Source organism: Glycine max, chromosome 15, assembly GCF_000004515.6.
Source record: "Glycine max cultivar Williams 82 chromosome 15, Glycine_max_v4.0, whole genome shotgun sequence".
In the NCBI taxonomy this organism is placed as follows: Eukaryota; Viridiplantae; Streptophyta; class Magnoliopsida; order Fabales; family Fabaceae; genus Glycine; species Glycine max.
Genome location: NC_038251.2, coordinates 1,760,835 through 1,832,923, shown reverse-complemented (window position 1 = coordinate 1,832,923; position 72,089 = coordinate 1,760,835). Strand labels below are relative to the sequence as shown.

Genomic DNA, 72,089 nt, shown 5'->3' with positions numbered 1-72,089 from the left:
ATACAAGATGAAATGCTTTGAATGCAGAGAGAGAGAGAGAGAGAGGGGAGAGTGAATCAGATTTTGTTTGTGCAGAGCAGAGCTACGCTGTAAATCGCCGTCTACATGTGTCCGTTTTGTCATCTCTGATAGTTTGCTTGTTTCTTTTCATTAATTTCTGAAATGACCTCCCTTTTTTGTTTATTATTACTATTATTATTATAAAAATAAAAAGGTGTATTTCATACTTTATTTTGTAAAATAATGAAAATAGAAAAAATATTCATAAAGTACTTCAAAATATGTATGTTTAAATTGAAATATTTAATCATAAATAATACTCCATATTTCTAAGGTGGATGAAATAGAATGAAAAAACCTGTGCTACTTAAAGAAAATATTCAATATAAAAAGTAATATTTATTATACATATAATAAAGGTGATACTACATGTTTTGTTAACCATTATCAAACCACTCATTATTATATTTTAATCTCATTTTTCATTTTTTTATTCAGACAACTGATTTGTTTAGATTAGCTTCAAGGTGGAAAATGATCAATTATTTTCATGGTAAAAGTTTTTATGGTAATACAATAATTTTTGTGAGATATAATTTATTATTAAACACACTATTCCACATTTTCCACACGTAAATCCTTTAACTAGCTGGTATAAACTACTCAAAACCTCTAACATCTTTCTCATTTGTCAAATGCCAGAACAAAATATCTTTCTTCTCCTAGTTAATTAGTTAATTTAATTTTTATGTTCTCATTTTTTTATTCAATCTCTCACATTTTCAATATACTCATTTCTTGAACTACTAAAAATCACTATTAACCTCCTACATCTTTCTCATTTGTAAAATGTAAGCGCAAAGAAAAAACAATAAAATACAAAATAAGTATAGATAAAAAGATAATGATATAACAATGATGCAGTAAAAAATGATACAGCATTAATTGAGAAAAAAAATAAAGTAAATTACAATGACACTCCCTTAGATTTTTTTCTGATGCATATAATATCTCTTATTTTTTTATTCTTACACTAAATCTCTTAATTATTTTAAAAATATTACACCATGTGTCCTAATAAAGGGGATAATTGTAAATGTTAAAAAATAAGAGGGATATGTGCATCTAAAAACATCTTAAAAAGTATCAGTATTGCTTACTAAAAAAACATAAAATCCTCTCAAGTGTTTTGGACATAAACAAAAAAGGTTATTGGAAGCACCAATGATTAAAGTAAATTACATGTTGTTGAGAGACCTTATGATAACTAACATCTCTAAGGATTTCGTTTGACAGGAAGAAAGAAAAGGGTGAGAAACGTGATAAATGAAAATAGAAAAAGGTAATTAATAAAAATAGGTGATAAATAATTTTTTTAAAAAAATTATTTAAGAGAAATAGAGAAAAATAAGTTGGTGAGTGATCGTTATATTACAAACTAGATTTTGAACTTATTAATATTAAACGTAATCCATTTATACTCTTAAAACTTAACCCTTCCCACTAATTGATTAAAAGAGAGATTCAAAATATAAAAATGCATGAGTAACGTGAGAATGATAGGTAGTAAAATTTATACACAAGACAATGTGTCTCTACTATGTTTGGTTTAGTGGGAAAAAAAAGAGAAAGAAGGAAAAGAATTAGAAAGTGTAATAAGGAAAGAAAAAAATTATAAATGCAAAATTACATAATACTCTGTATAAAAAAAAATCTAATATGATATAAAACAATATATTTTGGCCATTATGCAAGAGATAACACCCTTTCTTTATTTTCTGTCCACATATGGACAAATTATAAAAATCGATCTCGTGGGACTCGGTTATTATAAATCGACAATCACCAAATGAGTGAAGTCTTATATGTTTTTTAGTTTTCTTTCCCTTCTCAATTAATCCTTCTCATTTTCTTTTCTAAACTAAACACACTCTAAAATATTTTTTTCGTATACTATATCAAATTACAAGCATTTTTAGCAAGTATATATGAGAGTGAAGTAATGAGAGGATTAGTGTATCAAAACGTCACCAAAAAAAAAAAGGAGAATTTTATATATGAGAGTGAAGTAATGAGAGGATTACTGTTGGATTTAGAGATGACATAGGAATTAACTTGTTGGCTTGGGAGGAAGTTTTATTTTCTAAGCTAAAATAATTCATCAGATTTTTTTTTCTTTATACAAGGTGGAGCAAGATAAAATGCACGATAAAATGCGCGTATGAGAATGTATACGACATTATTCTATGTTCTAATCATGCTAGTATAAGAATAAGCATTTCCATTCAGGAAATAATATTATAAAATAAAACTTAAAAGAACAAACCATGTGCGCAAACAGAATTTTGATGCTTAAAATGAATTTTAATAATGTACTTTCAATACTCTTACATTTAATAATATATTTTCAATTTTCAATGGTTTTAATATTCAATTTATGCGAACGGGACAGTTAGCATGCTCCAGAAGTTATATCATATCATATGCCAATTGAGACCAGAATAATTGGACGGGAAATCTTGTCAAGAGAAGAATTCCAATGAAAAGGCATATAACAATTCTAAGCAATATTTTTCGTGCTATTTTTTTATCATGTAAGATAAAAATAAAAATAAGTATTCAATATTTTTAAGTTTTCAAAATACAGTATTAAATATTAAACATATATTTTTTTATCAAAGTATTAAGGAGAATAGAAGATAACTAAAAAAGTACAACAATACACGAGAAAGGGAAAATGTTGTACCAAAATTTCCCGAATTATATAACCTAAAAGTAGTTAGAATTACATTAGGGTGCGCAAGAGCGATAGAGCATGCATGAGAATTAATTGAGATCATGATGTTCTGCATAAGCCTGAGCTTGGTGTGCCACGACTCATTGGGGTCATCATCAGTTTGTGAATCGTGCATGGGCATCAACTTCATGCTTCCCCACTTTCTTTCTAACTACCAATTTCTATGTCCTTATCATATATACTAATGTACTACTTCATCTTTATATTTAATATAATGCACTGCTACTCGTTAGTTTTTAGGGTTTAATTATTATGTTTTCGATCTCTTTTTTTTTTTTAATTTTTTACTTTTAATTTTAATCTAAATTTTGATTTGTTAAAATTTTGAATTTTTTTATCGTCACTTTTAATTTCTACATTTAAATAATAGGGTGATGCAAAAATAACATTAACAATCTAATAATTTGTTATATTATTCAGAAGTTTAACAGCCAGTAAATAGACGTGTAGTCTTTTTTTAGTAAAACTAAGTTTTTAATATATTATTTATTTACATTAATCAATGAAAGATTCAAAAACATGATTTACAGTTATGTGACTTTCTCGTTATACTTTTTTTGATGTGATAAATTATTAAATAATATTATTATATCATTAGTTAATTTAAATATAAAGTTTAAAATAGTAACGGAGAAAAAAAATCAACCATTTCAACGGTTGAAAATTTAAATTAGAAAAGCAGAAATATTTACAAATTTGGTGTCATGTTGCAGTCTCCACTTCTCAACAATGTTGCAAATTGAGTAGTTTTATTATTCACTTTTTTTTTTATAACTCGTCTACTATAATGTGTACTGTGAAGTGCAACTAATTTTGTTTATAAGAAAAAGTTTAAGTGAATTAAGTATGGAAACTCGTGAAGGTTAAAGAAGGTAAAATTCAAAAAATATTTATAGAAATATTTACGTGTTTAAAACTAATTTTTAGGAGATATTTGATTTAAAGGGGTGAATGTGAGATATAATTGAATTGAGTTTATTTAAGATAAATAATATTGGAAATTTCTGACACATTTAACACATGCCTAATTAATTATACAAAAATACACCATTGATTATTCTTTTTATCCAATTTATTTTACCTATCAAATTACTTTAATTTAAATATTTAATCATTTTTATACTTACTTTTATTTCTATCAAATCAATTTACTTGACATTCTTTTTGATCTCTTATGATTCTTTCCCCACTCTCTACCAAAAACACTCATGGCAGTGCAGTGCAGCTAATTTTACAAGTCAGTTACTGGCTTCAATACAAAATAGAAATGTAAGTGAGAAACAAAAAACAAATTATTTAAACTTTGAATTTGAAAGAAAGGAAAGGTGGTGGCAATAAATTGTTAAAGCATTGAGTGCAGTGCAGCTGCACATGAAGGGCAGAGTGTGCATAATAATATTGTCCCTTGTTATATCTCTAATCCCCAATCTGAATCAACTTTTTGAAGCTTCTTGTCATAAAATAATAAATGCCACTGCGGTGAAACTTTAATAAAAACGCACCGTCACGTCAACTTAGCATTCAATCTTCTTCCAAACCCAAAAAAACAACGAGCAGAGCACAGAGTTATTCAGTGCTTGCGGTACCACACGACTCCACTGGGGACCCACTCGCCGTTACCCTTCTCCGTCCATATTCACCCTCGAATCGTTCCCAATCACTAACGCTTTCCGTCTATTCTCACTCCCACGTGTCCTTGCTTCTGTTTGTTCTGTGGTTTTCGAACCAGCTCAATTTTATAGTAAGTTATTTATTTATCTATTCGGTGTGACAGACATTAGAATTAGAAAACGGAATTAATATTTTTCTATTATTACTATGCTGATTAATTATTTTAAAAAGAATACTATATATAGACACAGTTTCTTCTTCTGCTAATTTAAACCTTTGTCTTGCTTAGGAAATAACTTGAAGTATGGTGGTAAAAGACAAAAAGAAGGGGTGTTGCTGAATCAGCAAGCTGTTACTTGCTAAACAATTATGAATATATGAATTGGCTTTGGTCAAGCTGTTCTTGCTAAACCACAACGGCTTAATTAATTTTCCTGTCTGTACTTTTATAAACTTTGTTAAATGTTAAATAGTACTACTATAGCAAGCATATTACTTACATGCACGGGATTTGTGAGTGGTCTTTTTGTGTAAGGGAAAATGCACCCATTAATATGTTTGCTTCCGTCCTTTGTTTATGTGACGTGATTTGTGGGAGGATGCCATTAATCAATCATGTATGTTCGGAATATCGTGTACAGGACCCACAAGCTTTGATTAGACATTTTCAGAAGTATAAATGCGAGATTAATTTATAAATTAAAGGACAACAGTTGGACAAATTTCTCTTTAGAATCACGATTTTAATATTTGAATCATTGAAATTAGCACAAAAATTCGTTCGGGTCAGAATTTTTACAGGCGTTTTTATCAATACTTGTTTTTACCAGTCGTGCGTTTGATTTTGTTTCAAAATAGGTTTTAGTGAGGCTCAATTTGAAGAGGATGACTCTTCAAAACTACAAGTCACTGAATTTGACTAGCATTTATTGAAGGGCTCTCTAATATCAGGTTGTATCTCAAATCCAGGTGAATTAGTAGTACCATCAGCATTATGTACGTTATCATACTCCAAGATCAAGTGGGCTCTTCCACCAAAATTGAGATAGCACAATTAATCAATGAACCTCAAACTAATTAATGTACCTCAAACTGCACTTCAGATTATTTCTGTAAACACACGTTATGAGAGAAAAGGAATTACATTTTAACTGATTTAAGAGAAGAGATAATGTTCCTTTAAAAGGTTTTAAACACTCTACTTGTCAATCCTTTTGTGTCTAGTATCATTTACCCTAAAAGGATAATAAGATCAACCCTGACATAGTGACATTGTACAACTTCCTAGATTCACATTCAAATGCAAATACTAGTAATTGGCCGCCAACTTGAGTTGGTAATCACCATCAGACTCATGATCAAGATCAACCATTCTCATCTGTAAATATAAGAGCTCTTTTCACAGCCAAGTATCTCATTCTTTCTCATTCTTTTCTCCATCCTGTTATTTTATTCCTGTGCTGAAATTGTCATTAACCTAAAGTATCGAAAAAAAACATGTTTTTGAAAATGTTGGTTTTCTATTTTCTAAAAAACTTTAAAAAGATCCTGTTAGTAACTTAATATACATTTCTTAAAAAAAACAAACAATGCAGAGTAAATAGGAAAAGTACTACTAGTATCGTTTAAAATCAAACTTTTGAATTGTCTCTTATGACAAAATCGTGAATTATTTAATGTGGTTGATTAGTGTGTGGGGCAAGTGGGGATTTGGATGGTTAGGTCATTTAATGCTACTTGGGCATTGCTTATCCTCAAAGATACTATTGTCTACAGACATCCAATTTATGCTATGCCCTGCCCTGCCATGGGAGCAACCTGGGAACTCGATCTTCTTTTACTGTTCTTGCATTAATTTGTGACCTACTTTCAAATACTGAGGTTCAAAACAAATGCAACGGCACAATTGCTTCGGATTTCAGTTTCTTTGACATAAATAGCCAATTGAAAAGAAAAAAAAACTTGGCATCCCTCTATTTTTGTTTTTTTAGGCCGCTTGGGGTCGCTATCCTAGAACCTGTCACCTGTACAGTTTAAGATTTTTATTTTAAAAAAATAACAGTAAGGGATAAATTCATTTTCATTTTGAATGAAATGAGAGGAAAAGTTATCTCTCTTTTTTTTCTTTATTTTTATAATATAAAATTAAAAAACTAATAAATAATTTATGTTAAGAAAAGATTAAATAAAAAACATAAATTTTAAAATTATTATAAAATATTTTTTTATATAATTCATTTATTTCTTTTTACTCTCTTTTCTACTCATCCAAATAAGCAAGAGATAAATTCCTCCACCTCCTTCATTTCTATTTCTATCCATCTAAACCACATATCTTTTCTTTTTATTTCTTTTCTATTTCTATCAAACAATTTAATAATCAACTTCCACCTTCTAGATTTGATCTAACTTTTAATTTTCAACTATCTTACATGATGATTTTATCAAACACATCCTTAATATTCAATAAAAAAGATAACAAATAGATAAAATGAACATATTTTAATTTGTAAAAAATCACAAAACTGTTATTTTTTTTTCTTTTGTTGTATCTTTTTAATACTTTCGGTATTCAATAAAAAAAGATTTGGTATGTTAAAAGCATAAAAAGTATACAACCAAACATGGATCAAATTGAAGTCTTATGATAGCTACGTAAAATATTCAGATTGAGAGCTTTATCATCAATAGTAAATATTAATTTTATCAAGTTGAAATATGATTATTTTGAGTGAAGAATATATCTCATAAAAAACATATAGCATAAAAGTATGTTTGATATTTTGTACGTGTTTAATAATTAACATAATTAATCAGAAAGATTTGACATTATTGTAGTATTTTATTTCTACCTATCATTTTAACATAACTATGGATCATACACATCAAATATACTAATGATTTAAACATTGATTTCTCACCTTAAAGTTACTTTTTTTTTTCCCCTTGATCTATTTATTAATACTACATTTCAATTTGAAGCACATGGGGCCTTGACCATTATTGAGTGGTTAATTTGGTGAGGATGAAGAAATTGCGCCCAAACTACTACTAGTATAAATTTTCACTGTAGAAACTTTTTATATTGACCGATTGAACAATTATGTTTACTTGCTGATTAGCCTCGTTTTCAGCACACAAATAAAAGCACTGATTACATGACAAATCAGGAGATATTAAGGAGGGATTAGGGAACATGTTAGGTGAACTAGTAGGGCACTCGAATGAGCTAATCTTCATAATGTAGATCATTTTCGTTTACTCTCTAATGTGGCCTACATGTACTACTATGCATGTTTTCTTTTTCTTATCTGGTGCTAGATGCTGGCCCTTGTGTGTTAGGGAGACACGACTGCACGTATGGCTTCAACCGTGTAAACTCCTTTTCATAGGAATGCCGTTTGCATTTATATCTGCCTCGATCATCTGTTTCATAAAGTGTGCTGAAATAGTATTTATATATATATTTTCCATCAATGGGAAAAATTGAGCCTAATCATGAATTAATTACCATTTTGACTGATCGATCATAAAGGGCAAGCACACATATCCACTCTTTAGTAGTTTGTGTGTAATGTATTTTCATATATACTCAGATTAACAAATTTACAAAGTAGTATTTATTGGTTCAATTGATGAATAATAAGTGATTACAACTCTAAAACCACTATTTAGTTAAAACATTCCACACTGGCTCATATTATAGTATTATGCTTTTTTCTGAATTAGTCAATACTTTGAAGAGGACAGAGGAAAAGGTAGGGGGATAGGGCAGTGAAGCAGAAGCAGGACTACCCAAGCAAAGACTCGCATGCAAATACATTGGCCCTACAACTGTAATAGACAGCTCAAGGATTATTGCCAATCATCTTTTAAGTCACAAACCTACTTATACAAAATCCACTACCAAAAAAATAAAAATAAAAATAAAACATTTAACCACTCCAAGCTCTTAACAGTTTGTTTCACAGGCTCAATAATGCAAGGCATCATGGGGTGGGCCACTTGGAATTTGTGCCCACATGCATTTCATACCATGCATGGTGTCCAAGGTACACCCCCATGTTTTACCTTGTTCTATGAAAAGATGAGAGGGCTAGGTTAGCCCCCACTGGAGGGTCTTTATTTCTATCCCAGCATTGCATTTGCATATTGCTCTTTGTGTCTGTCACCATTCTGAAGTTAATGATTCCACGTAAACTGGAAAGCGAGAAGAACCATGTAATAATTGTTTGTGGCCATGAACCATGAACATCCAACATTTTGCAATATGCAAACCCAGTAGACATCGAACCTTGTCTTTTTATGATAATTAAAAAAATATTCTGATTCCAATCAATTATGACATCTAAATATGATAGATCCATTTCCTCTCTTTCTCCTTTTTGGCTTAAATTTTCCCCTGTCCCTCCCTTCTTTTCATCTGATATCAAGTTGGTGCTATGGACCTCATTCCCCTATTATGTATTGTACTACTGTATGAATTTTCTTTGGTGTAGACTATATGGTACTAGGACAAAAAAATATTATTCTGAACAAACACATGGAATATGTTGACTAATGCATGTCCCTTTAACCAAGCTGATTGTTCTTTTTTTACTTTTGCACTAAATCTTGGCTGCATTCATTCGTGTCGCATGTTTGTTTGGCCTCCCCCATAAAAGCTATTCATGTTTTGCAGTTTTTAATTAATAAATTACTTAATTCAGCCTTAACGTAAATTAGATTTCGTACTTTCTCGATGTTGGTTAAAGCCTTACTAAAGGATAGCCTCCGGGAGCAAATAAAGTGAAAAAGCATTCTTTTTATTGGTCAGCTTCCCTTATGGGTTATTTGATACAAAAAAAATACGAATACTACTTTCTTTAAAGAAGCCATCTTAATCCACCCAACTGGCCATTGAACAAGGAGCTAAACTGCCCTCTTTTTTTTTCTCCTGGGTGGTGGTCTCTCCTAATTTACTGGACCAGTGGTCAATCTTGCTCGCGAAACGTGATCGCATTAACTTAAAAGAATTTTATACATGATAAAAATTAAATACAATTATTCTGCTAAATAGATCTTTTCCCCTCATATAAGCACAATCATCTTACACTACACCAACCCTATTATTCTGAAGTGCACTCTAATATCTAAATACATTTCTCTTACTACTTACTACTGGAACAAAATTATAAGCACCACATCCTCCCATATGTGGAATGCCCCTCCGTGAGATTACTAAAATGAAAACATTATCACTAGGCTTTCGATTTCAGTACATCTATAAGAGGCCCAACTTCATTTGGAATTTTGAGACCGTTTGGACTGGCATTTGGGCCTCTTGTTTATTTCGTGGGTATTGCTAGGTGCACCTAGCAGAATTGCTGGTGCACCCAACATTTTCATATTGTCCAAGCAAAACTCGAACCTATGACTTCCAGGTTATTAACTCAACACTCTAATCAACTGAACTAATCAATTACGTTGTAAAATAAATAATGTTTTTACATATAACATTAAAATTTCTGATGTATATTTAATGCGCATATAAATTTAAATAATAAATTTTGTAATAATTAATTTTAATATAAATCATACGGATTATTTAATTCGTATATTTTTTTAAAAATAAAAAATATTTACTATTACAAAATTTAATATGTATTAAATTAAATTTTGTAATAGTGAATATATATTAAATTTAATATTTATTTTTTTAATTATTAATATGTTAAATTACTCATTTGTGCATTAATTTTTTTTTACTATTACAAAATTTAATATATATTAAATTTTATAATAATAAATATTTTTTATTTTAAAAAAAATATACGAATTAAATAATTCGTATGCTTTATATAAAAATTAATTGTCACGAAATTTATTATTTAAATTTACACGTGCATTAAATATACATCAGAAAAAACATTATTTATTATACAACGTAATTGACTCATTAACTCAGTTGATTAAAGTGTTGAACTAACTAATAACCTGGAAGTCACAAGTTCAAGGGGAAGGTTTTTTACGGAAGAAGTTCTTCTTTCATAAACTCTTACAGAAGAAAGAAACTTATGGAAGAAATTCTTCCCTAAAATTGTGTAAGGAACAAAATTGAAAAAATGATAAAATGCTAGGTGCACCAGCAATTCTGCTGGATGCACCTAGCAACACCCTTGTTTCCTTTGTCTGAATAACCCAAAATTTTGCATTTCATTTGCAATTTGTCTTCAATGAATAAAAAAGACTTTTTGGACCTAAAAAAATGATCCAAAAGAGCCTCTTAGACCATGACAACCTTCAAATATGCCTTGTCCTCCAAGCACTATCAGTAAGCTGCACTGCACCTATGTTCAACCTCATTCTGTCATTTATGCTTCAGTATGGGGTGACATTATATGTGTCGATCATTTAATACTCTTTGTGTCTTCCGTGTAACAAATGGTTTGTGCATGTCTATGAAGCACCGTTACTTCAATTTGCCTCTCGTATCCCTATCGGATATATATTTGATACTGATACTTTTGGATACTTTACTGATAAGTAACTGTGAAGTATCCAAACTACGAAAAACATCAATAGTTCTATTTGTTTCACATATCTAATACCAAGATACTCTTTGGATATTTCGCCGATATGTATTGATAAAGTATTTAAGCTTTTATAGAGTATTTTATGAAAACTCAATACAACTGCATGAAACACATATGTATAATATATAAACGTAGAATCATTGTCCCTTAATGAACCAAAAATAAAAAATGTTATCTAGCTTTATGAATAATTTCAAGAAAAGAAGAAGATTGATAATAGTTTTCCTATATGTAAATAATAGAAAGTAATTTATGATGATAATGAATTATAATTTTTTTGCTTTTCCTAATGTTGAAGAAATACATTTTAAGTCTGGGTTTGTAGAATTGCAATTATACATTTAAAATGTTACTTTTATGATTTTTTTATATATTTCTAAATATGTATCTTACATGTATAATGTCTTATATATTTTTTAAATAATCGTATCGTCGTATCAAATATGTATCATCCGGTACACGTATCATATATGTGCATCATAGGTGCTTGTTGTTGCACTAATGCAGTAATACTATTTTCTTCCATAAAGAATCTGCATCATCTTTAGTTTCCAGTCAATTTGTTCAAACTTTGACTTCAGCTTGCACTCAAAATAGTATAATAGACTTTGTCAATATATTTGCTTTTTCTATGCACCTTTATTCATTAGTTTGATCAGAAAAATTCTTCCTAGAGGTAGCTAAAGAAAGGGATATGTTTCTACAATTGTGTCAATCTGTTGCGTACTTACTGGCTTTGCATTTGTTAGTTATGGTTGGTTTAAATTATCTGAAGATTAGTTTGGATTTCTCAACAGTTTCTTAATTTGCTTGTTAAGAGATCCAAATGGACTGAAATCATACACTCAGTTTGGTGGATTTCTTCATGCAGCATATTGGTTTTAGTTCTCAACATTGAAATACTTTTGTTGTAGTAGGCCAAAATCACGAAATATGACCCGATCTCGAACCCATGAATTAGATTGCTCACGAAGGAATGACACAGTGTCTGTGACTTTATATTGTCTATTTGTCTTCAAGGACTTATCCATGTGATGCATAAATTTCTCTACATTTAACACACTTCTTCCTAACTCTTGTACAAGCAACGGAACCAACAAGATTCTTTTATGTGAACAGAGGAGCTGAGAGGAAAAAGGGAGGGAGAGAGCTCAAAATGAAAAAGGTTTCCAGTTAAAGAGTCTCTTTTTAAGAATGTAGAAGTCAGGGGGGAAAAAGGTGAAGTATACTACACTTGCAAAGCAAAAAAATGTGAGACGTAAACTTTAGAACCAAAAATTCAACGCAAAGAGCATGAAATTCATACATTGGATACTGTACAAATACAATGACCCATAAATAGGATTGGATTAACTTGTCAAATATATCACCAAGTTAAATGGCTTTATGAAATAGAACTTGCAGTACTTGTAGAAGTAATTTATGTTGCTGCTGGGGTTGGCTTGTCTTGATTGATAAGCAGGTGAACAGTGAACACATATTCAATTTAGAAATTATTTATGTGGCCAACTTATGTGGTAATCAGCACTAATCGAGCAAATACTGATTTTATAGGTACATTCCATAATTCGATTGATTAAATTCTTTGGTCATCTTCAAAATAGTGTTTGTTTTTGTTCTGAAATATTGGACAACTGTTCTTACGGTTTAGTATAGTTTTTCAGTCTAAGTGATGATTGTTTAGTTTAAAGGAGAGAAAAAATAAAATTGTCTACACAACAAGTGGAGACGAGGAAGGCAATTTTGTCCCTTAATTATTTTTCCTCCACCAAACATCTATAAGTCCCTGGGAAGAGATTGAAAATTTTATATCGTTATTACAACTCTACAACATAAGAACTATTAACAAGCATGCTTCTAGAATAAGAAAAAAAAATCACACTTTTTTCTCCTGCACCACTTGCGCTATAAAGGAGTATTGTCTCGATTAGTACATTCCATAATACTGATTTGACAGAACTCACTTATAAAAAAGGTCCATTTCATTTTCATGAGATTTTTTTAAGAAAAAAATTGACAAAAAAATATTCAGAGTTAGAATAAAAATGTATTTAATTTCATTAAAATAAAGAATAAATAGCAATTGTGAAAGATTTGGCGATAAAAGGAGAAGCATTGCAAGGAAATTATTTCTTTGCAGCTTTTTAAAACATATAGAAAAATATTAACAATATATTTTTTTATTTAAGTAAAGTTTACGGAGTTGCATGATTTAATTTTTTTATATCTAATAAGAATTTACTTAAGAATAAAGAATATACTATTTTTAGAATTTTTTAAAGAAAAATATTATTTCAAAAAATAAGGAAACGCAATTAATCATGCAACACTTTCTTGCTTTCTCTTTTCGTAGCTGGTGTTGTGAGATCCAACAACGCCTTGCATTCAAGAAAAAAAAAAGAGGAGGTTTAGTGCATGGCATAGTAAGCAAATTAAGTGAATCACTTGCATGGAGGCACATAGCTTTTCCTGATTCAATTGCTTATCTACTTTAAACAACTAATTACTCAACCGAATTCAATACTTTTCTGGGAAAGCATAGAAGAAGATAACAAATTAATTATTAATTATAATGGAAAAGCACGGTGACGGTGAAGGTTTGATTTTTTTAGTTAAACATTGACCACAATCTTGACTTGACTGCCCCAAAAAGTTTGTTTGCTTGTCTCAAATCAAGAGAAATTGAAAAAGTATGGTCTATATATGTTTGGTGGCCATGGAAACGGGTGGGGGCGGATTTCACCATTTCCCTTTATTTCTCCAACCTGCTTCTCTAAACTTGTTTAATATTGCAACATTTTAATACTATTAAATTCCAACTAAATAAAGGTCAACAACAAATTCAAAGCAGCGAAAATAATAAATAAATAGATAAATAACAAAATTTTTGAAATACATAGAAAAATCTAAATTCTAAACATTAACATAGATCTATATAAAATAAATTACACTTATTTCACTTGAGATGAATGTTTATCACGCTTACATTTTTTTTTTTCTAAAATCACTTTTTTTTTGTTTTCTCTCAACAAATGATGTTAATTTTTTTTTAAAATGTCCTAAGAACTCTTATCATTCTCCCGAAAACTCTTTCAAAAATAGAACACAATAATATAGCGCACATCAGAGAAGAGAGTATCCCCTTTATAATATAATAAGAGAGGTCCCCTGTGTCCTTTCTTTATAGATGGAGCAATCTTCGCTCGACAGTTCGAAAGTGAATCAGTACAAACCCACGTGATCCATATTCACTTACGTACCACGCGTGCTTCGTCGTACAATTCTTAGTCCTATTTCACCGGCTTACAAATTTACTCCTAGTCCAAGTTCACATTGGGTTTTACGTCCGAAAACACCTTCAACTAGTTCCTCACCTAACTTGTCAATTTCGTTGCCTTCACCAACCACAAAACTTCATCGTTTTTGCCTCCTCCAATGCTTTCTACGGCCTCTTCCAGTGCTACGACGACCTTGCTAACAACTGATGCTCTAGTTGTGTGTCACGTGTGGTCACCTAGCTTGACACCCTCTACAAATCACATACCTAATTCTTGTTAACGTTGACAGTGTTAGTGGGTCAGAGAGTCGTAGTGTAATGGATGGTAAAACAAAATAAAAATCTTGTGTATGATAACAAAAAGAATAAGATTGAGTGTAATTTAATTTATTCATTTATATATATATATATATATATTATTTATATTTATATTTATAGACACACACCTAACAAAATTATAACAGTCAAAGCCTCATACACTTTATGCAAAAACAACAACAGCAAAAACAAAGTAGCAATACATAGATGACAGGCCACAAGAAATATAATCATTTTGAAATCCATCTTTCATCCTCTGCAATTTTAGTTATTGAGGAACTGGGAGTGCTTTAGGTAAAGGTTTATGAGCATCAATTGAACTCCAACTTGCAATCAACGGATATTATTGGAGTAGAACTACTAATACTGCCGTTTCCTTCACCAATAGCTTTGTTAATAAAATGGAGCAGAACATCATAAAGTTCTTCCCCATCTCTCCAAGCATGTACCTCTGCCTTTATGAGATTAGAGTTTTCAGATACTAAATCACACAATGGAAAATTCTTTCTTGGCATCAGATAATCCCTATCTTTGAGCTTCAAACTAGGGCAAAAGTCTACACTTCCATCTCCAAGATAGATGAATTTCTTTCCTGCAGCATCAACCGAATTTTGGATCCTTTCTATGATCATTCCCTATATGTCATTAGGAAAAGTGTCAATGGAAGAGACTTTTTTGGTACACTAGTTAAAAAATTTGAACCCTTGCCAGTAATATATTAATTAAATTTTGTCAGTAGATTTTGGTGAAAAGATATCATAGACACTAATCTATGAAACATAATTTTGCCTTTACGTTGTTGGGATCCCTTGGATTATGGCTTATATGAATATATGACATACACCAGAAAAGTGCATATAATAATTGAATATCGTCAAAAGAAAATTTGACCAGAGCTAATTCCAATGACAGCCTCTTGCTCATTGGCTCATCAACAACAAATTAAGGCCAATTTATTACTAGTACAATTTAACGTAAAAGAATTATTTTAAACAAAGATAATTACATTTTTAATTTTTTATACGTTTGTTTTAGTTTTTTTAAAAATAATTAGAACCTGAAAAATATTAAATTTAATTAATAATAAAAGTTATTTTTCATAGTTTCTCATGAATCATCTATTTTTTAAGTGGTTTTTATTATTGTAAACAAACACAAATTAGTTTCAACTTTTTTCGAAATCTCCAAAAATAATCGCTACATTATTTTAAATTTAAAATACTTTTTTTTAATATAGAAACAGTAAATAAACTAAATATAGTTCATAAAAGTGATTAAGTATATAGAAAGAATAAATGCGAGAATTCATTATTGGGTTATAAATAAAGAGATTGTTGGAGTTAGTGCAGTTGCCTTGCAGATGTTTGGTGGGCAGGGATTTTTGCATCCATGAGAACATTTTAGAAAATCATGGTAGGGGGAAATTCGGAGTCTCCCTTCTTCATTAACATAACTGGGGTTTGCAATAACCTCCGAGAAACAATTCCACACCCCATGATGCTTCAAAATTGTTTCAATGAAAAATATATTTGCGTCGCTCACAATCTTCAGCTCACACCTGAATATAATCCTATCTTAGACTTAGCATCATTATGAAGGAAAATAAAATTAAGTACTATATATATATATATATATATATTAACCATTTTGTCACATGGGTCAGTTCGGTTAGGAGGAAAAAACAATAAATTTATGGGAGTGAATGAAATTTCATATTTAGAAAATCTACCATGATACTTGTTATTACATGTTTGTTTTCAGGTTGAGACATCCAAATTATATTAAAATATTAATTAACATAATTTTAAATAAATAATAACATATTTAGTCTTATGTTAAAGAATTAATTTTTTATCAAAAATTGTTTTTGAGTCGAAATAATTCAAGACACTTTTTGTCAGATAAAATAATTAATATTAAGTTTTATTACTAATTTGTTTTTAGAAAAAACAAGACAAAAAGAAATTATTTTATTTCAAAACTAATTTTGCAAAAATAAATTTAGCAAACACTTATCTAAATACACACTTAATTATTCACCTTTGTTCCTACTATGCTATTAGGCATATCGTACTTGTAATAAAGGGTGAGTGAAAAGAGAAAGGAAAAAGGTATATACCCAAGGGAATATGATGCCTTAATGGCTGGGACAATGCTGGGATGCATTGGAGTCCTGTTCAGAACTTGTACAATGTCTTCAATGGTTTTTCCTTGTGAATGAAGTTCATTCATCATCTTATCCTGTAAAATTTTAGGACAGACAAAAATTATTTCCCTATCCGGGAAGAAATAAGCTTAATTAAGCAAGAAAGGGAATATATACGAATTAGAGAATAACCATCAGAGGGTTCCAAGGCATGTTAGGAAGAAGCTGATAGAACTTTTCAGTTAAACCAAACTCATCAAGAACCCAATTATCACTGTCACACTCGATGATTGTCGAGTCGAAGTCAAAAACCACAACGTTCCCAGCCATTAAAGCTAATCTTGTGATAACTTTATGTATATTAGTCCTGAATGACTTAATGCATGTGAATGTGATCATAAGACATGGATGGGGTGTATTTATAGGCAAAGAATGCAAGCTTGCACGTAAGCATGCTAGATGGAATATTTGGATTCCAAGGAATCTTACGTTGTTATATTGAACTAGGATTGTATTTTAAGGCTATAACATTATTATTTTTTTACTGAATTCTAAGGCCTATAACATAACAAGTGCTATATTTTACAAAGAAAATCATTTAATAAATAATAAATTTCATTTCAAAGTGTTAATGAATTTTAGAGAAAAATATATTTTTATCCTTTAACTTTCCATTAAACGGTTTTGATCCTTATATTTTTCTTTTAAAAAATTGCTACAAACACACTTTTTTGGATACATATTCTTTTAATGATTTACTATCTTAATTTTATAGTTTTCAATAAATTTTAATCAATTAAAAAATATATTTAAAGGAATACATTCTTAGTACTCATCATCTTTAAATGACTTAAATATATTTTTTGCCCATAGCATATTTTTATTTTTGATTCTTATCCTTCTTTTTGTCCATGGAAATTTTATAGTCGTTAAATAGGAGAATTAATGTATACCAATAAGCATGACGGTTGTAATTTTATAATTAATAATAATTAATTACTATAGTCCTTGAGCATGAAAAAATAATAGACCTTTACAAATTTAATTACTATTAAGCTAATTGTTGTACACGTTAACAAAAAGTTTATGCATAAAAATATATATAAAAGATTTATATGTAAAAATACATTTGACTTCTATTAAACAATCACTATTTGCATTTACTAATAATGTTTTTGGATAACACAACAATAAATTTTACTTCACAAAATTATGGTGATACCATAAAAAAAATAACTTTTTGTTGTTTTCTCATCATCATGAATCTAATCCAAACACATTATAAATGAATAAACAACAACAAAAAATCCACTATAAATGAAAATTAAACTTATAATAGTCATTTTTGATAAATAAAATAACATTAGATATCCAACTCGGTCAATCAAGATATATGAATTATTATAGATTTACTTATACAAGTTTTTAATTTTGATTGATAAAAAAGTAAGATGTGATGATGTTAACTAAAATTAAAAAATGAATAATAATAATAATAATAATAGAGCAAATTTTATATTTATATATCCTAAATATGAATAATTTTAAGAGTTTAATGATATACTAAGTGTAAAATTTATTTTACATTCTCATTCAATTATAAATCATACCTTTTTTACAGGCATGTTAATTATTAATTTATTAGTTTTTATAGGGTATAAAACTATTTCTTCCTTCCCCTTCTCCCTTCAATCACAAAATCAGAGCTTGATATGATATTTAAGGTGATGTTTTTGTACCAGCTATAGCAAGAGTTGCAACCAACAACATATCCCAGTATCTAGTATCTACCATGGCAACAAGAAGTAACTTATTCCATAACAAAAGTTAGTCAACTTCTCAGCATGTCCAAGTCCAACTCCAAACAAGTAACTCTCAATAAACAGAAAACTAATTTATGCTGTAAGCACACCATGCCCCTATCACCTGATCCCCAAACAAACACCACTGTCTAATTTCTAAAGTGAACCAACTTGTATCCAATCTTAAAAGTTACGTGAAAGCTAAAAGCTTTCATTTCACCGTCTAATTAATTAGCCTTCTCAAATTGCAAAAGATAAGTTTCAACACGTGATACACTAGTGAAACTTACTTGAACTGGAAATATATTTTCAAAAGTGTTGTTAGCACACTGTTCCTATAAACGAGTATAACGTGCAAGGCATAATATTAACTATCCGGGTCGCATTGATTGATGTGATAACTAGATTTTTAATTCATTCCTTCATAAACTGATTAAAATGTATTGGCGGTTAGTGTTAAATTTGTTGATATTTCAAAGACATTAAAGTAAATTTGTTGATATTTCAACGATATTAAATGCTTTTATTTTTATTTAATATTTTCTTTTTTCTACCTGATACGAAATGTTCATAAATTTTCAATATTTTATTTTTATTAGAAGACTCAAATTCAAAATCTTCAAATTTTCTTTATGAAATAATAAGAAATTTTGTAAATATTAGGTAAAAAAAAAATTTCTTACCAAAACAAACCTTGTTCCCATAATTTTAGTTTCCCAGTCCCCATCCTCTTTATCCGTCTGTGTTCTCTCCACCACACAGTCTTCTCTCTCCTTATTTATTTGTATTCATTATTCATGAATGCCACCTAGTCACTTAGTACTGCCGTGAAGTACATGCATTTTCTCCCACGTAAGCATATTCGTATTAATTATAAAATATGAGTATTAGAGTTAAAGAGTGACCTAAGCATTTTTCTTAGATCCAATGAACACATTTACTAACACCAACGATTCCTTGGAGTTGGATGCAACTGCAACACCATGGTTGCCTCGTTGCTTTCATTGTGGTGGAATCAGTTGGGCAATTGTAGTAATGCAATTTATTTATTTTTATATAATTTAAATTAAATTAAATGAGATTTAGATTCATTAAATAGGATGTACAACTTATAAAATTTAGTGATTTAATTTCAACTATTATTTTCGTCTTTTTTAAAAAATATCTAAAAAAATAAGTATTATATTTTATTTCTTAATGTAACGTTAATTTTTCTTTTCTACGAATATTTCTAATAAATATTAATTTAGTTTTTAATATAACATTAATATTATATTCTATATTTATTTAATAACATTCATCTTGTAAAATATTATTTTTTTCATTTATTTATTAACTTTTTTAATAAAACAACCTAAAATTACACCTATTTTAAAACAGAAAATATTAAGAAAAATTATATTTAAAATAATTTGTTGATAATATTATCATATGAATAAATTCCAACATTGGACAGGAAAGGTAATTCTGATTATTATTATTATTTTAAAAAAAAGCAGGTAAGAAAAGGAAAGTAACACTCGAGAAATGTTACATTTTCAAAGATTGAAGTGTCATTATGGCTGACGCGGGCCTCGTGAGTAGATGGTGCAGCTTTCAATGAGCTGAAATTATTTGAGCAGTTTACTCCGAAGATATTTTGTTGATTGGCATCACAGAGATATTCTCCAGGAGATGTTGAGTTTCAAAGATTAGAACCTGCAAATTAAGGAAAAATTAGAGTTAATGAGGAAGTATTATATCGAGGAATCTTCTCAATCACTTCAGATATTCAATTTGATTTATTGTTCATTACACTCTTATATATATATATCTTCCATGGGGAGATTTGTTCAAGTCATGGTAAGGCAAAATTCTTAATCTTCCCTCTTCATTAAAATAAACACGGTTGGTGTTAATCTCTGAGAAGCATTCCCTTATTCCTAAGTGCCTCAAAATTGTCTCGATGAAAAATGTATTTGCATCGCTTACCATCCTCAAATCACACCTGAAAAGCACAAAACGCTACCATATATTTCTTCCTCTCCAAATTGTTTTTTTAAAAAGAAAATACTTGATTGATAGGAAATACAGAGAAAAATAAATTGCGGAAAGAATAAATTAATACCCTAAAGCATGGGCAACTTTGATGGCAGATATCATTCTGGGATGTTATTAACTAGGCGTGTTTTTTTTCTTTTGCTTCCTATTCCTTTTATAGGGGCCAAGATAGCTTATTTTTCACGCTGACTTTGCGCTTAGCACTTGCTTTTGCACTAAGTGCACCTTTGGACTTCCTTGTGGGTTTTCTTTGCGTTAAGCATAAACTTGCCCGCTAAGTGAGGGTACATGCTAAGTCTGGATTGCACGCTAAGCAAATTTTTCAATTCTTCTAACTTTTCTTCAAATTTTTTTTTTCCAGTTTTTGCATCAATCTTCCACTAAATACTTGAAATCTTTTTCTTTTGATTTCTGCTTATAAAAAATTATAAAGATGTTAATTTCTTCATTATTTCATTAAAAAATAATAATAAAGTAAATAAATTATAATCATTATTAACCAAAATAGATTATCAATTTAACTCAAATTCCATAATTATTAGGTATATAGGAATCCTTTCCAGAACTTGCACAATGTCAACTATGGTTTTTCCATAAGAATGAAGCTCCATCATCATCCTATCCTATAAAATCGAAATAGGAAAAAAAAAAGCCTTAGTTGTTAATGTCATACACACAATGCATGTAGGTAATAAGAGATACTTATACAACTAACTTTGAAGAACATAACATTTCAATATTATTGGAATATAAATATGAGATATGAAATCTTATGTCAAATAAAAATGAGAAGGTTGAACATTATATAAGATTAAATAAAATTCATAAATTTAAGTCTTAAAATTTTAAATTAAAATATGATATCAAGATTAATTATATTATTGTTCATGATCCACCAAAAATAAACTCTCAATTGTGTTTTAAAGAAAAAACGAAAATTTGTGAAAAATGAAAAGGTTAAGTTAGCATACCATGAGAGTGTTCCAAGGCATGGTGGGAAGGAGATGATTGAACAAATCGTTGAAACCTAACTCATCAACAACCCAGTTGTCACTCATCAAAAACCACCACAATTCCAGCCATTACAATATTATGGTCAGAAAACGAATGTACAACTGTGTTCTCTTTCTAATTCTCTCTCAAAACAACTTGAATTCACTGCTCAAAGAGAGAAAGTGAATTTATAACTCGCTATATGCATGAAAAGCGGTGAAGCTTCCTAGGAATATTCTGTCTCATTACTTGCCTCGCAATTCTTATATATATTATCATCCCTAATAGATATTGATTGAATTGCATCAGAACCGTTGGATGAGCTGAACTATACGTCGGTTGAATGATCAAAGAACAAAAACGATGTGCTGGGATTTGATTATGATCGTTTTATCATTATCATATCTATAATAACAATGGAATATAAGATTATGCACATTAAAATATACCTTACAACCTATCTATAATAACGAGGTGCCAGAATAAGAACTTCTGAAAGATAAATTTCTTGAAACGATTTAACTTTTGAAATATTTTGTGAAATAAGATTTGACTGCCTAGCATGATCGAATATACCTTTGAATGCATAATTGCTTAACTTGTGCAGATAGATTGGCTTCTTTTGGTTCATTATCATGGATTTAATTGGTGGGAGTCTATATCATTGTTTGTTAGGAACTCCTTAGGTACCAACAAGAGATTTCCTATTATAGGTTTTGTTAGCTTTTTGTCTTGGGTATGGTCTGATCCTTTTGAATTCCTTTTATTTTATTATGATATATATTTTGAGATGGCTCTATTTGGTGTTGTAGAAACTAAGATGGTAACATAGTTAGGATGTCAACTTCTTTTTTATCTTCTTTTGCTTCAAAAAATAACTGCTTGGTTTAATGTTCAAAAAATGATAAAGTTTTAGTAATGGCGGATAGGATGAGGTGTTGGGAAATTGAGGAGAGTAAAATAAGTCATGAGACAATCAAATTTTTAATGTTTAGATTTATTGGTTTTTTTTTCATTTACATTATATTTAATTTTTTTACTTCTATTGTGAGATTTCAACTTAGACTTTATTCCAACATGAGGACCTTACCTCCATTGTCTATTACATGGTCTCTGTTCTCTGGAAGCAGTGGAAACCATTTATGAACCGTACACATGAGGTACCACAATTGCAAGCAGCACAGCAAAAGCAAAAATCATAGCAAGCACAGACACGAATCAAAGGCAAAGGAGGATGGTGACGTGGTAGGATGTTATTGGTTTCCAAAGATCACCTTGTCTTCTATTTTTATAATTCTGTTATGAGCAAATCTTTTCGGTTATGTCCTATAATCAGAATTAATAAGAATGCTGTTGGTAATAAAACTTTATATAAAAAAATCATGAAAGAATTAATAAGAATGCTGTTGATACTAAAACTTTATATAAAAAAATCATGAAAGAAAAAGTAAGGAGAGAAATATTGTTAGAAATAATTTAAGTCTCACATCTGATAATAATATAATCATATTAGATTTTATAAGTACACTCTCATCCCTTAAACTAATTTTTGGTGTTGAGTTAAGCCTCTCACATTATTCATTTTAAGATGATATCAGATTAAAAAAGCAACCCTTATTTCTTAAATTAATTTTTGAAATTGAATTAGGTTAAAAACTCACTTTCTAAAAAATATAATTAGAAATTCCTTCTCTTAATCTTCCTTTTCTAGAGGATTTTTAGTTCTCGAATTCTAGCAGCATGACAGTTCAATCTCTCTGAAGATTCCGCCTCTGATGTTACCATCACGCTCTTCATACTAGAATTTGTCATCTACAAATGTCTGCCAACTGGTTGCCGACGCCGTGCAACACAAACTTGAACCCCTTCATCTCTTTCTTCCTTATAAAATTGACTTACCGTCTGTTGAACTTAGCTGCAATTAAAACTCTTGTGGCGTTGGAATTGGATTCCTTGAGTCTGAAAGCTTTTTCCTCTTGTTGATCTTCCCTCGCTTAAATTCCTGGGTTTGTACTATGTTTCTTTCTCACTTATCAGAATATAGACTTCTTGCGGACCTTCTTTCTGGGTGTCCTAATCTTGAGGACATGGTGGACGGTGCTAATATATTGTTTAAAAGCTATGCAAATGAAGCAAAATTTTAAAAAATTACCCAAATTAGTCAGTGTGGTTATGGATAAAGGTCTTATTCCATTGGAAGTTGTTTGTAATGTTCAGGTCCTGCGCATCAATTGGGTACTGTATACTTGATTTGATTGCCATTTCTTTTCATCTTTCAATGAAAATGGGGATTTCTAATATCTTGTTGATGGGATGCACCTCTTACATATGAATTTCAAAGTGAAAATTATTGAAGACTTGATTCCCCAATTTCGCAATTTAATCCTCATTGAATTGCGTGAGGCAGGATGATTAGGTTATGTGTAGCATATCCATCCTCGTATTCTAACGTAAAAATAATATTTGTATTTCATCTCATAGTTATATCAGAGTTATATGGATAACAATTTTTATTTTTATTTTCGAATTGGATATTTACATACCCATTTTAGTATCATTAACTCTCGTTTCAGTTAGGTATAAAGTTAATAATAATAAATTTATAAAAAATTAATTAAAATAATTACTACAATTTTAATAAAAAAATTATTATTAAATAATTTAAACTTAAACAAATATACCATTGATTTATTTAAACTTAAGTGATAAATAAATAAAATTATAAAAATAATCATTCAACATAACAATTAATAAAATTAATATTCTAATTATTTAACAAAAATTCAAATTAAAAATTTAGTGTTTTCACTCTCTTATAGTAATATTACTAGAGATTAAAGATTTAGAATATTAATCATAAAAAATAAAATATAATTATTTTTCAATAAATTATTATATATATTGCTCATTGAAAGTAAAATGATATTAATGTTAAAAGGAAAACAGATATAAAAAAAATTAAGAGGACCTTATAATTTTAAGAGACAAATTTTCATTTAAACAAAACAACTTATGATAAGAAAAGGGTAAAATTTAAAATAAAAAAAACATTTACAGATGTTACAAAGAAAAGAACTTATGAACTTATGATAGAAAAAGGTAGAATTCGAGAAAAAAAAAATTACAGATGTTACAAAGAAAAAAATTACAGATGTTACAAAGAAAAGAAGAAGAAATGCTCCATTAACTGGTAAATCACATTAATCTGCATATACTCTGTCATCTCTAGGTGGAGGTGTTTAAAGTGATCAAGTATTGTCCGAAACTTCAAAATCTTGTCAGGTTTGCTAAGTTTAAAGCCTCCAAGGGTGTTTTTTTTTTTTTTTTATGTTTACTAATTTTACGCCGTGTATATTGCTAAACAGGCTACGGCTGATTCTGGTTACGATGATGATGGTGTTCCTAGATGCATTTTATCGCACCTTAAAACATGCTCTGTTAATAATTATGGTGGCTCTGAAACAGAGTTTGAATTTGTAAGATATATCATGTAGAATGGAAGAGTGTTACAGGAAAAGGCTTAAAATGATATAAATAACACTTTTACCTTAAAAAAGGTATAAATAATATTCTTACTATGTATTAATTATATTAAATTATGATTGATGTATACGCATAATTTTTTATTTAATATGCTCAAATTTATGCTAAAAATCGTTTTGATTCATATTGAAAATATCACCATCAAATTATAATGATTACTCAAAAGGTAATTTGGTATAAAATTAAAAAGCAAATAAATCATAGAGAAATCATCTGTTATAGTTAATTAATTGTGTATTTAATCAATTAACTAAATTAATCTAATATAATAATAATAATGTTATCGATAACAATAATTTATTATCTATCGTAAAAATTTTGTTTTTCAATTCTCACATCACCATGTATGATGTATCATTGCTATTTCATTATCTTTTCTGAAAATATTTTTTATTTTATTATCTTTTTAATGATTAATAAAAGAATTTTTTTTGTTTTTTTTTTAAGATCACATGTATCATTCAAATTTCAAAGAGATGAGGGGTGTGTAAGATCCAACCCAACCCAACTCTATGACTCGGCCCGACACTTCCCACTTTAACGTGTTGTTCATAAGATTAAACAAATGTAGTCTAAATTTAAGATTTCAATAAACCCACAAAATAAAAACTGTAATTTATAGGCATAAAAGCTAAAGGAATAATACTGTAGCGAACTGATCTTTCCTCAAGTTTCCAATATTGAAAACTTTAGAAAAGGTTAACCCAGAATCAAAACAAGTAATAAAAATTAATAAGCTACTAGAATATTGGCTAATAAACTAAAAAAAATATTTATTATAAAAATAAATAAACAGTATCATTTTATGCATCTCAATAAAAAAATTATCCTTTTAATTCCTTAGTTAATATCTAAAAACACTTATTAGCATTTGACATGAAAAAAAAAAAAAACTAGCTATCTTTGAGGTAGATGAGATATCCAAAGATATTAAAGGGGTCTTATCGGTGAGCTAGTAGAACTTGAGGAAAAGGCTCTCGTATAGTCTCCAACTTGCAATCAGCAGAAATGTTCTGAGCACTTTCTCCCAAAGAAATTTTGTTGATTAGCTGCAGCGAAATTCGTTCCAGTTCTTCTCCATCGCTCCATTCATGAATTTCAGCTTTAATGAGCAAAGGGTCTTTGCATATTAACTCCCATACAGGAAAATTCTTTCTTGGCATCACAAAATCTTTGTCTTTTAGCCTCAGGCTTGGGCAATAGTCCCCACTACCATCCCCAAGATATATGACCCTCTTTTTTTCTCCTGAAGATATTGAGTCTTGGATTTTCTCTATGATTTCACCCTGTAGGGGGAAAAAGAATAATCTCAACCACTGTAGCAATCTTCAATTCATAGACTATAATAAGTGTATATGGCAAAACATTTAAGTTAGTTTTTAATTTATTTGACTAAGTTAAAAATGTATAATTATATTTTGGTAAAGAATTTATTTTTAAGTAGTCTAAAGCATTCTGATCATGTTTCATTTTCTCTATTTTATCATTATTTTTTCTTTTATATTATTTTAACGATTTTATCAAAAAAATTAAATTTTATCGGTTAACTTATCAAGTTTCAATTTTTTGCTGGTTGATACACAAATTTTGTGAATGGAATATTGTCTAGAGTCTTCGATCCTCAACATCGGTCGAAATTATTATATAATTTCTACTACTTAAAACTTAATGTAAGATCTTGAGGGCACAAATCAAAGGCCTAAACAAGGTTAGGAATTTCGATTGGTTTGACATTTCTTTTTAAAGCAAAACTCTGGAGACTTTTTTGTTTTTGTAAGACAAACTCTGGAGACTTTGGTGTATGGTCAACCATTCAGGTCAGGACTTATGAATGAACTCATTGAATCCAGTGACAGTGAGCACCCATGTTCTTAAGTATTGTTTAGTGTGAAGTTTGGAACTAAATTTTGCATGAATCTAAGTGATAGTTTTTAATATTTTACAAGGACTTATGAAATAATAGACCTTGCACATGTTTGGAGGACACAGAGTGCATCCATGGGGAGAATTGTTGAAGTCATGGTAAGGTAAAATTCGTAGCCTTTCCTCTCCATTAATATAACCCGGGTTAGTGTTGATCTCTGAGAAGCATTCCTTTATTTTTAAGTGCTTTAAAATTGTTTCGATGAAGAACGTATTTGCATCGCTTACAATCCTCAAATCACACCTGAAAATCACAAAATGCTACCATATATTTCTTCCTCCCCAAAGTAATTATAAAAAGTAAAAAAAAAAAAAAATCTATATGAAAACCGAAGGAAAAAGAAATTAAGGAAAGAGAAACATAACATACCCTAAAGCATGTGCTGCTTTAATGGCGTGGATTATTCTGGGGTGTATAGGAATCCTCTGAAGAACTTGCACAATGTCCTCAATGGTTTTTCCATGGGAATGAAGCTCCATCATCATCTTATCCTATTAAAGCCAAAACCAAACCAAAATGCAAATAATAAGAAACTAAAAAAAATGTTGTGAAGTGTCAATGACACATTCTTTCTAATACATTTTTTATTGTTATGTAGAGCTTATTGAAAGTAACATCATTATGATTTTTTAACCAAAAGGGAGACCATTCAAATAGACAAATGTGGGCATGATCTCAATGAGGTTGACACTATCAACATGATGCCTATTAGAAGAATCCCAAGAAATTCATTAAAATAAAACAAAGACAAATACAAAATCATGGGAGAACATGCACCAAACCCATGAAGAAACAAACTATTTGAACATATAATTTGGAAGACCAATTTTATTCCTATAGAACTCGGTTGAAACAAAATGTGGGATACAATCCCACAAAAAAAACCTGTAATCAAATTAGCATGAAAAGACTAACAAATCATTATGAAAATTTCATTTAATATCATGAGACTCACAAAATTTTGCTTTATGTAATAAATTTTAACTAACAAAAAAAATTGTATAAAAGGATGTGTTATACAGTGTGACTTGACATCTTTAAATATGTTTTCTTGAAAAGAAAAGAAAAAAAAATAGGGCATAGAACAACTGACAATGAGAAACATATATTTGAAGCAAATCAAAAGCTTACCATGAGAGTGTTCCAAGGCATTGTGGGAAGGAGCCGATTGAACAATTCATTGAAACCCAACTCGTCAACAACCCAGTTATCACTGTCACAGTCGACGATGGTCTTGTCGAAGTCAAAAACCACTACAATTTCAGCCATTGTAGTTACAAATTAAGCGAATGTACAAGATAAAATGGCAATGCTCCAAGAATCAGATTCTTATCGGGTGTCTCCTACTGCTCTCAAAATCGTGTCTTTCTTGGATTCAATATCCAGAGAGAAGATTGAAGGGTATTTATAGTGATCGTGAAGCCTAACAAACCCAAAAGGTATAGATTCCATCGAATATTTATTGTTATTCCTAATGGAGATTGATGGGTATTTATAGTGATCGTGGCTTTCTTTTGTTATTTTATTCTGGTTTATTATCTACACACTTGGATATCATCACGTTACTCCCAGCCCAACTGATGGAAATCTCACCTCAATTTAGATTCTGCTTTGTATTCTTCGCCTTGTTTGTTGTTTTGCAAATAAAGACACCAATCTATCAAGCTACAGCTCATAATTAATTTATTTGTTTATCTTTATATTATAAATAAATTCCATGTTTTACTCTAGTCCGTAGACAATTCTTCTGTCTTATAAATTTTTATGTCAAATTGAATTAATATTTTTAATTAATTATTCAATCAATATTTCAATTTCCTACATTAATATCAAATATAATAAAATTACAAATCATTACTAAAATAACACTTTATCTGTGCCAAAAAAATAACACTTTATTAATTATCTCTCTAATATATTGGTGAAATTTACCTTATGTTATAAAATTCAACAATCAATTTTAAATAAGAGGACTTTTAGGAATTCTATTCTCTTTGTTGATAAGTCGTTTTTTTTTTAAATTAATCCCTAATTTTTAAAGGTTTTCTCTATCGACCAAATGTTATATGGTTAGTTTTTAGCTTCTTGTTAGCAGAGAAATTCAAGCCTACAATCTCTTTCCCTTATATTATTTCTTCACCATTAAATCAACCTTATAACTCCATAATTTTTAAAAGTTTTAAAATGTTCCCTTATTTAATTAATGTCATATTTATCCTTTTGAAATGCTTGTCATTTTTTACTTTAGGAATGATTTTGAACCATTTTTTATTGAGTTAACATGAAATTTATCCTATTATATTTACATGTATGAAAACTATGAAAATAAATTAATGTTTGAAACAAAAATAGACATAAATGAGGTGAAAATTGCATGGAAAAAAATAGCCTAATGAGCAAGAAGAGGAAAGGATATGATTAAAATTTTCAGGTTTCGATTATTCATGAAATTCACTTTTCATATAATTTTTATCATGTTTATATCATTTTTTCTCAACGTTAGTTGGTTTTCATAATTTTTATATAAATGAATCAAATGAAAAACAATTTATACATCTTAAAATCAATAAAAAAAAAAAAGGTTTACAATCTTGCCCGATAATTGAAAACGATAAATTCAAAATAAAAACATAATAATTGTTTTTTTTCTCATAGGATTTAAGGTGTGTTGGGACATGAGATTTAAGCATGTGGTGTGCTATGCAAATTCAAAACACACAATTGAGCCTGTTGCGGGGCCGAACACCTATCTAGCATTTTTATAGTAATGAGATAGAAGCTTTTAAAACAATAGTGCAAAGGAATTGATATTGCAAATGTGTCACATGTGGAGAAAGGGGGACCAATGTCTGAACTTCTTAGCCAAAATGGGAGCATTTTTTTGTTTAGCTTGATGAGGCCCATAGAGATATAAATCACCTGTTGTTAGTTGATGCCATGGGTTCAGCTTTTCCACATAACTAGTGTTTTTTGTCTCTTTTTTCTTCCTTACCTCTTGTATTAAAAATAAATTTTTCTTAATGGCTTATTTCTATAAATTTACCTAATCCAACTTAAGTTCATTCACAAATATTGAAATTGAAATTTAATAAATTAGGTTATATGTCTAATTTCTTTGATTAAAGTCCAACCCTTAGAAGTAACCCCAATGCTTTAATCTCTTAGAGTATAAGAGGATTGATTTAAACATTAAATTTAGAAATCCACAATAGCACATACATCAATAAGTTCTATATATTCTGTTGCAAAAAAAAAAGTTTTATATATTTCTAGATTCATCTCAATATAAAGCAAACTAGCTCAAGATCAATTACATTTACAAAGATTTCTAATTATAAACACATGCAACTTGAAATCATTCAACTAATGACAAATCAATAAGGAGCATTAAGAACATATAATATCACTCAGTAGCATGAATAAAACTTGTATAACAAAGGATTCTCGTAGAGTTAATATCTGCAACATTAAGGAATTTAACATAACAAGAGTAAAAAAATAGAATTATAGAGGAGATGATGTTGGAGGTGAGTGGCTACATTGAATAGAAAAGTTAATTTCTTAATTAAGCATCATCATCTTCTATGTCAAACGCCACTTTGAAAAGAATAATCGACACTACACACATCATGCCTCCTCCTTTCGCTCAGTATCTGTTTTGGCGTTTTCTCTTTCGGTATGAAATGATGTGGATTTTAGTTAGTTGAAGTGGGGTGCAATTTACTAATAAAATCGCAGTCTGGCTATTTATTCTTTGCCATAAGCCTTTACATACACACACGTAATATATTCGTTCAATTTAGATAAGCTTAAAAACTTGACAAGAGGAATATCTCCATTTTTCGTTCACATGGGGAGCAGATAAAACCCATCAATCAACTCCAAGCATCTTGTTTATGTTATCTCTTATCCTTATTGATTTGATTCATATTTTGGAAACAGAGAAAGGCTTGTAATACATTTTCTATTTCACCTTTTTAAATATTTTCTTTATTACGGAATAAACTTTCTTAAATTCACAATTTTTTTATAAGTCTCACTTTTTATTTAATAAATTTTATTCATAATTTTTAATAAATATTAACTAATAATAAAAAGTGGGTTAAAAAATTGTGTTTAATAGTGCATTGCTATTGGAATTTGAGGTACTCAATAGTGGCAGCGCAATTGCATACAGATATATAGATAGATAGGATTAAATGTATGCATATTAGGAAAAGTTGGGTCTAGAGGATGTGTGCTGTCCTATTTTATTCAACAAATCCTGCTAATTTAACAACAGGGCAAAGTAGGACAAGACTAAAGAAAATTCTGTGCATTGCCACTTTATTTTCCTGTGGATTAGCACATGTCCATTTAAAAAATGGACCATTCTGGTGCATGTTGAGAGTTAGTGTTCGTATTTTTAATTTGATATTATATACTATTTTCTTGCACAACATAGACCCCAATTTGGCGTTCAATGCAGGCCCTAACATTTAGCAATTAGTAGTACTACCAACACATATGAGCATAACAAAGATCTTAGGCAGAAGTTAAGCATTCGAACTGCATTTACAAAACAAACATAATACCAAAAAAAAAAAAACTGTTAGGTATAAATATGTATGTATAAGGTCAAATCTATTATATTATTAATTTTATGAAGGAATTATTCTTTATTTTATTATCATATTTATTATTTTATTAAATTGTTAATTTGACAAGTCGGTTTGTTATCATGACAGAGATTATAATTATGAAAAATAAATCTTTTATAAGTTTAATCTAAACTATTTTTGATAGTATGATTATTGTAAATATAGTATCAATAATTTAGATAGATCAATATATATGTAATGATATTTATTGGATAAAGATTAACATATTTTATTTATTAGATTGCATATATAGATGATGAATATGTGGATGTCATTATTGAACTAGTTTAATTGAGAATTTCTAATAATTAACACTGTCTTATATTTCAATAAGAAGTTCTCAATAAAAAATATAATAATCTTTATTGACATGAGATTATTATAATAATTAACAAAATATTTTTTATATTTTAAATTCAGACACTTCATGCCTTAGAGCACTAGTTGGATGAATATTGGATATAATTAAATACTTATAAAATTAATGATTAATGAAGAAAGAATCCATCAATCATAGGTTGAGTTTGAGATCTATAATAGAATTAAGTTGTTAGCCAAGACAATTGAATAAATGAAGAAAATAATTTCTTACATCATTCATTAATTCAATATGTTAGCTAGTTTGATAATAATATTATATTTTAGAGTTAATTTTGAGCTATAAATAATGAAAGAAAATATTATATTTTTCTTGTAGTTCTAAAAGGTAAATGATGTTACTTCATGCTATCATAACATTAAAAAATGTTGTTAGACGTCTATCTTGATTAATAAATAAATAAATTATGAATAATTTATTACTAGTTTAGTATTGAACTTATGAAATCAGGTACAAATTAGTGTTTCAATCTTTATAAAAAAATAATTTATTTGATAATTAAATTAGAGAATTTAATTTAATAAAATAAATATTTTAGTGAAATATTATTATATTTTTTGCTACCACCAAGATTATAATTATTATAAAAAAGGAAATATTATTTTATAGCTGTTTATAAAATAAAAATAATATTCTATTACTACGAATAATGTAATTAATTAATTATCATAATTAATGATGTGATTAATTATGAAATATCTTTTTATATCTGAAACTTCTTAATTAATGACGTTGAATGCAGACCCTAGCATTTAGCAAATTAGTATAGTACTACCAACACAGGTGAGCATAACAAAGATCTTGGGGAGGAGTTAAGCATTCAAACTGCATTTACAAAACAAACAGAATATAACACAGAAAAGACCAGGGTATTTGACGTGCCTAAAATACTATTATTGAGTGCTTCATGCAGTTGATCAGCTTCCTTTTTTCTTTTTTACCTATGAACGAACTCAAAATTCATTTGTAAAATTATCTCTGGGTGGACAGTCAACTAATTAATTAATTAATTAATGGTTACATAAACGGGGAAATGTGAAATTTTAAATTATTTATTGACAAAAGAAGTAATAGAAAGATCATATAAACCGTAAATAACTTTTTTATAGTATCCTGTTTATGTACTAACCTGTATTGATATGATTGTAAGGGTTCAGATCTTTCAAATATGTAGTTTTGCATTTGTTATGAGATTCATGTGTGTCAGTGTGTGGTACATTTTATATTTTATATATATAGCTTAACGTTTAATTAATGTTGCTATTGAAAGAATCTTGCTCGGGTTGTTGGACACAAGACAACTGACGGATAGTTTATAGTTATTGAAGGAAACTAATTAAAACGAAATCCTTGGTATTATCTGACTTAAATTGTTTGATCACCTTTCTAAACTGAGTTTGATCATTGTAAAGAATTGCATGATTCAATCAGGACCTTCCAATTTTTCAGCCATCAAATAAGTCTAAGTTGATCAAGAGTGATCATCCATCAAAGTTAAAATATGTTGCTCAACATGATGTGTCTTATGGCGATAAGGACCCCTAGCTATATCACTGTCAATTAAGTCAAAAGAAAAATCAGCTACATATTGTAGATTGGAAGGAAAAGATAGCTTTCTCATTTTAACCAAAGAACAAATTGAACAAGAAGTAGATAGACATGAACCAGAAGGAGAAAGGGGCAATTTATTGTTCAACAACTGAGAACTTTATTAGACAAATTGCCTAGCCTATTATGCCACAATGTTATCCGTTTATTATCAACAGCACAATTAATGGGACAGGAAAGTACAGGTAAAGTAGAATCATCTATAGCAATGCAATTTGAGGTACATGCAACAATCATGTACGTGCAAAAGCAGTACAGTGCCCTTCATGCTCTATGCCCTGAAGTGGAAAAAATTAGTTGTGAAACTGAATAACAAGAATGATGCAATATCACCCTAATATGTAACAAATTGACATGAAGAAAGTCTACCTGATTTTATGCAAGATTAGAGCAGAAGGTAATTGGACAGTACAAACTTGAGACTATAACTCTAAAGAGTTATTTGGGAAAATGATAAAATGATTATGTTAAGGATGATGGAAGCCGAAATGATGTTAAGGATCATGTTATATTTGAGAAAAAATAGGCTGAATAAAGAAACTTGAAGATTAATTGTGTTATGATGTAAACAAGAGAGAAAGAATTGAGAGAAGAGACACGAACTAGAAAACTTCTCATATCATATTAAGACCGAGAAGCTCTGATGTACAAACTTGATATGCCAAAGCGACTAATTAAACTACTTCACAAGCAAAACCTGTTGTTACTTCCATTTCCACAAATCCCACCAGACATGTCTATGTGTGTGTTTGTTTACACGTTTGAGTCTCCATTCCCACTTCCCAGTGAACTTCCAATGTGAATCTATGTTCCTATGGTTATTCATGTTCAATTGAAATGAACTTTATTCAAATACACCCTACTTCAATATATGTAACTCTTCAACAAGGGCAATACAGTATTAACCCGGAGAATAAACAACTTAACATATTTGGATAAGTTTTTCCAGAAATATTTTTTGAAAAAAAAAGAGTTTCTCAAAAAAGTTAAAATTATTTTTCTATTAATTAATTTGTAGATGTTCTCTCATCTCTTAGAAAAATTATATGAAAGAACTTTTATAAATTAATTAATGATTAATTTATAGAGAAGTTTATTTTTATTTTTTTCTTCTTATTATAAAAATATTTCTAAAGAAACTTACCAATGTGAGTGACCCAATGCTTCAGTATATGTAACCCTCTAACTCTGCTACCTTGTATGGCAAAATACTATAAGCCGCGACAATAATTCACCGGCAGAGCTTTCGAGCAAATATGCTATACAAGTCCTAAACGTTAAAACAGTAAAATAAACTCCAAATGACAACAAAAATATTACAATCACTAATAAAAAATAATACTAATAAAGCTGCATACTTAGTACAGTCACACAATATTATATTTATAACGAATTTTCTATTATATGCATCAGGTGCGTGGATAAGTTAAGAGATTACAAATATAATTTTTTATTTATTTTAAAAAATAATTCAATTTATTTGCTAAAAACCATTTAATATATTTAAAGCTTTTTTTACATTTAAAACTGTTTATTGTTTTACTCACTAATTTATATTATTACCTAAGATAAAAAAAATGTAACTATAGTTATCAGTATAATAAGAATTGAAAGCAATACAATGCACAAAGCAAGGGTAATCAGAAATCAGTTGTCCAAACAATGACAAACTTTTCTTAACCATTTCTTTTTACATCCTTTTTACTATATATATATATATATATATATATATATATATATATTACAAGAGAATCACTGGCTTTATTCAACTAAAGAAAAATCCATTAAATTTTTGGATATATGAAGATCCAATTGATAAGAGACTTCATCTAACAAGTACCTAAGTGAAAATATGTTTGAAACAATAAAATTACGAATAAACTCATTACATAGAGAAATTTAAACAAATTTATGGTTTTAAATAAATTTTAATTAATAATAATATATGTTTATAGCAGTGTTAAAAAGTTTGTTATTGACGTTTTTCTTTAAAAAAGATTCCGTTTAGTGCCTAAGATGTTTACTAATTAAATATAATTTCTTGTTTACTTATTGGTTATCCCTGCACATGGGTTGCACCTAACCTATGCACGATTTGTTCCAAGACTAGCCTCATTTTCTCTGTTTTTCCTCGATCAATAGCAATCGTGTTATGAAACACACACACCCAAATGACGTCTTCTTCCCCTGCATGATGGTGCCATGTCAATTTCAAAGTTGAGCTTCAATCATCGTGAACACGACCTCACGCAGTATATAGCAATCATTTAGGAATTTGTCATTGTCCATCGTAAATAATCCTTTCATCCCCCCTAAAGAAAAAAAAAATCATGACAAATCTATTAGACAACGGCCTAGGGGTTTACTTTTAGAGATATAGCTTTGTCATTCTTACACTTGCAATCTGACACATGAAGTTCCTACACTTCAAATATTCCACTTAGTTATTGATAATATTTATTATTTAGTTTTTAAAATGTTGTCTTCATAACTAAGTTTAAGTAAATGATAAAATTTCAAAGGTTTTCTTTGGCAGATAAAATTTCAAATATTGACAAAATAATTTGAACTTTATATTAAAAAGAAAAATAGAAATACTTACCTATTTTAGAATGAGTGCTGAAATATGCGTAAATACCTATTGCACAGAAAATGTAACAACACTAACATCATAAGGGAAGAAAACTCCAAATACTAGAGAAAAAAGTGTCGTGTGTCTGTATGAGCAAACGCCCATCTCATGATCTCAAATGTCAAAATCAAGTTATTGGTCATACAGAGGTTTGGAATTGAAACTTGTGCAAGCACAAGTAATCACACACTCGTAACACGACTGCTTGCATTGCATGTGTTTTCTCACCATTCTCACATGCAAAGCGATCTTATTATCCAAGACCCAAATTTTGTCTTCTTTTTTTTTGTAACCAAATTTTTTTCATTCATTAAAATATTTCTTAAAAATCCTCTTCCTTTTTATAAATATGGTCTTGTTTCCCGATAAAAACAAGTACGAAAAATAAATAAAACAAGGACATTCAAGTCATTTCATAGAACGACATTTTTTTAATTGAACAATCCAAACAAATCCTTAATTAACTAATCAACTTCATCATCTTAAAAAATTATTCTTAACCTCACCTGACTGTACCACACAGCCATCCCAGTCCGGCCACACAGTATACACTCCTCGACTATCACAGTCCAATCAAACTACGTACACTTCGTTGAGTAACAACAAATGAGGTATCACAGACGAGGAAAATTTATAATTATATGTTTTAGTTAGGTACGTAAAAAAACAAACAGAGCCTACTGTCGAGAGAGAACTAAACACAAGTGTGTGTTAGTGTGTACGTGTGATTATGTTTTTTTTTTTTTTTTTTTCATCTCCAAAAAACCGTTTGCTGAGTAATTTTTTAATACAGAAAATTCCATTTTTCTCCTTGTAGTGAGAGAATAACTTAGATAGAGAAAGGGGCATAGGAGAGAGAGAAATTTTGGTCTTTTTTGTGTTCCAATGGTTCAACTGGGAACCCAAAGAGAAGAGAAAAGAAATTTTATTTTTTTTTAGACGGGTCTTTGTGAACCTATGATCTTGTGAAAACCCAGAAAGCGATCTTTGATGCACTCATAGGATTGGCCGATTCAGTCGCGTGTTCGGTGGCCGTTGATTTCGTGACAAATGAACGGTGGCGATGAGGTAGTGGCAGCTCCGGCGGCTCCACCGCACCCTCTGGAGTGGAAATTCTCGCAGGTCTTCGGAGAACGCACGGCAGGGGAAGAGGTTCAGGAAGGTAATTGTCCTACCTCGTATTCGTGCGTGAGAAAAGAGGGCATGCTTTTCGTCTCTCTGTCGGATCCAATTCCTGGTTTGGGATTAGGGTTTGATTCGATCCGTTTCGGATCGTGTTTCGTCGCCCCCTTGTTTGTTTTGTCGAGTAATGCTTGTTTTGGCTTTTGGGTCAGTGTTTTAATCCTTGTTTGGTTGTGGGTCTTGTTTGGTTTTAGCGTTGTTTGTGCTGCAGCCACTTCTGTTGTTGAGGATTGGTTGCTTTAGTTTTGTCAATCAACGTGTGAGTTTATTGAGTATGATGGCTTAGATCTTGGTGTGGTGTAGTTTAGTGAGTGGCGTTGACGATTGACTGTTGGGGTCTGGTCTTAACATGTGTCTTTGACAATGTAAAAGACAATTTGATTTTGGCAGTGTTTGCTAGGTTGGTGTCTCTTTAATTTAGGTGATAGTTTAAGAATGGGTGTGTGTGGCAATCCTGTCTGTGCCAGGCAGGAAACCTCATTTTCTTTCCAAACAAAAGTGAAAATAAAATGGAAATATTGATAAGTGTTAGTCAGATATGTGGTGTTATATGAAGGAAACTATCTAGATATGGAATTAGGTTCTTTCAAGGGGAGGGAAGATTGGGACTGACTGAGTGTGTGTCCTAATGGTTGCAAAAGAGGAATTTCGTCGGTGCTTTTGTATCTGAATTAGTTTGTGGTTCAAGATAATGTGAAAGTTTCCTTATTATTGGCCTTATTGTCTTCCTACAGTGGACATAATTTCTGCTATTGAATTTGACAAGTCTGGTGATCATCTTGCTACTGGTGATCGAGGTGGTCGAGTGGTTCTCTTTGAGAGAACAGATACAAAAGATGTAAGACTATTTTTTGCTTATGCAAGTGTTTTTGTGTAAAAAAAAAAAACCAAATAGGTTCCTTGTTATGCACTTAATATTGTAACATGTATGTTTTCTGAAACATGCAGCATGGTGGATCAAGAAGGGATTTGGAGAGGATGGACTATTCTATTGGTAGGCATCCTGAGTTCCGTTACAAAACAGAGTTTCAGAGTCATGAGCCAGAGGTAATCATCATTTGGTCAGTAATGTTGCACCAACATCCTATGGGTCAGAAGAGTCAATATTTATAAATGTATGATCATTGTTTCAGTTTGACTATCTTAAGAGTTTGGAGATTGAAGAGAAAATCAACAAAATCAGATGGTGCCAAACAGCTAATGGTGCCCTGTTCCTTCTTTCTACAAATGATAAAACGATCAAATTTTGGAAGGTATGAAATGAATGATCACCTTTAGCATGTTTTCAGTGCTGTCATTTATCAATTCATTGATAAATTGTGCACAAGTTTGCACTTCTGAGGAACTAAGTTTTACCAATTCACATGTTTTGGCAGTTTTCTGGTTACAGAGATGTATGCTTGAGCCCGTATATCTTTTATCTAATTGGATTTTATTGGAAAGGCTTTGCCTTCTAAGTTACCAATTATATTTTGAACTGTATTTATTAATAGAATGATGTAATGCCACTATCAGTCTGCCATGGTGTCAGTCTTAGGCACTGCAGAAATTGTGTTGAGAAATATTTTTGCTCTGCAGCTCTCACCCTCTACTGTTACAGAAATCATGGTGATTTGCGGCTGCAACTTTAAGTAGGGATTTAAAACCTGTCTCCGTCCCCCATTAACCTCATTTTGGGGGCTATCTCATGGCTTCTCCCTTTTTCTCCTTAGAGCAAAGAATTTAAAAACCCTTGATTGAATACTCTTTCATGCAAGCACTTTAGCACCCCCAAGATTTCTCTGTTTTGACTCCATTCCATTGGCCTACTGCTTGTCAGCATATTTCTGGCCAATCCCTGTAACTCATTGCTCTTTTCTGCGTGTCATCTATGGCTCAACTCAGTTGTCACCCAAGTCCTTTTCATATCACATAGGTCTTGCCTTTGGTCTACCTCTGTCCCATTACAGTGTCGTTCACCTTTTCTTTTTTGTGTACTCTGAGTTGACTTTAAGCCTTGGTCTTAAACTTATATGATTCCTTGACTTCTGTTGTTGTTGACTTGTGTGTTCATATGAATAATTTGATTGATCCATCATCCCCTAGGTCATTCATTCATATTTTACCTCATCTGATAATTGAACAGGTTCAAGAAAAGAAGGTCAAGAAGATTTCTGAGATGAATGTTGACCCTTCAAAATCTATGGGGAATGGATCTATTGCTAGTTCAAGCAATTCAAGTAGTTCTAGGCCATATCTTGTAAATGGAGGATCTCCAGATAGATACAATTATATAAGCAATGACTTTTCATTTCCACCAGGAGGCCTACCATCACTAAGATTACCCATGGTAGTTGTATTCAACCCTTCCACTTGCAATTCTTTTACTGTTAATATTCATGAAGGATAAGATTTTCCATGATATGACTTTTACTATGAACATTCGAGAAATTATTAGATAAACTTGAAAGCATCAAAGCTCTGCAATGCTTACTTTTTCTTCTTCAAAATTAAATGAAGTTATGTTGTTTCTTCTTGCATTGAATTTAAAACAGCCTGGCAGAAATATGTTGAACTCACAAAGCTTGGTACAACAAACATATTAATAGCGGTTGATTTCATAATTCTAGTAAAGATTTCTCAATTTATTTTAGGGTATAACAAGTAACAACTTAAAATTTCTCTATTTAAATAAATGAAATCTTATCAAATGTTTGGTTCAGTTATTTTATTTTATTTTTGCTTAAAAACTACTTTAAAGTATAAGCTTGAAAACAAGAGCTTTTAAAGTAAAGTAGCTGTTTGACAGTTTTCATCTTTTAACTTAAGAGATAGCCTGAGAGAGAGAGTGGGGAGAGAGACGAGAGAACTGGGAATGAGAGAGGGGAGTGGGGACAGAGAGAAAAAATGAGAATCCAGTTTTTTTTCCTAAAAGCTTCTTCCCTTAACTTTTAAAAAGCCTTCTCTTCTCCCTTTTCTTTTACTAAAATTGAGCTGATTAATTTTTATGAGCTTTTCAGAATTTGTGTTTAGTCCAGCTTCTCCTTTTAAGGAGAAGGGGAGCTAAAAAAAGTTGATCCAAATAATCATACTGACGCATAACTATTAAAACTTAGAGCATGTTGTGTTTGAGTGTGCTTAAGTGCTTTTAATAGGTGCATCTCAGTATATTCATATGGGTAGAAATTTTAGCTGTCCTGGATAGTCCTCTTAATAAAGAAGAGGAAAGTAGAGGAAGAAGCAACAAGAGAAATAGTGGAGTTTAATTTTGTCTTTTGATTATTCCATTTTTTTGTGTAGTTTTTACTAGTTTTTATATTATTATGCTCTCTGATCTTGATACTTTAGAAGAGAAGAAAGAATTTGAAGTGGTTGAAGTTCTTTCTTTTCAAACCCACAATTGCTTGTTTGAGAATCTGTAGTACTAACCTGTGTTGTAAAATATGTAGGTAAGTAGCCATGAAACCAGTTTAGTTGCTCGATGTCGTAGAGTGTATGCACACGCTCATGATTATCACATCAATTCTATTTCAAATAACAGGTATTTTAGTTTTCTTAATATGTATTTGCCATAGTCTAGCAAATTTTGGTTGAAATTGGTTCTCATTCTAATTAAAGGCTATTCAGTGTCAATCTTGCATTCATCATTTTTATTTCTCTTATTGTTGTGATGTTTCTTAAAAAGATGATTAATTGTTTTCTTTATGGGGTGTTGCTTTATGTCTACGTGATTTTGTGCACATTGTTTTTATTTTTTTAAAATTTTCATAGTTTTCTAGATACTGATCAAATTTGGATGGTGTTATGTTGCTCATATTTTCTAGCGATGGTGAAACTTTCATATCAGCTGATGATTTGCGAATAAATCTTTGGAACCTGGAAATTAGCAATCAAAGTTTTAATATTGTTGATGTAAAGCCTGCAAATATGGAGGATCTGACAGGTAAGCTTGATAAGAAAAATTATCCTTTAGTGTATACATTATCAGTATCAGGGTAAAACTCTAAAATTAATTAATTTATATAGTTCGAGAAATAATTGCAACGTATAAGTTGTAGTTGACTGACAGTGGGTGCTCATGGGCCATGGCCTACCCTGTTCATTAATCCAACCTAGCCTGTTGACTCATCTTAAAAATTGGGCCAGGTCTGGGCTCAAATTTCTCTACCAGACTTGAGCCATTCAAGTTGGGTTGGACCTGGGTTCATCTTAAAAAGTATCACAATAACCATTCTAAATTTACCATGTCAGAAAAAAAAAATGTTACTTTATGGTGGTTTTAAGCATCCAAACTATGTTTGTAATGCTAATTTTATCCTTTGATAATATATTTTTATTTCATAGATGTGTAACTTAATGAGTGACGAGACACAATTTTATGCAACCAGTCCAATCTCCTGTTTTCTCTTTAGGCTTGCTGTTCGGATTAGGTATTGTCTAAGCTTTGGGCTGGTGTGGCTGGCACAGCCTCACCTAGACTCAATCTTGACCAGCTCTAGGGTTGGGAAACATGATAAAAAAATCACCCAAGTCAAACTAAGGCAAATCCATCCCTTGAGCACCTTTTGCCCGGGTAAATCTTTCCGGTCTCAATTTGTTTGATGTAGGAAAGTGTAAGGATTATAATTTAACATATAAGAATTCTGGTTTTGTAGGGTGAATCAAGGGGAAAAACAGGTGGGTTGAAGGTTGGTAGGGAAAAACAGGGGGTTGAAGGTTGGTAGTGAGAGGGGATTTGCAAGTGATAGACTGGGGTTTTAAGGTTGTATTGATGGCTGTTTTAGTGCAGTGAACATAGTATTTGAGCTTGCATGAGTTTTAGGGCAAAGTGAAGGAAGAATAATTTGCTTTCTATTTTTTTGCCTGCTCAGTTCCATTTTAAAAGTATCGGTTGAGCCTTGACCCTAGATATTATTATTGCAGAGGTTATAACATCAGCAGAATTTCACCCTACACATTGTAATACGTTGGCATATAGCAGTTCAAAGGGTTCAATTCGTCTTGTTGACTTGCGACAATCAGCATTATGTGATTCTCATGCTAAACTGTAAGTACATTCTTTTGTTATAATCTTGTTGGTTCCTGACAAGTATCCCATTCCTCCCATAAGGCTTTCAGATTTTAACAAATGTTTAAACAGTTGACAGAATTTCTGGATAGGTCATCTGTTTCTCATTATTGGTCTGGACTTTGAAGCAGAATTTTTCTGAAGCCTGTTATATGCATGAATTTATGTATTTTTTTAATAGCTGGTAGACTCTAATAAACAATACCCTTGGCATTTGATGCAGATTTGAGGAACAGGAAGCCCCAGGGTCCAGATCATTTTTCACAGAGATTATTGCTTCTATCTCAGACATAAAATTTGGGAAGGATGGAAGATACATACTAAGTCGTGATTACATGACTTTAAAGGTTTGGAATTTTCTAATTTCAAAATCAATTCTTTCTGTTAAAGGGAGAATATTTTGGGAATGTATTTTTTTAACTACTAGTATTTTTCAATTAGCAAGAAATTTATTAAATATGCATGAAAATAAATATTTAAAGAAACACACTATTTAGGAAACTTTTTTTAGCATGATTTTGGCAAAAAATTAACCTTAACTTAATTCTTAAGTTAAAATTTACACCCAATCCACGTACAAAAATTAATCTATCATACAAATAACCTCAACACTCAGAAATTATATTAACAAAAAATTCTTCATAAATAACATTAACTAAATACTGCATATAACCCCAATTCAACTTCCTACATTTCATATGCATACAGAATCATCATCAAAATAGAAATTTCGTGCCAATGATGGCACACAATGGACAGAAAAAAACCATGTAAATGGGCAGGAAAAATTCATTCAAATGGGTGGGGGAAATGGGCAGGGAAAAAACCATTCAAATGGGTGGGAAATTGACATGGAGATGAACCTTTAATACTAGTATATATATATGGGATAATAACTATTGATTTAGGTCTCTGTTCCTTTCAAATTCAAATGTTGTGTAGATAAACATATCGACATCTTTCATTTCTGACTTTGTTTGGGGGATTTCTTCTTGTATGTTATAAATTCTTAAAGCTTCATCTCATTTCACTAATGACTTGTTTTGTCAGTTGTGGGACATTAATATGGATTCAGGCCCCGTTGCAACTTTCCAGGTTCATGAGTATTTGAGACCCAAGGTTTGATAAGTGATGAATTATGAATTTCTTTCTACTGTTTTGTCTGAGTTATAACTGGTTATGCTTTTTGTTTGAACGTGCCAGCTTTGTGATTTATATGAAAATGATTCAATCTTCGATAAGTTCGAATGTTGTCTAAGTGGTGATGGATTGCGCGTAGCAACTGGTTCTTACAGGTCTCTGATACAAACTTAATCTGCGGTTCAATCGCCGTTGGAATTGTTTATCCTGCATCTTACGATTTTGTTTCACTTGTTGACAGTAATCTATTTCGTGTGTTTGGTTGTGCCCCTGGAAGTGCTGAGGCTACAACTCTAGAAGCCAGTAAAAATCCAATGAGGTAATTTTATGGTAGCTCTGACATCAAGTATAGTCTTTAGTTAGGCATTGCAGTAGCATTTATATTAACTTTTGAGTTCCCTCAGACGACAAGTTCCAACCCCTTCAAGGCCTTCGAGATCACTGGGAAATAGTATAACACGTGTTGTAAGACGGGGTCAGTTTTCTTTTTCATTTTCCCTTGTATGATTTGAGCAAAGATTCCATAAATATTTATTGGTTTGTTACTATAATGTTGTCACAAGTCTCAATATTCGATATTCTTGAACAGGAGCAGAAGCCCCTGGAGTGGATGCTAATGGGAATTCTTTTGATTTCACAACAAAGTTGCTGCACTTAGCATGGCATCCAAGTGAGAATTCAATTGCTTGTGCTGCTGCAAATAGCTTGTACATGTACTATGCGTAAAGAGAGATGATTGAAGGCGCAATGTGTATCTGCATGGTCACATCATATTGCTGTGGAGAAGGCTTCTTCTTTTCCCATCTTACCAACCACACTGGGTTGGAGGATACATATACACTATTAACTCTCACACTACAAGTGCCCTTCAGAGAGCTTTTAGAAAAAGGATCCAGAAGTGGCTGTTTTGAAATTCCTGGATTGGCAGGAGACCTTATTTTGTTACTGGATGGGCAGCATCTCTTTTTTTTTCCTCTTCCCCTCCTTTCAATCCTAATATTCTTTCCCTCTATTTCTGTATCTTCTTCTGAAAGAGAAGGTGCAATCAATGTTTCAAATTGTGTTTGGCTTGCAAGTGAAGAAGAAAATGTGATTGTAGCTCTCCTACAACAGATACTAAAGGATGTTTCAATATCTGCCACCAGGATTCAGATTAAAAAATGTAGTTTTTCTTTTCTTTTTTTGCCCAGATATTTCTGTGGGATGGAGCAGTTGAAACCTGCAGTGCATCATTTTTTTATTGATTAATTTTGTGTTGGAATTTAATTTGACATGTTTCAAAGTCTAATTTTGCTGTAGTACCTGTTAATTTTTTGTTAAGTGGTAATAATTTTAGTCTGCTATGTAGGATAAACAGGATTATCTCTGCAACGTTTAAGCCGGGGGGGGGGGGGGGGGTAAGCCCCCATTTTTTGCTGGTTCTGGTTAGTATACATTTGAAGTTCAAATAACATTATTGGTATGCAATATGCATGTGCAGTGTGTATGTATCAAAGGGGGATTTAGTTCTACGATTGCAAGACGTGTGAGAGATGTGTAAATTGATGAAGTAAAACTATATCTATTGTAAAATTGAATTAAAATACTTTGTAAGCTAAACTTTGTGGAGTGTGGCAAATATTGACAATGAAAACCGAATGTATGTTTGGAACAATAGACAGGCAGATTGACAAAGAAAATCGATAAATAAACTCAAACATTCATTTGTCTTTTGACTTATGGAGGAGAAATTTCCACACTTCATGTTAAATTAACAAGGCGCATAAGCGATAATTGCTTTAGTTTAAATCGTTGTCTAACAATTTATTTCAAGTAACAAGTAATGGTTGAATTACTTTGTATTTGCATATAAATATCTAGCCTCTTAATCCTCTTGATATAACTTTGGCCGATAATGATGCACCAATCTGAATTTGCAATTTATTTATTACTATTATTTTTTTGTCAAAAGTTTACTAACCGTAGTCTTACATTTCATTTGGATATCTCTATTATGAGAAATAATAGCACTCTTTAATATTTTTTCTTCTAATTTAGAAATGGAATTCATTTGTTATTTTCAATAATTTTTAGTTAATAATAAAGTGTTAGAAAGAGACTATTAAAAAAATGGGTTACTTGCGTTTCTTCTCTGTTGCGATCGTTGTCGTTTTTCTCATTGCATCCAAAAAGAATATCATAATACTTATATTAAATGCAGTCATAATATATAAAAAAAACTTTACAATCTCATCTAATTAAAAATTGTCATAATTTTGTTGAATTTTTTAATAATTACTTTAAAAAAATTATTTAAAATAATTTTTTATTGATCGATAATATTCTCTCTACACTTATATATAAACAAAAATAATGATCTTATATGTTAGACTTAAATATAAATAAGTTTAACTAATTTTATCATATTTAATGTTATCATTTCTAAAATATCCTTCATTTTTTTTTAATTCTATTTTCAATGATCCATTTTTTTTATGATAATAAATTTCAATAAAAGACATTTTAGAAATAATTTTATTTTTTACTTGAGATTAAGAAAATTAAATGATATCAACTAATTTTCTTAATTAATATGAAATTACTTATTTTTTTATAAATAACTTCAAATACAATATTACACTAACATTAGAAAATTAAATTCCTTTACTTATAATGTAATCTTGAAAATTTCAACGACGTACCAAGTTGTTATTACATTTAAGCGATTAAGCTCGCTACATATTTATGTATTATTAAAAAGTAAATGTTAAACGGTGCTTTAAGAGCAATGGTTAAAGAATTTAAATTAGAAATATTTTTATCAGGAAGGACAAAAAATTATACTACCTATGATCTTTGTTATGTTTTTCTATGATTTAGATCATAAATATTTTTTTGTTTTAGTTTAATGAGACCCTCATTATATATAAGTACCTTTTATATATATATATATATATATATATATATATATATATATATATATATATATATATATATATATATATATTGTATAACAAGTAAGCAATCACATTTACAAGTATGAGAGTGAAGCAGTTAAAGTATAGAGGAGTAGAAGGCGACATAGCGGGTGGAAACGGTAATCCAATTCCAGCGCGAGTGGAGGCTCGATTCTGCATTTTCCTCATATCAATTTTCTACTAACTACCCCTTCCGGTAATCAAACAAAACCAATGTTGTTTGTTTTCACTGTTTTTGTCAGCGCCTCCCATGATGATTCGCTGGTTTTATCTAAATTTTCTGCTGTGTTTACATGAAGATCGATAGATGTCTTTGAAATTTTACGTTACACACCAAACATAGGCCATTATGTCTTTAAGCATTGTGAAATTATGAGTGGTTCCTGTGTCGGGGTGTGGCAGCACCTATTACAAGATGTAAATAGTAACTCTAGTTAATCTTAGTTAATCATAGTTGTAACTGAATTAGTTTAACCAAGTTAAGAGTTTGCTAGTTTACTATATATATTAATTACACTTATGCATTGTAATATGTTCCACTTATGCAATGAATATATTCCATTTCATAATTTCTCTCCTTTGATATTCCAAAGTTAACCGCACCATCGTGTCGAAATCATCGCCACTGACCAGCGTAACAGAACCACGCCGTCTTACTTTGCTTTCACCAACGTTTGATCGGTGATGCCGCCGCCACAGTCAGGGACATGGGGCTCAACCACCCCTTCCTCCTCACTGTCTTCGCCATTCTCGTCGCTGACAAATGGCTCTGTCCCCGCAACAATTTTCCTTCACTCATTCCTACACCCACTTTAATTTGGGATCCAGGTCCTGTTTTACTGCACCCAACACCTTGAGGACAAGATGCTTTTGATGGACCATGGAATCATAGGAAGAAGCTATAGCAGGCCCAAGAGGGCAGTTAGGAAGCCCAGTACCTTAAGGATTATGCTTGAAGGTCTTAGTGCTGCTTGCTCTGCAAAATCAGTTTGAGAAACTATTAGTGGAATTCTGTTACTAGTGGATTAGCATTTCCATTATGCTTTTTACCTGTTTTTGTCATTTTGTGAATGGCTAAGGATTATCCTTTCTGCCTCTGTGCTCTATAAATACATGAAGGATCAATAAAATGAACAAGTATTATCCTCTGTAAATTTCCTTATCAGTAGAATTTAATTAGTTTATGGAGGTTACCTTGACCTCGAATTCAAGGCACATTATCCTCTGCTCATAACATTTCAGGAATTTGGATTATACACGTATCATGTTGATTTTTTGAGGCGTAAACATCACTCAACGGATTGAAGTGTTTGTATTGTATTGCATTAGCTATAGGAATTGGATGACTTTCCAAATGTAAGCTGATATAAGAGACTAAGCAAAAACTTGTTGAGATCCATAACTATTTCCATTAACCAAAGATTATGCATTATAAACAATGGATGCCAGGATAAAATTTCTGGTGGATGATATGAAAACATTGACTGAAATAAACTATGAATCATCCGACCAATTTTCATAATGTAATAAAAGTTATGAAGCTTATAAGCCATTTCACAATCCTTTAATAGATGAACTTGCATGTGCTACAACGGTAGTCATAGATGCATCTATGGCAATGTATATTTTGATCAAAACTAAGGTGCGTCTGCATTTCACCTTTAGGCTTGACATAGTTGTTTTTTTAATATTTGATTAATGTTCTAGGTGGGATTGAACAACAAACACAGCTGGTATGTTCTTTCAGGTATTGAACTTGTTACTTATTTTTTGCAGTATTCCTCATCGTTACAATTCATTCTGGAAGGAATTAGATCATGCAAAGAACCTTGTGAAGAACAGGCAGGACCTAAACATGGAAAAAGTTGGTTTTGCTGCTTTGTTTGGACTGGAGTGTTTTGCATGGTTTTGGGGAGGTGAGATTGTAGGCAGAGGATGTACATTCACTGGCTACTATGTTTAAGTGGAACTGCTCTATTTTAGACCATGCAACTATTAGCTTTATTATTGAAATTAATATAGTTAGGAACATAAGGCCTTTGATCCAGTTTTACACATTATGTTTTGATTCTGATATTTTGATGTATGAAAATGACAAGTCCAGTCAATATGGCAAGCATAATAATTTGTGAAAATTGGTGGAGATTCATGTTGCTTCAATGCTTATTTAAATTATAAGCAATCTCCTTTGCTTGTTGGGTATGTGTGTACTTATTGGATTTTGGGTAATTTTGTCCCGATTATAGAATATTTGAAGAAGCTTCAAGGTAAAGATGCTTTTAAAATTAATTGGAATTAAGCATACTGAGCTGAGCTCATTAAACTTTAGAATGTTGCTGTTCTTTTGGTTTCGTTTTCATTAAGGCGTATTTGGGGGCATCTTCACTTTCCGGGTTAGCTAAATGGATTAAGGAACGTGTAGTATGTGTTTGCTGTGACGTACTAGTACCCTAACGGAGAATCTTGGGAAGAACCGTATTCTCATTATATGTAGTTGCTCCTCTTCTTTAGTTAAAAAGAATATAATATTAAGCATGCATGCCAGAAATTAATTAGAAAAGAATATGTTCACTCCGTAGGTCAGTATCAAGTATCAACGGATATTGAGACCTTATATTATATTCCACCTCGATACGAAACAACTTTTATTTTGCACGAGTTTTTATCTCGAACACACAATCTCAGCCTTACTTCTTAGTGTATATAGAGTTTGTTACAGTTAGTTGGAAAACAGTTAATTTAGTTAGCAAGTTAGTTGCAAGGTAGTTGTCTTTCTATGCCTTGAACCTACCTCACCTCATGTAACAAATCAATTACAGGTTCAATACTCTTTGATTGATCCATTTTCATTATCTTGTTTCTCAAGTTAACTCTGTTCTTCTTTATTCTTTCTATCATCATGTCAAGTATACAACTTTGATATTACTCATATGTGTATGATCATATATGCGTGCGAAATATCAAATATGTGTGCTTTCATCATGTAACTGTGATAGAAACCTGAACCTATATCTATATGCAATCTCGTTAGCAATATTTTGGGTTTAGTTGCATGTCTTTTGCTGCAAGTTCAGGGACAACCAATCCAAATAGTGGACAAACTCGTTAGCAATATTTTGGGTTTAGTTGCATATCTTTGGCATATATCACATCACACCTTTTACATATTTTTGCAAACATATCTTCCATTTTTCGTTAAAAAAGAAAAGAAAAGAAGATTATTTGCATCTTAGTTGAAGTAGAAGCGTGTAAATTCAAAACACTAGTCATGTGACTCACGGGTGGATGGCAACCAGTCAACTCGCGTTGACTACATTTCAGATTTCTTTTTATGCATAGTATTATTATATGCGCCACGTTCACACCTCATTCGACTAATGATAATTTTAGAGTTTCAATTAAAGATAGGAAAATGCTAGCTAACTTGTTAAGAAATTTAAAATATAAATATTTTTATTAGAAAATAAAAAAATTATATTTTTATTAGAGCTGACAAGCGAATAAATTTATAGGGAACAAAAATGAAAAAATATTAACTTATAGAAATAAAAAAAAAATCAAACCTTTAATTAAATACATCAAAATACCAATTTTACATAATATCTAACACACAAAAATACAAATTATTTGGATTTGTTTGATGGGGTTAGCAGGTTAAGTACTGCAACCTGCTTAGGTCCCTGAGATAAGGGAGAAAAGACACTGAAGGAGATAATTTATTTATTTTTAATTAAAAGAATCATTAATTTTTTTTGCTTAATTACCGTTTTTATTCCTATAATTTATGATACTCTTAAAAAAATTAGAGCATACAGACATTTCCTTCTCAAGACATTTTACTTTTTTTCATCATGTGGGAATTAGAATTAATTCCCGAGTTTAGAGGAAACGTTTATATTATGGAGCAAGATTATTTTTTTTTACAAAAATAAGTTCATATCATTTTATTAATAAAAAATTATCCCTATAATTTGTAGTACTCTTTAAAAAAAATAATCAGAGCATACGATTATATTGAGTTTAGAGGAAACCTTTATATTTTGGAGCAAGTTCTTTTTTTTCTTTTTTACAAAAACAAGTTTATATCATTTTTATTAATGACCAACTGAGCAATACAGTGAGGATTTTGCTGAAAAACATGGAGACTAGGACAATATAGTGTCACCCTAGCAAGAACATGCACAATATTATTAATTTGCTTTCCTAAGGAAACTCACATGAAAGATTTGATTGACAATCAATAAGTGACCACACTCACTAACTAAGCTGTCTAATTCAAATACAACATCATTTGAACCATTTATTTTATCTACAACCAGCTTGCTATCTGGTTCAAAGAAAACGTCATACAACCCCCAACGATATACATATTTGTTTTTATGTTATAGAGCCTTCAAACCAGCGTTCAAGCAAAAGCAAGAAATCCTTGCTTCTCACAAAACACTGCTTTGGATTTTGCACCAATGAGATCTAAGGCCTACACAAACAAGCTCATAATAGCTTACAAACTCTTGATATCTCTCTTTAATTCCTATATATTAATTAATCGATGTCTCATTAAACATAAGGAAATCTCCGGTTCGGATTAGAGTTGTGTGTGACTATTTTATACGAGGGTCCAATTTTGTTCACTTGACTTTTATCAGTAATTTATTCATAGGGTATTCGAAGAAGATTTAAGGGATATAAAAATTAAAATATAAATTACCGTGAGGTATGGTAAGGATGCAGTAAAGTTATTTAATTTCATCAAGGTTTGATGATCTAATTTCATTAAAATGAGAAAATAGAAGAGGTGCAATAATAACCGCACACATGTCATTGAGATCGTAAATGGGAGCCACCTAATGATTCATCTATGCGCACGAGGACGGTGCCTCTCTTGAATTCTAATCCATCAACCACACCAAATCACGGCCGTCAAATAATTCGTTACAGTGTTTGGACCCACATGCTCCCTTACAGTCACCATTTCCACATCACAGCCACACCAGTCAACTCTGAAGACTCCAAACAGCCAATTATAAGACAAACCCGTGGGACCCAGCTGCTTCCAATCTCACCCGCGTGTTGCTTTAGCATTTCCTGGTATTATAGAGATAAACAGTCATATTAGTTTTCAAAATCAAAAGTGTGATGCTGATAAAATGATTTCATATAAATCATCAATTTAGTTTTCTGAATATGTAAAATATGTAATGAATTATTTTTTTTATTAAATTTATAAAATTATTTTATTTTTAAATTATAATATTTTAATACTAATTGACAATAAAAAATATTTTTAAATATTTTTTTTATTGAATTACAAAATTTAATAATTAATTTATCATTAAATTATTTATAAAAATTTTTAAAGATTAAATTTAAATTTTTTATCTTTCATATTTAAAAAACCAATTTCTCTTGACAGTTTTGGAAATTTACTATTCTAGCCTATGAGTCAGTCGAGCACTTGTTAGTGCGTATGCCACTCATGGGGTCGTGCCACGTGTCGCGAGTGACATTGGCTGTGGGCTGTATTGGGGTGGCGGTAACTCAACGCAACCGTTCGCACCCTCATCTGACGTCCCTGATTCGCTTGGCTGGAATTAAACGGCCCTGATTTGCTGATGAAATCAAAATCATGATGGGGTGGCACTTGCTTTGTTCACGCGCAAGCCTGTCATGGATCACTGGGCCACAATTCCCGGCGGCTCAAACCCATTCGGCTGGCTTTGGTTCCCCAAGCCGAGCTGCGGCTCACAAGCTTGGACGTGTCGGTCAAGTCTTGTCTTAAAAATATACTATATGCTTTATTATATTTTTAGGAAAAAATAAAATAAAATACTAATGAGGTCATTACTTGTCTTTCTTAGGATGATGTGTTAATTAAGTTAGCAGAGACATTCTAATATCGCAAATGTTAAAAAGGAAAATAAGACTAGTTTAGTTTACTCACGAGTAAACGTGTTGATTTGTTAGTGAATTGTTTATTACTAGTTTATAACCACGGGAATATATGTTCTTACGCTTAATTCCCTCCCTCAATATTATTAGTTGTCTCTTTACCAATTTTTTTATTTCATCGTTGTTGTACTTCTATTTAATTATCATTACTTTTTTTGGACAGTTTTGGTACCGGACGTTGAATCAAATCAACTAAATTATTTATTGTTGTCCGTTGGTTTTGGACTTATTGACCAACAAAACAACATTGGTTATGTACAAATAGTAATTTGTAAATTTTCCTAAGAATTGTTTATTATCGATGATATGTATTTAATACCTAAAACAAGAGTTTTCACTATATTTCATATAAAATTAATCAAATAACATTGTCCTTTGATTAACAAAACTAATTATTTAACTATTGAGTGTCTAAATTAACTAGTGTATGGAATTCAGATTAACAAACAGTTTTAATTCAAGTGTTAGATGTATAATTGTATTAAATCTTTAGAAAAAAAAATACATATCTCCTAAAAGTGATAGATTTATTTAATGTAAGCAAGATTATCTACTAAAAGTGATAGATTTGTCTTTTTATAAAAATAGTGTTATTTAACTTTGTTTAAGTGGAATATTATAGCTCAAGATTGAAGCCAAACCTTGGAGTAGTGAAGAGGGGAGATTTTCTGTTTCTATTTGAAGGCTGCGGAGTGCGGTAGAGTCATCACTCGTTACAAACTCTGTTTAGATCATTTCATCTCCATCAACCTCTCCAACAAAATAAATATCCCTTTACCCTATTTTCTCGAATCTTGTTTGCTATCTCCTGAGTCCGGCTAAATCCTTGCCTTTTCAGCCAGTTTCCTCCGTCTTCCCAACCTCAATCACACTTATCCATCACACCCCATGTAACAACTTTCTGTCTCTAGCTTTGAGCTTTTTCTTTTTCTTTTTTCTTCAAACACAAAACAACTTTCTGGAATTAGTTACTTCTACTCTCAATAAAGTTTTTTTTTTTTTTTTATCATCAGCTTCATTTATTAGTATTTTGGTCGGTTCTATATCCTTCCTTTTTCTTTTTGTCTTCTTTCCACTTTCCCCTCACTTTGTTGTGAGATCTTGACAACAAAGTGCGTGCTTGAAAACTGAAGTCCCTTTTAGGAATACGAGAATGCAGGATCCAACGTTGTTCCAACCCATGAAACCCCACTTTCCGGAACAGGAGCAGCTTAAATGCCCGCGCTGTGACTCCACCAACACCAAGTTCTGCTACTACAACAACTACAACCTCTCGCAGCCACGCCATTTTTGCAAGAACTGCAGAAGGTATTGGACCAAAGGTGGTGCCTTGAGAAACATCCCTGTTGGTGGTGGAAGCAGAAAGAACACAAAGCGATCATCTTCATCCAACAACAACACCAAACGCGCTTCCCCATCACCCCCAGTTTCCTCTGCACCCGCTCCAGAACCCGACCCTACCCGGATTGGCCCCACCCCGGTTGTTGGTGGCGGGAGTTTCAGTTCCCTTTTGGCATCAAGTGGCCATTTGGGCCTGGGGAACCTCTTGGAGGGTCTGAATTCAAGTGGGTCTAATCTGAAAACTGTGCAAATGGAAGAGTTTGGGGAGAATGTTAGTTCGGGTCCGGTTGCGGATCCGGATTCGGGTCGGAATCCCGGGTTGGAGATGCAAAGCAATGGGAACGCAGAGAATTTTCTGAGTTTGCAAAATGGTGATTCAAGCTGTTGGAATGGTACTAGTGGTTGGTCTCACCTTGCTATTTTCACTCCTGGGTCAAGCTTTCAGTAATGACAAATTAATGAATATGATTACTCTGATCTGTATATTTAGACATATGTCGTACTATTATGGAGGATCACAAACCAGAAGGCCACTGCTATAGGATCATTAGGTAAAGTTTCTCCTGTTTTGGATTTTTATATTTGTGAATTGTGGTTGGTGTTCTTCAGCTATATCAATGATGGAAGAGAAATGGAAAGCAAGTCATATTTTAGGGCAGGGTATGGGGGTATATGAATGTTGTTGTAGTGAGATTGTTTTCAGTCTCATCACGTAGAGGAAGTGTTGCCATGGCTTGGAGATTCTAATTTATTTAATCTATATATGTGTATTTTACACGCGCAGTTTGTCATATGCTTTTTTTAATAATAGCTTTTTCGAGTATCTATGGCTGTATGTATGTATGTATGTATGGTAGTGCCCTACTTGACGACAAGTTGCTTAATTAAATACTTTTGGTAGTGGATGGAGTGAGGTTTCGTTGAATTTGGGTTGAGATCCAGAACTGCACTATACACAAATTGTAGACTTTTAAATTTTAATATACCTTTTCAATGGAGGTTCGACAAGGTTCAAAGGAAAAAAAAACCTATAATGCATGTTTGTTATATTTTATTCTTAAGTTTCCAACTTGGCCATTGTTTTTCCACTGGTCCTCCTCATTCTAGAATATTTAGTTTCTTTCAGTGGATTTCTACCAGAAAATCTAGGATTTGTTTGTGTTCATTCTAGATATGGAATATTTTGGGAATCAGCCTAAAAGAAAGCATCGGATGCACCATAACTAATTTCAATTTGAACTAGTTGTCTTATTATTGGTCGATCAAGTTGTGTCTGTCTGCTTGATGTGTGATCATCTTAAATGAACTCTCAAAGTGAGCTCTTGTGGACCATATACATTGCTGATGCTGTGTTTAATACTGGACCACTCTGCTATCCACAAGTTTCAATATCATTTATGCAACACATATGTTGGGTTGCTGGGTCAGTTTGACAAAGTCAAAATTTGGATGCAAGTCCTTAAGTGTTTTTGGTGTTGATCTTCAATGAGCATTAGAGATTTAGGGTTATATTTCATTAATGTAAGTGAAATTTCAATTCTAATCAGAGCATATTATTATAAGTACTTATGAATCTGCATATAGTTTTCATAGGTTTGAATTTAACTTCTGATCTCATTTTCCCCCACGTTATACTCGGCCATATTTTAAAGCTACTTGTAATTTATGGTTTCATATCAAAGGATGGATCAATATTTTTACATAATTATTTGAACTTTAATAAGTAATTATTTAATAAATAGTAAGTTAAAAAAATATTTATTATTTATTTCATGGATAAAATTAGAGATATGATTTACTATTAGAAAATTTAAAACAAATATTAATTCAAAACATAATTTTCTTATATATTTTTTTAATTTTAATTGTTTTTCTCTTGTATATGTGCAAAAGGTCCTAAGCCCTGCTTGCCCCCTTGGTGTGTAAGTTGCATCACTCGAGGGGTTTGATGAACTTTTAGCCAGGCTGAGGAGAATTGTAATTGTTAGCCAGGCTATCGTTGAATGAAAAGAAGCAGAGTCTTGATTAATTACTGTTGGAAAATATTTTTCTATAATTTAAAATCTAAAGTAAACATATATTTTTTTTCAACCAGATTTTTCTAAAGATAAAAAACTATATCCTATGTAATTATTCTTGCGGAACATATCTTTTTTTCTTTTCTTTCATGTAGCTTCTTCTTCTTAAGAAAAAGTAAGGAAAACACATATTGGGAGAAGAGTATATATATGCATATTAATTTTTTATTCTACCGGTATAGGGAGGACGTTTTTTCGATAAAGATAACGCATAACACGCTTTATCCCATTTTTTTTTTAACTCTCATTTGTTATTATATTTATTTGTTTGTGTTAAATATTATTATAAAAATTATTTGTGTATTAATTATATATTTCACTGATATGTTTGTAATTTTAGTTTCCTAATTATTTTTTTCTAAACAATTACAAATCTGCATTCAAAGATATCTGTCTTTATGATTTTAATCTTCACTGTGAACCGCTGACTATTTATTTGCCCTCTAAAATGATCAAGAAATGAAATACATCTTTTATACCAAAAGAAGAAAAAAAATATTCGTATTTATTTCCTTCATCTAATTAATTAATGTAGTCGACAACAACTCCTCGCCAAGTTTGGTTTCAGAGGTGGGGATGAATGCTATGCCTATACCATTATGACTTTTAGGCATGACAATGAGATCTGAATTAGTGGGTTCTGTTCTAAATTTATTTCGATTTTGATGGAAAAAATTTAGGATGATTGGAATTGAGTTTAGATTTTTCCCAACCGTCAAAATCGAATTTAAGGTTGAAAATGAGATTATTAACTGAATCATCTCACTAATAATTAATTTACAAAAATATCATTATATATATATATATATATATATATATATATATATATATATATATATATATATATATATATATATATATAACATACTAAAGCATAAAACTATTGAATTGAATTTTATGTTATCGTTGAATTGAATTTTATGTTGTCATGTACAATCTAAAAATATATTGCGATTACTATATGGAGAATAGAGAGAAAGAACGAGATAAGAAATCCTGTTGTCATGTTTAATAACTTTTACAATGAAGTTTTAGATATCAAACTCACTTTTAGCTAATTAAAGATTTCTTAAATTCATGAGTTTTTTCCTAATGGTGAAGTTGAGGTAGATGCCCTTTAAGTTCCATCCTTATTGTTGCTTTTGTAAGAAAAAAAAATAGATTCGTTACATTTGGCGGTTTTTTAGCCTATTATACTGAGAATAATTACTCCAATTTGTTTTGAAGAAGTTTATGTTATCATTTTAAAATAATTTATATCAATAATTCATTTTACCAAAAGAAAATATAATAATCAAGAAGGCATTCACATCAGCTGCACACAATGGCCATTCACTTATACCATATTTAATGGTTTTCAACTTAATTTATGTGACTTCAATTAATTTTTTCTCCAACAAATTTTTTTATTAGCAAGTTGTTTAATTATTTTTTTCTCTCTCTTTTATATTGAATACTAAGTTATGTAACTCATGAAAAATAAATTTTTTATATAAATAACTATCTTGAATTTTTAGAAATTTAAAATTACATGTGACACGCTAATATTTTTTTGTAAGCAATATGATAAGTTACTTTTATTGTAAATGCTCTTGCCATAGCTAATTTTCGTTACAAGTTTTTTAATCCATCACGAATATGTCTCTCTATCTTAGCTTTCAAACGCATGCATATTATGCAACTATAAATACATGACAAACTCTCTCTCTCTTGTATCCATTCGTTCAATTCAATACAATGAGAATATTTTCCCTCACTATTTGAGAACTCTTACTCTTTTCATTCTCTTTGATTCGTTGCCTTCGTCATTTTTTTTTATCCAACTTTAAGATGACGAGTAAGTGTAAAATGTATAAGATACCTGAACAAAACTTATAATAGTAACTGTTTGCATCCTCTATAATTTTGTGAAAAATCAATACCTTCTTATATTTCAAAATTTCATCCATCGCCCCTCGTCGTTGAGCTTGTAAAAGTCAAAGCATTAATTACACATTCAATGACAACGAGTTTTATAAATGAAAACAAAGAAAGCTTGATGAGGTTGAAAGTCTAAACATACAATCCCTACATCAATTTCCAAATGTAGCCGTTGCTGGGTTAATAACTTTTTTCTTCTTTTATTTTCATAAAAAGAAAATGATAAATAGTCAATTTCGTTTCTAAATACCTAAAGTGCCAATAAATTCATCGTCAAAAAATAAAAAATTCAAATTTTAGTCTCCAAATTTGAGGTTTGATAATTAATCCAATGAAAATTTATTAATAATTTAGTCCAATAGAAATTTACTACATTTTTTTCTAATTTATTTAGTAATCATGTTGATAATTATTTTTATAATATTTTTGTTTTTATGAATCACATAAGCTCTTACATTAATGGTAACATAAGAAAGTTTACATATAAAAAGATTTATCATATTTTTTTTTACTTTAGAGGATTAAAATTTGAATTTTTATCTTAAAATAAATTTATTAGTCTTATATACATTTAAAGATAAAAATCACTATTTACTTTAAATTTTTTTTGTTAGTATTGAAAAATTATACTTCCTTGTTATTGTCGTGAAGAACATAGATAATAAAGCATAACATTAATTTATAGTTTCCTCATACAATTTAGAAAATGTAAAGCTAGCGACATTGCATAGATATCTCCATCACATTTATTAAATTTTAAAAAACAATTTTTTATTTATCATTATGTACTAATAACGTAAGTACGTAACATACATCTAAATAAAGTAACCATATTTACAAAAATTAAAAACATATTTAAACATTAATATAACTAATAAGTGTCAACTTGGGATTTTTTAAAGTTACATAGCAATGGAACAAAAGTCTTCAAGACCATCAACGGCTAATTTGACAATTTTATTTTTTCCAATATATTTTAATAAGCAATTCCAAATGCTCATGAAGAGGGAATTTATTAAAAAGTTCAAGTAACTATGGAACCTTTTTGGTTTTCGTACATTTAGTTTCTATACATCTAATTTGTATACATTAGTCCATGTGTGTTAGTTTTTAGTGAAAAACCATCGCATCATCACAAAATGGAGTTACAAAGACTAAAATATATATTAAAAAAATTGCTTGCATAAGAATTAAAACATAGAAATTTTAGATATAGAAACTAAAATGACAAGTTGACACATGTATAGTTCATATTTAAATAAACATTTCCAATGAAATTTGTATCATTTCGAAGCATACAACACAAAAGATCAAAATTTGTTACTTCGGACGTTTTATTCATTGGAAAGAGTGAAAAATTTGTGTGGCAATGTGGAAACAAACATGCTCAAAAAGATAAAAAAAAAATTAATTAAACCTATTTATTTTATGAAATTTGGCGATTATTTCAATTATTTTTCCAACGATTGCATTTTTTCTCATCAATTTCACTTTAACACTGGGATATTACTTTTTTGTCTTCAACATTGGAAATCTTTTGTGTGTGGCATGTTCTTTGGGCTTCGGGCCCTTTTATTCCGTGAATGTTCTATTAGATGGGCTGTAAGCCCAGTAATAATAACAAGTAAAGCCCCAGCCGGGTCTATTCCAAAGCAATTAGGGTTTTCCATATACATATATATTGTCGTGCCATAAAGAAAACCATTCCTCTGCATTCATTCAGCGTTCATCTCAATCTAGATTTGTGTGCGGTGCGTCTCCGGTGAAGAGAAGAAGATGGCGACCGTACCAGGACAGCTCATATGGGAGGTCGTAAAGAAGAACAACTCTTTCTTGGTGAAAGAGTTCGGAAGGGGCACTCAGAGCGTGCAGTTCAGCAGAGAGCCCAACAATCTCTACAACCTCAACACTTTCAAGTACTCCGGTAATTATCTCTTTACCCAAGCGAAAGTTATTTTCAAATGTGTTATTAATCGTGGAAAACTGAAGCGTTGAATTAGGTTTTTACATTGTGAATAAAGCTCATTTTATGTTTGCGGTGGTATGATAGGTTTGGCGAACAAGAAAACTGTCACTGTTCAACCTGCGGGTAAAGACCAGTCTGTGTTGCTGGCAACAACCAAGACAAAGAAGCAAAACAAGCCTGCTGCTTTGCTTCACAAATCTGTCATGAAAAAGGAGTTCCGGAGGATGGCAAAGGCAGTGCAAAATCAGGTAACTTTGATGTTGTATTATTCCAAAAAATTAATTGTGTTCCTATTATTCGTTTTCTTCGGTAGCTACATTTATATTTGATTTCAAATCCAACTGCTTCTGCTTACTGAAAGAATGTTGAAAAATTGTTCTATGCCTTTTTGTTTTACATTTTGTAGTGTGTGCTGGGTTGATTACCTTTTCTCCCCATCAAGTGCCCCAAGTGGATTATTTTGGGGTTGTCTTCATGTGTGTGAAAATTTTCGTGTTGTTGCTGTTCAATTGCAAAAGAATTTGATGCATCAAACTGTCAGGAATGAGTGATTGTTTGCTGTTAAAGATATCTTGTCTATATAGCTTTTGGTGATTGCCTTATTTTGTTTTGGGCTGATGGTGCTAGCTTAACGTGTTTGGCGCAACATAAGAAGAATTTACGTGACATGCTGTCGATCAGTTTTTCACATGCTATTTTTATTTTTAATTTAAATGATTGTGTAGGTTCGATGATAAATTTAACTGTTGGAAACCACTTTGAATCTCTGGCAACATGAATGATTTTCCAACAGCAGTGATGAGCCTATAACATGTAAGAAGAAATCCCTAGTTGGGTTTCTTCAATGAAATTTACTTGTTACGCTTGGCTTCTGAGCTTTTAAAATTCAGAAGTTATTTCATGAATTCAATTCTTTTTGGAGGGTGACTTCTGTGTTATATGTTAATATCATGGAGTAAATAGTGTATAATTTCAAAAAGCTGATTCCTTTTTTACATTTTTTTTGTACAGTTTCTCACATTTTCTATATATTTTAATTGAATGAGTTGGCTTATTGATAAATGTGACGGTTGGAAACTTGTTCTGGTATATCAGGTTTTAAATGGAAACCATTTTTAACCTCTGCCAACATGAATGAGTTTCCAACAGCAGTGATGAGCCTCTAACATGTAAGAAGGAATCCCTAGTAGGATTACTTCAATGAAATTTACCTGTTACGCTTGGCTTCTGAGCTTTAATAATTTGTTAATACGATTCTGGCCTCTCTTTCCTTTGCTAATTAACTATTTTCTCTTAATGCTACCCTCTCTTTCCTTTGCTAATTAACTATTTTCTCTTAATGCTACCGCCTGCACTACAAATTACATAACAATACCCTCTCAATCTGCATTTGGTGTTTAATATGAAATTAGTTGTTTGGCTGCCACAAATATTTTACTCATTCTCGTAAATTTCTTTGCTGTGAATAAACATAATTTGCTTTTTTGCCTATGCAATTTTAAAATTATTTTTAACGATAGTGGTGATTTTTATTTTATTTTATAATTTTTTTAACTTGTTACGGTTTCTTTCTCTGCTCTTTGAATGCTTGCTGCGTAATCTTGCACTGCCTATTAATTCTTTAAATCTACGCTGCTAATTTTACTGCCTTTGCAGGTAGCAGATAACTACTACAGGCCTGATCTCAAAAAGGCAGCTCTGGCAAGGTTGAGCGCTGTCAATAGGAGCCTCAGAGTTGCTAAGTCTGGTGTGAAGAAGAGGAACAGACAGGCTGTGAAGGTCCCTAGCAGGAAGTGAAATTAGAAGAGTTAAATTGCATTCTACATTACTACCATCCTTTTCCCCCTTTTGTAGTTTGTGTTCCAGAACCAAAATTTAGATTTTCGAGTTTTGTTTGGAGAGGCAATTATTGTGAGTTTTCAATATACAACAACTGGAACTATGTTATAGCTTTCAACTGGGTTGGTATTTTTTTTTTCAATAGATGATTTAAGTAAGAAGGATGGATGTTCATATTATCGTATATCATCTGACAAGGAAGGTGGAATCGCCATAACTAGACACAAATTTTATCCCTTGAACAGAAAAGGGTCGAACAAGCCCAGGCTCTCTAATAATTTTAAAAACAATTTGGAACAATTGTAACTATAGTTTTGGGAACAACTTTAACTGACTCACCCAATGCACGGGGCAATTAGAGCATGATCAGATGAATGCTGTGTACAGTCATGAGTTGTTACGGCGGTAAATGAGTTATGACTTGACTTATTTGTGAACTATTCTAACTTGACTGGTTAAATATTGTTTAGAAATGATTTATGTTTTACAAGTTCGATATAGAGATATTGCTTTATTATATTACTTTTTGACCTAAGCTTTTAAGGCTAACGTGTACAGTTTAAAAAATATTATTATTGACAAACTACATACTCACTGGAAGCAGTTGTGAAATACATTATGTTTAATAAGTGTATGTGAAAATAATAATAATTAATGAGACTTAAATTTAGTTGAACAAAAAAAAAGAATATAAGCTAGAACATTAATAGTTTTGGTCCGGAGATAGTATATGTCAATATTTTAAATTTATATGTATTAAATGATATTTTACTTTATAAGGATTAATTTTATAATTTATAATGAATTATTTTTTTAAAAATTAAATGAGATATTTTTATTTTTTTGGAAAACGCTTCTTCCTCCCTCAAATTATGATTTTAAAATTATAGCAAAATATGTATTATGTAGTCAACCTACAGAGGAATAATTCTAATGCATGACAATACCTCCAAAAAAATATTATATTAGTAAATATCTTTAAAATAACATTAAAATAATTATTTGGCTCCTCAAAATATCATACAGAGGAAATTGTACTTTAAATGATAAAAAAGCAATAATTAATAACTATTAATTAGAAAATCAATGATTGAGATTGTAATTAAGTTTAGATTTATCAGTCACAGAGTTTGGGCCGTGTGAGAACTGGGAGAGCGGAGAGAGAAAGTGGTAAGGATGGTTCATGGAAGCAGCCCAACCCAATTAATCAATAAAAATTACGAAAGGAGGACACAACTCAAAATTCGAAATTCCAATCCAATTTCCCTATCTCTCTCTGTCTCTATATCTGTATTTCTGAATTTTGGGAATAGAAAAACCCTAAGCAAAGCAAAGCGGTAAGGATGGGGAACACGGAGAAGCTGATGAACCAGATCATGGAATTGAAATTCACTTCGAAATCGCTGCAGCGTCAATCGCGTAAGTGCGAGAAGGAGGAGAAATCGGAGAAGCTGAAGGTGAAGAAGGCGATCGAGAAAGGCAACATGGACGGCGCTCGAATCTACGCGGAGAACGCGATCCGTAAGCGCACGGAGCAGATGAACTACCTCCGCCTGGCCTCGCGCCTCGACGCCGTGGTCGCCCGCCTCGACACGCAGGCGAAGATGACGACGATCAGCAAGTCGATGGGCAACATCGTGAAATCGCTGGAGTCATCGCTGGCCACGGGGAACCTCCAGAAGATGTCGGAGACCATGGACTCGTTCGAGAAGCAGTTCGTGAACATGGAGGTCCAGGCCGAGTTCATGGAGAGCGCCATGGCCGGATCCACCTCCCTCTCCACTCCCGAAGGAGAGGTCAACAGCCTCATGCAGCAGGTTGCCGACGACTACGGCCTCGAGGTCTCCGTCGGCCTCCCGCAGCCCGCCGCTCACGCCGTCCCTGCCAAGGAGGCCGACAAGGTCGACGAGGACGACTTGTCTCGCCGCCTGGCCGAACTCAAGGCTAGAGGTTAATTACTCTGTAATAATACTATCATCGTTTCTCGATTCTCATTGCTGACGCAGTGGAACATTATATACTATATGTTTGTGTATATTTAACCGAGTTCGGTTGGCACTTGTTATGTGGACTCCCCCTTTGAGGGGTGTTATGGCCTTCGCTTCGTGTTAGTGTCATCGTGTGAATGCTTATTACTACATTAATAGAATGCTTATATTTGTCTTTTTCTCTTATGTTTTGGAACAATGAATTGGAGTTTGCTTTGCATCCTTCGTGAGTTACAGGCTGTGCAGAAAATCCATTAAACGCTTGTCTGCATAAAGAAAAATGCGTTTCAGTATTTTCCTCTCCGCATGGGTGCTTGAGACTGCATTTCAGAATGATAGAGGATGTCATGTAGGCTTCTTGCCATAAGAGATGGGGCAGAACCAGGCATTTAGTAAAGGATTGTTTCTTTAAGTAAGCACTCGTAGCTGCTGAAATTGTTTTATTTTTTTATTAATGAGCCCTTCTCAGGTTGCAACTTTAATATTTTTCTTACTTTTCTTCTGGCTATGAGATTATCCAGCCTTCTGTTTCTCTCCAAAATTAAACAGTTTTATCCACTTGATAGGCAGGCATGGGTTTAGTTTCCAACTTGGGGGCAACTTCATAGATAGAACAAAAAATGTAGAGCAAAAGGTGGTTAAGACTTGAGTGAATTATAAATCCAAGTGATACTCTGCGATCATGCATAGAATTTGTCCTTTTAAACCATTCAAATAGATTAGAAATTAGCTCTGGTGATACTATGCTTGTTGATATAAACACAGCCCACATGACCTCAGTTTGGTTTTGAATCTTGAAATAAATAATTAGGAAATATTTTTTGAACCCTTTACCTATGGACATTATAGCATTGCATGTTTTGCAAATTAGTTAGAGGCACAAACATATAAATAAATTAATTTGAGAATCTCGAAGATGTGGTGGTATATAAAACAGCAAACCAAAAAAGAAGACCCTCTCCACCATAGGTTATACACATAAATTACCTTAGGGTTCTTATATTCACACATTCACTTTCTCTTCCGTTCCACTTCCACTCCATTTTTTTTCTATCTCTCACTTCACTTTCCATCACATCATCTATCATTTTCTCTCTCTCTCTCCACCCATACCCTCAAAAATGGGATGCATGTTTATATTTTTCCATTACCTTAACCTCATCTACATCCACATTCAGAAAGAAAACATCTTGCAGAAATGAACTGGAACCTGGAAATTTTTTGTGGGCAGAATATGAGAGCATTGAGTAGACCTATGCTGCTCATGACCATATTCATTCTTAATTCTATTTGAAACTGAGTTCTTACTCAAACAATTGTGTGACTATAAATGAAAGCTGACTTGTAACTAAATGAATCTCCTGAAAACAGTTGAGACTCACAGGGGAGCCTTTATTGGTAGCATCATTGTTGTGGTGTTCCAATGATTTTGGAGTTAGTTTTCACAACCCTGGGAATTTTTGAGCTGCTGTTGGCCTTCCATTTGTTTTAAAATTACTCTGGAGCCTGGTAGATCTATTTAGAAACCGTAAAATCATTTATCAATAAATTTATTTATCAATAAATTTATCTTCTTACACAGTATAGATGCAGATGCCATATCAATCTTATTGTGGGTAAGCTATTTTGGAAGGCACAGCTTCTGTCATACACGTTTATAAACTACGTTTACCCTCACAAAATGCAAGTATATGAATCATCTGATCTAAGAGTTACAGGAGTATGCCTACAATTTTTTCAGAAAAAAATGATGGGTACATTTTTTGTTCGGAACTTTCCACAGTTTGAACAACTTGCAGATTTTCACGCTCCTTAGTCTCCTGTGGTTATCAATGTCTCTTGTGAAAATCAAGACTAGCGCAAAACCGAAAATATAAAATAATAAGAAAACAAAGAAAATAATCAAGAATGCAGCAAGAGTGTTCAGACGCAAAGTTTTCTTTTGAAGCAGATTTGTTTTGGTGGGCAAAACAAATACTTTTACGCTGCAATGAACTCCAATCCACGCCTTGTCTTAATTAATGACTTAAATGTAATTTTAGTTAGCTTATTTATTAAAATTTATAATTTTGATCTTTTTATTTTAAAATAAAGATATTTTTTTCATGTTTTTTAAAAATTTATAATTTTAGTCTCTTTATTTTAAAATAAAGATATTTAATTCTTCAGTTTTGTAAAAATTTATCATTTTTATCATTCCATCAAATTCAAAAAATGTTGATTGTTGAGAAATTAATCTAATATGACTTAAATAAATTTAGTGATCTGATTCGAAATTATGTGTTTAGTCTTTGTTATAATAAAAAAATGTTAATGTTTTCAGTTTAACAAAAAGATCAAAATGTCTTTTTATAAGAGTGAATAATTAAATGTTTCTGTTTCAAAATAAGAGATTGAAGTTATGAATTTAAAAAAAAATTAAATGTGTTTATTTTAAAATAAAAAATTGCATATTTCAAAAAATAAGATGAGAGTTGCATTTAAGCTTTAATTAATTTGAAGCTTTGTTTCAACTGACTGCTTTACTTTGTCGTCCGTAAGAATTGTATTGGCAAAGCATTGTATAAGTAGGAAGGACATATAAATATTTTAATTCAATGCAAAGTTGCTTCAAGTTGTTTCAATTGGAATAGTAGATGGAAGTTTTCACTGCGTCATGAATCAATAAAAATGCCACAAAAGAGAGAAATCATATTGAAGACTGCTACATTGATAAACACACCCGAGATGATCACTCATCAAGCCAGAGAATATGTTCATATAGAGCCAGTAATTCATATTCGTGAAAAAGCTATAAATCTTCACTCCAGCCCCTTCCGAAAATCTTGATTTTTAACAGAGACCTACAGAATTCATACAAAATGAGTGGTACCACATGCTTACCGTTTGATATATGACTACCTCAGATGATTAAGACAATGTTACTAGTATTTATCTCCCCCAACGATGCTTCTATTTGTTAAGAGAAATACTTAATGTTACTAAACAATTTTCGTATAAATGGCATGAATGATCTGGCAACGTACCCCCTTGTCTTTCGAGTTTCAATTCCAAAAGTGAGAAGCCCCTTTTTCTTGTGTGTTTCAATAACAATAGAATACCCATTGCAATTCACTTCAAGACCTACAACTGCAACTCCCTACTTCGCTTGATTCTCTTCAGCGTTACCGTATACCATACCTTAAATGAGAGGCAACTTTGCTCTCACCTCTCAAATGTGTGCTCACCCACCTAATCTTCATACAAATTAAAAAGAAATTCATAGATTGGAGTGGAGTTAAATGTCCTCAATCAGAACTGAAAATAGTGCAGTGAGAAAGTTTTCTGACAAATTGTGATTGAAATGGAACACAACACATTTAAAGTTCACTTTCAAGAAGAATGGAACATATGAATGCATCCTTTTTACACAATTTTTAATGTTTACATCTCTTTTTAATATTTCATTGCACTGCGAGTCTGATAACAAGAATATGTGAGGCCGTAAGCACAAAGCATATTGGGAGGTGATGATGCAACTGCAGCATGGGAGGCGGCACGAGTATGGAGAAACGCTGGAGTTTCTAATTCTGTTAAGGTCCATCATGTTTTATTTTTAATTTTTAAAAATTTATGCAAGTTCATGTTGTTAAATATTTGTGTTTTAATTTAAAATTTATAAATATATATTAATTCTATTTTATAAAATAAAATATTTATTTTAAATTTTCTTAAAATTTTATTTTAATGAGTCAACAATTTGTTAAGGTTGTTTTGATACCTCTAAGTTTGCATAAATGTTTATATATATCTTTCTTCCTCTCTAGAAAGAGAATACGAATCCAACTACAATCTCATCCTTTTCTCCCTAACATTTTATTTCTTCTCTTATAAAACCTTATTTCTTGAGAATAAGAGCATGGTTGTTCATGAGGTTCGGGGATCCTTTCGCTGCACACGATCGAAACCAACGGGTTGTCGTATCTTGGGAGATGAGCGCAATCAAATTTTCCTATCAATGCAGGGGTGTTTTTTCTCTAAGAATAGCGTTTATGCGCTTCAACCCAGGTTATATCTTTCTTCCCCTAATTTATTTTTTTCTTGTGCTTATTGTATGTTATAATGCATTATTCATGTACTGTCAATTAAATTTATTTTGCTACTATTATTTTTGTTATTTAATTCAAGACTATGCATCTTCTTCCTATTTATTTTCTTTCATTTTTTATTTTATTTTCTAACAGTCTTAGAGAGAAAAGTCTTTATACTTTCTTCTTGCATATTCCTTTTTGCGGTAGCATCCTATTTTATCAAAATATGTATAATAGATACATTGAGTCTTTATGCTGCATTAAAAATGATTTTTTATATTATTTCATTTCTTTAAATTTTTAAATTAGTGTGAGAATGTTGAAAAATATTTTCTTATAATTTGAAATTTATTATTAAAATATATTTTATTTATTAATGATGGTTTTAAAGATAAAATGCTTTCAAAATTAGTTTGTGTGAAAAAAAAAATTAAAAGCATCTCACTACTTTCATTCATGCCTTAGGAAGTTATCTTTTACTTAGTCAAATGATCCTGTGAACACAAGTATTTAAAATCAGAACGTTTGTTGTTTGGTTTTTTAATTTCTATTGTTTAACGTTATTATTATTACTGCAAGTATTTTGTTGTTACATGTTGACTGATTGTTTCTTTATATATAACTCATTGATAAAAGATAAGCCTGTGAAAATATAACACACAAAAACAATAGAATAAACACTTTGGTGAAGTTTTATATTTTGTTTATGAGCTATGGAGAAAAAGAGAACCAAATCTGAAATATCTTAAAGTGTGGGGGTGTTTAGTAAATGTTAATATCATTATTAATAAGAAAAGGAAAATTTGAAAAAAATATTAATTGTATTTTGTTGGATATTGTTTACATAATATTACTTATAGATTCTTAGTTGCTAATTCATAAGTGACTGAAATTTCTAATGTTACTATTATGCAATCTAGAGATGTTACTTTCTTTGAAAATCTTTTTCCTTAAAAAATAAATTGTTAAATCTTTGTATGATTTGAAACAAGCTCCAAAGCATTGACACAAAAGTTTGATTAAGTTATTCTTTTGTATGATTTTCAAATTAATGTTAGTGATAAATGTGTGTATGTGAAACAATTTGATGATAATGGATGTGTCATTTTATGTTTGTATCTGGATGACATATTGATATTTAATAGTAATATGCATTTCATAAATGATGTGAAGTTTTTCTTGTCTAAAAATTTTGATATGAAATACCTTGGTTGTGTAGATGTGATTTTGGGTACTAAGCTTATAGAGAAAAATGATTATGATTTTTTACCCAATCTTATTAGGTTGAAAAACTATATATTAAAGAAGTTTAATTATTTTGATGTAAAACATGTTTCTACTCCTTATGACTCATCCATCAAGTTAAAGAAAAATTTGAGTAAAAGAATTTCTTCACATAAATATTCTCAAAGTATCGGTTCTTTGTTGCATTTGACAAACTTCTCTAGGCCTGTTGATATTGCACATGCAGTTGGTAGATTGGAAAATAATTGAGGGATTTAGTGATACAAATTTGAAGTTCTGATTTTGATGAAATAAAAATGACAAGTGGTTATGTCTTTGCTTTAGCTAGTTGTGCAGTATCATGAAAATCTACTAGACAAATTATTATTTCACATGAAAGCAAAATTATTGCTTTACATACTGCTACTAGTGAGATTGAATTTCTTAAAAATGTATTATGTGATTTGTCATTATTAAATAAGTGTATACCTCCAATTCCAATGCATTGTGATAGTCAAATTGTTATATCTAAAGTGACTAGCAAAATTTTAATGAAAAAAGAAGACACTTAAGAGTGAGACATAAGTCTATTAGAAATTTGATTTCTCATAGTGTCATTTCTCTTGACTTTGTCAGGTTAGAAAATAATATTGCGGATCCGTTTACGAAAAGGTTGACATGTCAACAAGTATTTGAGTCGTCAAGGGGAATGAGATTAAAGCCCATTATTTAGTTACAATAATAGACACACGTCTCCGTGTGATTGGTGATCCCATGAATGGAGTTCAACGGGTAACAACGAAATTGTTTGTTAACTAAAGTACATCAAAATGAAATTTGGCAGAGCTGTTCCGTTTCTCATTCTTATGACGAGGTGTATTATAAATTGTGACAATATTAAGGTTAAGGTATTTATATATGTGTATTTTTGGTTTAAAAAAAATACCTCTTAATGAATCCGATGACAATTATTGTAGGGGTGGGGGTCACAACCCACTCTTTGAGGATTCACCTAGTGAGTGTGGTGGTGGAACCGTCACTGTGAGATATGGACTAATCTCTAAGTGACACTCACGAAACAAGATACAAGTGCAAGGCCGTGTAACGTGCTACCACTGATTAGAATCTAATTGAACGCCAATATTATAGGGGTTGTGTACGAAAGTCCGGTTAAAGAATATGTAGTTCAAGACAATCAAGTCACTACATTTTTCTCGGATGGAAGTTCATAAACACTAGGTATAAGGCTCAAACCCGGAATGTTTCTTATACCGAAATACAATATCATATGTTCTTTCTCTTATGTTTTTATACAAATTATCTTTTAGAAAATATATTTTAAAATTTTAAATTATGTGGGGTAATGTTGGTAAATATTTGTGTTTTAATTTAAAATTTATAAATATATATTAATTCTATTTTATAAAATAAAATATTTATTTTAGATTTTCTTAAGATTTTATTTTAATGAGTCAACAATTTGTTAAGGTTGTTTTGATACCTCTAAGTTGTTATCCAACGGTCATATTATTCTGTTGTTGCATAAATACTTATATATAATCTTTTTTTTCTCTCTAGAAAGAGAATACGGACCGAGTTACAATCTCATTCTTTTCTCCCTAACATTTTATTTATTCTCTTATAAAACCTTATTTCTTGAGAATAAGAGCATGGTTGTTCATGAGGTTCGGGGATCCTTTCGCTGCACACGATCGGAACCAACGGGTTGTCGTATCTTGGGAGAGGAGCGCAATCAAATTTTCCTACTAGTGCAGTAGGGCGTTTTCTCTCTAAGGATACCGTTTACGCGCTTCAACCCAGACTATATCTTTCTTCCCCTAATTTATTTTTTCCTTGTGCTTATTGTATGTTATAATGCATTATTCATGTGCTGTCAATTATATTTATTTTGCTACTTTTTTTTTGTTATTTAATTCAAGACTATACATCTTCTTCGTATTTATTTTCTTTCGTTTTTTATTTTATTTTCTAACCGTTCAGTTAAAGAAACCTCCAATCCAATTGGTTAAGCATATTATTTCATAGTTTATGATACTATCGTCAAATTTCAAAAGTATTGGATAAGTACTATGTATGTTATATATATGACAATTCACCTGTTATTTTAGCTCAAGATTCTACAATTAAAACAAATAAAAATTTAGTCATACCCTTACAAGTCACAACTTGAAAATTTAAACAAAAAGTAAATACATTTTAACTAATCTGGCAGAGCATTGTATTGCATCAGTTAGTAGGAAGGACATGTTTAGATGGCTACTAGAATTGATTCTAGGACCCAACCCAGGGTGAAAAATTGAAAAAGTAGAAGCAACTGTCTATTGCTTTGACTCTCAACATGGTTTAGAAATTAATTATGAGAAAACTGAATCTAATCCAAACATGCAAAGCTAATATTGGCTAATTTGATTTTAAGTCAGCTCGCAGCAGCTATTAACTTATGGTGAGAATAAGTCCCACATCGCTAAATAGAGATGTTTTGAAAACCTTTATAACAGTTCAAGTTCTAAATGTAAGTTGGATCATGAGGCGATGTGAGTGGGTCTATGCTTATTGCTGGACTCAGGAAAGTCCCCGGGCCACGACTGCAGAGATGCAGACTCGGAAACGGGTTAACTTCGAGCTTGGACTAGTCTCGCTCCTTTGGGGCGAGGGGCTGAGACGCGTGTGGAGCCTTCGCTAGTCCCGCCGAAGATATTGGCCAATATCACAGTCATTCACATGGTTTCTCGACTAACAGAACGGGGCTTATGCCCTCGTGATCCACCTTTTTTTTTCTTTCTATTCCGTGGTAGACACAAATCAGAACAATACAGCAATACACTTGAGATACGCAAAAGTGGGGAAGAAAACAGAAATTTGCACAAATAAATGTGTATGCAGCATCCCAAACATGATGAAAAAGCTGAAAATTTTCTTCTTTTCTTTTTACAGCATGTTTGCAGTAGGAAAACATTGAACTGAAGTCAGACTATCAAACATGGTATGCTATTCAGCACATTAAACATTAGGGGCGACAAAGTGAGTGAATCTGTCTCCACCTCCCTTATTTGCCGAAAATGAGACCCACCTCCTCGTGTGT

The 72,089-nt window shown here is 31.1% G+C and overlaps 7 protein-coding genes, 2 non-coding genes and 1 pseudogene across 13 annotated transcripts in view; 6 read left to right on the top strand and 4 right to left on the bottom strand.

The window, feature by feature from the left end:
- Positions 1 to 14,846: 14,846 nt before the first annotated feature.
- LOC100803712 (inorganic pyrophosphatase 2) lies at positions 14,847 to 17,099 on the bottom strand. Its single transcript, XM_026125812.2, is given in 5 exon segments — positions 14,847 to 14,898; positions 14,900 to 15,213; positions 15,932 to 16,136; positions 16,698 to 16,819; positions 16,917 to 17,099. Coding segments are annotated over 5 exon segments (831 nt in total). The 5' UTR covers positions 17,055 to 17,099.
- A 3,118-nt stretch (positions 17,100 to 20,217) lies between these two features.
- Positions 20,218 to 21,649, bottom strand: LOC100795403 (inorganic pyrophosphatase 2-like; annotated as a pseudogene).
- A 4,201-nt stretch (positions 21,650 to 25,850) lies between these two features.
- LOC100801052 (inorganic pyrophosphatase 2) lies at positions 25,851 to 28,413 on the bottom strand. The gene is made up of 4 exons (XM_003546609.5): positions 28,158 to 28,413; positions 27,396 to 27,517; positions 27,068 to 27,269; positions 25,851 to 26,388 (listed from the first exon to the last, which is right to left on the bottom strand). The coding sequence occupies exons 1-4, from the start codon at positions 28,293 to 28,295 to the stop codon at positions 26,044 to 26,046; spliced, it is 807 nt and encodes a 268-aa protein (XP_003546657.1). The 5' UTR covers positions 28,296 to 28,413; the 3' UTR covers positions 25,851 to 26,043.
- An 8,490-nt stretch (positions 28,414 to 36,903) lies between these two features.
- LOC100799449 (serine/threonine protein phosphatase 2A 55 kDa regulatory subunit B beta isoform) lies at positions 36,904 to 44,920 on the top strand. 2 transcript variants are annotated; one of them, XM_006597122.4, is made up of 14 exons: positions 36,904 to 37,447; positions 38,202 to 38,305; positions 38,416 to 38,514; positions 38,601 to 38,720; positions 39,593 to 39,799; positions 40,896 to 40,987; positions 41,271 to 41,389; positions 42,370 to 42,493; positions 42,738 to 42,861; positions 43,565 to 43,633; positions 43,718 to 43,809; positions 43,896 to 43,973; positions 44,059 to 44,129; positions 44,244 to 44,920. In XM_006597122.4, exons 1-14 carry the CDS (start codon positions 37,336 to 37,338, stop codon positions 44,378 to 44,380), a joined length of 1,548 nt encoding a protein of 515 aa, XP_006597185.1. In that variant the 5' UTR covers positions 36,904 to 37,335; the 3' UTR covers positions 44,381 to 44,920. The 2 variants fall into 2 exon arrangements, with proteins under 2 accessions (XP_006597185.1, XP_003546654.1); XM_003546606.5 differs by having other exon boundaries at positions 37,025 to 37,447; positions 39,593 to 39,796.
- Positions 44,921 to 53,191: 8,271 nt separating this feature from the next.
- Positions 53,192 to 54,724, top strand: LOC100798927 (dof zinc finger protein DOF3.1). The gene has a single exon (XM_003546605.5). The coding sequence runs from the start codon at positions 53,714 to 53,716 to the stop codon at positions 54,347 to 54,349; it is 636 nt and encodes a 211-aa protein (XP_003546653.1). The 5' UTR covers positions 53,192 to 53,713; the 3' UTR covers positions 54,350 to 54,724.
- Positions 54,725 to 59,602: 4,878 nt separating this feature from the next.
- LOC100500189 (uncharacterized) lies at positions 59,603 to 61,817 on the top strand. The gene is given in 3 exon segments (NM_001251278.2): positions 59,603 to 59,823; positions 59,950 to 60,113; positions 61,522 to 61,817. Coding segments are annotated over 3 exon segments (453 nt in total). The 5' UTR covers positions 59,603 to 59,675; the 3' UTR covers positions 61,663 to 61,817.
- On the top strand, positions 60,655 to 60,745 carry LOC112999652 (small nucleolar RNA R24). Its single transcript, XR_003264863.1, has one exon. It is a non-coding gene; the product is annotated as a small nucleolar RNA R24 (small nucleolar RNA).
- LOC112999653 (small nucleolar RNA R24) lies at positions 61,011 to 61,101 on the top strand. The gene has a single exon (XR_003264864.1). It is a non-coding gene; the product is annotated as a small nucleolar RNA R24 (small nucleolar RNA).
- A 1,024-nt stretch (positions 61,818 to 62,841) lies between the features above and the next one.
- On the top strand, positions 62,842 to 63,871 carry LOC100795747 (ESCRT-related protein CHMP1B). Its single transcript, XM_003546599.5, has one exon. It carries the CDS (start codon positions 63,048 to 63,050, stop codon positions 63,657 to 63,659), a length of 612 nt encoding a protein of 203 aa, XP_003546647.1. The 5' UTR covers positions 62,842 to 63,047; the 3' UTR covers positions 63,660 to 63,871.
- Positions 63,872 to 71,554: 7,683 nt separating this feature from the next.
- The window catches only part of LOC100794867 (jacalin-related lectin 19), a 4,748-nt gene continuing 4,213 nt past the window's right edge, over positions 71,555 to 72,089 (bottom strand). For all 4 annotated transcript variants that reach the window (XM_006597118.4, XM_041009780.1, XM_006597119.4 and 1 more), the window contains one exon: positions 71,555 to 72,089. This exon is cut by the window's right edge and continues 547 nt beyond it. The gene's annotated coding sequence lies outside the window, so the exon portion shown is untranslated.

Coding starts and splice junctions, on each gene's coding strand:
- LOC100801052 (XM_003546609.5), bottom strand. CDS start 28,295: ATGGCTGAAATTGTAGTGGTTTTTGACTTCGACAAGACCATCGTCGAC. Junction 27,270..27,395: donor AAAGCAGCACATGCTTTAGG/GTATGTTATGTT, acceptor TGTGATTTTCAG/GTGTGATTTGAGGATTGTAA. Junction 26,389..27,067: donor GTCCTCCAAACATGTGCAAG/GTCTATTATTTC, acceptor TTCCCCCTACAG/GGTGAAATCATAGAGAAAAT.
- LOC100799449 (XM_006597122.4), top strand. CDS start 37,336: ATGAACGGTGGCGATGAGGTAGTGGCAGCTCCGGCGGCTCCACCGCAC. Junction 40,988..41,270: donor AATTCTATTTCAAATAACAG/GTATTTTAGTTT, acceptor CATATTTTCTAG/CGATGGTGAAACTTTCATAT. Junction 42,494..42,737: donor TGTGATTCTCATGCTAAACT/GTAAGTACATTC, acceptor CATTTGATGCAG/ATTTGAGGAACAGGAAGCCC.
- LOC100798927 (XM_003546605.5), top strand. CDS start 53,714: ATGCAGGATCCAACGTTGTTCCAACCCATGAAACCCCACTTTCCGGAA.
- LOC100795747 (XM_003546599.5), top strand. CDS start 63,048: ATGGGGAACACGGAGAAGCTGATGAACCAGATCATGGAATTGAAATTC.